At 32.9% G+C, this 64,204-nt stretch overlaps 5 protein-coding genes across 8 annotated transcripts; 3 read left to right on the top strand and 2 right to left on the bottom strand.

Annotated features, from left to right (window-relative positions):
* The first annotated feature begins 5,990 nt into the window (after nucleotides 1-5,990).
* On the top strand, nucleotides 5,991-26,940 carry LOC105764598 (guanine nucleotide exchange factor SPIKE 1). Of its 2 annotated transcripts, none has more exons than XM_012583232.2 (31): nucleotides 5,991-6,213; nucleotides 6,363-6,472; nucleotides 6,709-6,871; nucleotides 6,966-7,069; nucleotides 7,200-7,312; nucleotides 7,420-7,475; nucleotides 7,587-7,684; nucleotides 7,788-7,925; nucleotides 8,874-9,185; nucleotides 10,077-10,364; nucleotides 11,265-11,432; nucleotides 11,514-11,705; nucleotides 11,900-11,943; nucleotides 12,261-12,330; nucleotides 12,787-12,948; nucleotides 14,724-14,831; nucleotides 14,985-15,022; nucleotides 15,283-15,427; nucleotides 16,534-16,660; nucleotides 17,318-17,511; nucleotides 19,884-20,014; nucleotides 21,063-21,138; nucleotides 21,256-21,366; nucleotides 21,958-22,140; nucleotides 22,871-23,014; nucleotides 23,157-23,330; nucleotides 23,466-23,813; nucleotides 23,901-24,230; nucleotides 24,846-25,031; nucleotides 25,392-26,366; nucleotides 26,481-26,940. In XM_012583232.2, the coding sequence occupies exons 2-31, from the start codon at nucleotides 6,374-6,376 to the stop codon at nucleotides 26,733-26,735; spliced, it is 5,532 nt and encodes a 1,843-aa protein (XP_012438686.1). In that variant the 5' UTR covers nucleotides 5,991-6,213; nucleotides 6,363-6,373; the 3' UTR covers nucleotides 26,736-26,940. The 2 variants fall into 2 exon arrangements, with proteins under 2 accessions (XP_012438686.1, XP_012438685.1); XM_012583231.2 differs by having other exon boundaries at nucleotides 5,991-6,240.
* Nucleotides 26,941-29,724: 2,784 nt separating this feature from the next.
* Nucleotides 29,725-32,273, top strand: LOC105764599 (L-ascorbate oxidase homolog). The gene is made up of 7 exons (XM_012583233.2): nucleotides 29,725-29,971; nucleotides 30,042-30,151; nucleotides 30,247-30,517; nucleotides 30,598-30,700; nucleotides 30,798-31,143; nucleotides 31,369-31,734; nucleotides 31,816-32,273. The coding sequence occupies exons 1-7, from the start codon at nucleotides 29,813-29,815 to the stop codon at nucleotides 32,111-32,113; spliced, it is 1,653 nt and encodes a 550-aa protein (XP_012438687.1). The 5' UTR covers nucleotides 29,725-29,812; the 3' UTR covers nucleotides 32,114-32,273.
* A 1,635-nt stretch (nucleotides 32,274-33,908) lies between these two features.
* LOC105764600 (probable membrane metalloprotease ARASP2, chloroplastic) lies at nucleotides 33,909-35,723 on the top strand. Its single transcript, XM_012583235.2, has one exon. The coding sequence runs from the start codon at nucleotides 34,052-34,054 to the stop codon at nucleotides 35,393-35,395; it is 1,344 nt and encodes a 447-aa protein (XP_012438689.1). The 5' UTR covers nucleotides 33,909-34,051; the 3' UTR covers nucleotides 35,396-35,723.
* A 976-nt stretch (nucleotides 35,724-36,699) lies between these two features.
* Nucleotides 36,700-39,818, bottom strand: LOC105764602 (cadmium-induced protein AS8). 2 transcript variants are annotated; one of them, XR_001124667.2, is made up of 5 exons: nucleotides 39,676-39,818; nucleotides 39,283-39,529; nucleotides 38,995-39,201; nucleotides 37,190-37,259; nucleotides 36,700-37,120 (listed from the first exon to the last, which is right to left on the bottom strand). XR_001124667.2 is itself a non-coding variant. In XM_012583241.2 (4 exons), the coding sequence occupies exons 1-4, from the start codon at nucleotides 39,676-39,678 to the stop codon at nucleotides 37,107-37,109; spliced, it is 471 nt and encodes a 156-aa protein (XP_012438695.1). In that variant the 5' UTR covers nucleotides 39,679-39,818; the 3' UTR covers nucleotides 36,700-37,106. The 2 variants fall into 2 exon arrangements, 1 of the variants encoding a protein (XP_012438695.1); XM_012583241.2 differs by lacking the exon at nucleotides 37,190-37,259.
* Nucleotides 39,819-52,372: 12,554 nt separating this feature from the next.
* On the bottom strand, nucleotides 52,373-56,825 carry LOC105764601 (2-alkenal reductase (NADP(+)-dependent)). Of its 2 annotated transcripts, none has more exons than XM_012583236.2 (6): nucleotides 56,472-56,825; nucleotides 56,161-56,344; nucleotides 55,900-56,066; nucleotides 53,505-53,587; nucleotides 52,940-53,078; nucleotides 52,373-52,852 (listed from the first exon to the last, which is right to left on the bottom strand). In XM_012583236.2, the coding sequence occupies exons 1-6, from the start codon at nucleotides 56,706-56,708 to the stop codon at nucleotides 52,592-52,594; spliced, it is 1,071 nt and encodes a 356-aa protein (XP_012438690.1). In that variant the 5' UTR covers nucleotides 56,709-56,825; the 3' UTR covers nucleotides 52,373-52,591. The 2 variants fall into 2 exon arrangements, with proteins under 2 accessions (XP_012438690.1, XP_012438691.1); XM_012583237.2 differs by having other exon boundaries at nucleotides 52,940-53,066; nucleotides 56,472-56,819.
* Nucleotides 56,826-64,204: the final 7,379 nt, after the last annotated feature.

Here is a 64,204-nt window from a genome sequence, read left to right as displayed (position 1 = left end):
TTTCTATTTATTTAAATATATTTCTTATTGCCGTTGGTACGACCTATTGAATATCGAAAATATATATAAAAAAAATGGGATATTTCAACGTTTTTAAATTTGCAGTATTTATTGTTTCTTTCCTTTGCATTTTATGGATATCATCATGTATATACTCACTTGTCTCATATTATATTTAATCATTTATATTTAAAATATTATGTTTTAGTCACTTACGTTATCATTTTGTTACGAAGTAGTCACTTTACCGTTAAACTCCGTTATCCCCTTAACGATAGTCCTACATGGCAGTCCAAATGAGTTTTAAATGTCAACTTGGATGTCCAATTGTTGGAATAAAAATAAGTTTTTAATTAAAAAAATTAATTTGGATCGCCAAGTAAGACATCCAAGTTGGCATTTAAAACCTATTTGAACTACCATGTAGGACCGCTGTTAGGGAGGTAACGAAATTTAATGGTAGAGTGACCACTTTGTAACAAAACAATAACGTACGTGACTAAAACGTAACATTTCAAACATAAATGACTAAAATGTAATCTGAGGTAAATAAAAATGACTATTTTTATAGTTTACCCTAAGTTGTATAATTTAAATGTACACTTTAAATATGTTTATATTAATTAAAAAAGTTAAAAATATATAATAACTAGGAATATGAGGTTTCATTTTTAATAATTAATTACTTTTAAATAAAAATATTTTATATATTACATTATTATAAATTTAAATTTTAGGCAATTAATAAAGTTACCATCAGAGTTATAAATAATAACTTTTAAATTTTAAAAATTATAATAATTATTTTATTGAATTATAATTTATGTTCAAGAATAATTATACCTTGAGATCTGAAAAAAAGAGTAAATATTTAAGATCCAAATTAGATCAAATTCATGAAATCCAATAAAAATAGTTTAACTTAGATTAAGATGATCTTAAGAGATCACATTTAATTCTAATAAACAAACAAGCAAAACCAAATCTCAAAAGGAGTTACGACTAAATTTTAACTTTATATCTTTTATGTGATTTTTATTTTTAATATTGAGATTTAATAAAATTAATTTGTTTTGTTAATAAAATTCTAAAATCCCTAAAATCCTAGACATCTAAACACTAAACCATATACTTTGAATATTCAATCCTAAATATTATCCTCAAATCTTAACCCGATTTTAATCTAACTCTTTTCTTAAAAGCATAATCCTTAAAATTCAAAATTCTAAACCTATCGTACTAATTAAATATATAAAAATTCATAAACCTTTCGTTACTATAATTATTTGTTATTTTTATTTAATTTGTCAAAATTAATTAAGGTTAACATATTATTAAAAAGAATTGATCTAATATTAAAAAATATATGATTTTAATTAAAATTTATTTTTTTAAAAGCTATGAAACAACATATTTTTATTGAAGGCCTAAAAAGTGATTCGCTCTCTCCCTCTCACTCTTGTTCTGAATCATTAGATGATAATTTATGTGAATGTTTTATTTTGTATTAGTGAAGATGTTTGGGGTGGTGTGGACTTAGTGGTTCTGGCTCGAGGTTTGGTTCTAGTGTTGTGGAGTACTAAGAATGTTGATATTTTCATTATAAATCTTGAAAAAAATAAATGTTATGACAAATATCCACTACTTTATGATTTTCATAGATAAAACTTGTAAAATTATAAATTCTCATCCCGATGAGGAAAAATGAATTTTTTTATACATTATTCTTTATAAAATAAATCCCACCTAAACATCTAAAATTGGAGAGATAATGTAATACTAAGCAAGTAGAACATTTGGGAATTGAAAACCATATAAAAATATTGAAAAATTGAATCAACTTGAGAGAACAAGGTGTTGAAAAGAACATGGAAAAACAAATTGGCACCATGAAAAAAATTTGAAGATGCATTAATAAAAAAATGATTTGGGTGGTTGAGCTTACTGAAAATCGAAAATAAAAATCAAATGGAGAATGTTGGAAAAAATTCAAATTAAGAATAGATAGAAACATGAGGAAGAAACGAAGTATTTTTAGCATAAATATTATAAATTTTTTTGGAAAAAATATTTTTTAATGAATTTATAAAATATTTTTAATTTTTACATAATAAAAATATTTATATTTATATTCACAAAATATTTTTAAATATTAAAAAATAATTTTGGTAAAAGATTTTTTTTTTATGGAAAGTAAAATAAAAGGAAGAATTGCTCATTAAGACTTGAACTAGATGGTCAAAGGTAAACAACTAAACACGTGGTGCCCTTGTTGGGCAACATGCCACATCATCAAAAAATTTAATACTGTTAGGGTTAACGTAATTAAAGTATAGGTACCTAATTAAATATTTTGAAACTATAAGTATCACGTTAGAACAAAACCCAAAGTACAAAGGCCATTCATGCCATTGTTCCTATTTGTATTATATGAAATTAGTTTTGTTAGAACCATTGAATTTTGAAAAGCTCAGTGTGGGATTATTTGTTTCGTGTGCAGAAAATAGATGTCGCGTGAGTTTGTCTCGACTTTCATCAGTGTCCAAGGTCTCAAATCTCAACTATACACTTTGAAATTTGTAATTCCTTCTTTGAACATAGAGTTTTGGCATTTACTTGGGTTTTTAGGTGATCTTTGAATGGCTAATAATATTGGACCATGATGTTTTGATATTTCTTGTCACGTATATGGCATGTTTTTAGTACACATGTGGACTTTTGATCACTTTTGAATTTGACTTGTAGAATGAATTCACATGGTGTAGCATGTTTTTATGTTTTGCAAATTACTTGCCTAGTGATTTTTTTTTCTATTGTGTAAATAGCCATAACTTTTCATGTTTTAAAACTTGTTTTTAACATGTCAAACATGTTTGCATTGATTTGGTAGCATATTACATTTGTTTAGAGTCACTTAGAGTTTCAATTGCATGACTTAAAATGACTTAAAATGTTTAATTTTTGCAACTCTGAGCATATATCTTGAAACCTCAACAACAATCTCATGTGATTCATGCATTTTTAGGTGCATGTCTTGAAACATAGAAATCAAGTTCTCAAGACATGATTGCATTATCTTGAGACATAAAACATCGAAGTTAAAGGTTCATTTATTCAATACAAAGTCTCAAGACATGATTCATTATCTCGAGACATAAACACCAATGTCTTGAGACATGATTTTATTGTCTCGAGACTTCAGACTTTGAAGTTAAAATTCAAAAACAAAGATATCATCTCTTGGGACATAATTTCACTGTCTTGAGACATAACCTAGTCCTGTGTTTGATTTTCTTTAACCCTAGTTTAATGTGTGTGAGCCCATTTGAATTCGTTTAACATATTCAACACCTTTTATTTGCATGTGCTACTCAATTTTATTTTAAATTTTAAAATTTTACAAATGTTTGAGTTTGTTCGAGTTACTTCAATAATGGATATGGCATTTCAGGTGCAGGGTGTTACACAAATAACAACATATATAAAAACCTCCACTAATCTCAACCCATAATTCTAATATTAAGATATTGACCTCTCCAATTTTACTACTTTTACAATCTACTCAATATGCTAAAATTCTAATTAACCCATTCTATGTAATTAATGTAACTTGTTAATAACATGTAACCATTTAACAACTTACAACTTCTACCCGACACTCGTCCTCAGAAACCTTTTTGTTTTACTTTGCAGAAAAAGCTCGATTTTAAGTTTTTGAAACAAACGAACTTTTCGTAATTAGAAAATTTCAAGGCATTACAATGCAGCTCCTTTTGTTCAAATCATTGGGAAACATTGGAATATGTCTTGCATGGTCGCCTTTTAGTCCATAGTTGGTGGACTAGAACAACAACTAATACCTCAAGGGAATATCAAATGTAAAAACCGTATAACAATTTGAAGTAAAAAAGGTGGTGTCATAAATAAAAAAATTCCCTGTTTTGTGGGAATTTGGGTTAGCAAGGAATGCCTTTTTTTTTTTGAAAATATGTGTTGCTCTATGATCTCTATAACTGTGCCCTTAGTAAGGCTGCATAATTTTTTGCCGTCCCTTACAACATAAATGTAACCATTGGCATCTTTCTTATTATTCAGAGGGAAAAGTCCCAATCAGGTTGGTTTAACCTTGATACTAATATTGGTTAAAAATAAACTTAATTCCAATGAGTCTTCTTTAGAAAACTCAAGAAGGATATAAGCTGGAATTGTTATTTGAAACCACCTTGCCAAATTGGGTTATTGGTTCTTTCCATCATATTCAACGAGTTACAACTATGGTAGCAGAACTTTGGGACTTGGACACTTAGAGGTTACAACTTGATTTGAATTTGAATTTAACTTGTGATTCAAATAGATGTCACATTTGGCTCCAAAAAGTAGATGTTACAGATGTGATTAGTTCAATTTCAATTTGTTTTTACTCTAATACTATTTTATGTACTCTCATTGAAAATTGTAATAAGATGCTACTATCCCAGTTTGAGCACAAACTTTTGAATCATGTTTACAGGGAAGCGAATAAATGTGTCGATGCTATGACTTACATAGGAACCATTTTTTTTATGGCTCCTTTACATGTTGATATTTTAAATTTTAATGACTCTATTAATGTTTGTAATGAAACTCTTTTTGAATTAGTTGGTTTGTTATTGGTTGATGTCAGTCACATGATTGGGTACTGAACTTTTGTTTAATTTATAAATAGGTCCTATCTAGGGGGCTGGCAAGAGGTTTGGACCCTCTAAAATGATTTTTTTTATTTAACTTATTTAAAAATTTAAATTAGTAATGATAAAATTATACTTTGGTCCCCTTAAAAATGATAAAAATTTGATTTAATTATTTAAAATTATAAAAATATAGGATATTCAAATGGTATTTTTACTATTGTAAAAATTACAATTTAATTTTAACCCCCTATTTTTTTTTATTTTACCAAGTCATGTTAGACATGCAACCTAACCTTATAACTTAATTCGCAAAGCTTAATAGCTTAAGCTAAAGTGGAAAAGGGCATTTAGGTGGCGTCAACTTCTTAAAGATCATATTGCCTTGCAACTCAAAGGTCATGCAAGTGTTTAGCAACACTTCAAATTCCGCTTTGGACCTTGATTATTATGACGAGGACGTCCTAATCATTGAGTGACATGTGATGTAGAATGCTTAAATAAATATAAATAATTTTAACATCTCATCGATTTTTTCATTCTATCATTCAACTAATGACTTAAGTATCAAAGCATGCTCCAAAACCAAACTTTGACTCTAACATTTTTCGTTCTTTACAAGATCTTAGGCCAAAAAGATCTCCACCTTGATATAAATGAACACCAACAAAATGGATAAAAGTAAAGTGCCATGTAAACCATTGCCAATTGTAGTAATAAATCATCATACACCAAAATACAACTAGATAAGTTATGCCGATACATATTAAAGGCCCAGGGAAAGCTAGGAGAGATGGAATGAGGCTAAAGAGAGTGGGAGAAAAAGAATGAATTACTTTCTAAACAATGAAGACAGGAGGAGTGCCTTGAGCTTAGGTGGGATTATGGAAGTGAGGAAGAAAGAGGAGTTGCATGTGTGAAGGATCGTGGCAAGTGGCATGGGTTTGTATATATTTTAAGGTTTTAACCTATATAAATAATAAATTAACAATAAATATTAAAAATAAAAATGGATTAGGCTTATGGATTATTAGTTATGGATTATTATTGAATAGGCTTCCAAGCTATTAAAATTAGGTACTGATACTTAGTTAAGCTTAAACTGCTTGAATTTGATTCAATCGAATCTTTTCTTTGGAATCAAGCTTAAATAGCTTTAGAACGATTCTGTTTTACAGTTTTGTATTTTAATGAACATTTTTACATCTTTAATGCTTCACAATTGTTTAAGCATATTTGTTGATGACGTTATCTACATTAAAATAGCAGCGTGACAAAAAAAAAAAAGAAAAAGAAAGAAAAGAAAGCAGCGTGACAAGGGGAGACGAGACGATGACGAGAGGAGACGAGATGAGACGAGATGAGAATAGGGTCGGGAGTGGGGAATGAATGAGATAAATCAAAACGACAGTTCCTATTTCCGGATTTTAGACTGATATTGACTCCTGTTTTATGTAGTGTGTCCCTGCTCCTCTCTCCTGCTCTTTTACGCCCCAACTTGCGTCGCTGTGGGTTCAGCCTTCTCTGTCAGATCTCTTGTTTTGCTGTAGCTAATCGATCCCTTGTCTTTTAGGTTTTCTTTCTTTTTCCTCTCATTTGCCGGAGCGCTGTGTTTTTGTTCCAGATCTGCAGAATTCACATTGCATTTTAGCTATTTCCTACTTTTTAAGATTAATTTCTCTTGTCAAAATGCAGAATCTGGCGTAATGGATGGCAACGTTGCTACCAATGGCAACGGGGGCGGTGGGTATCGCTTTCGGAGAATTCCTCGACATTCGCTCGCTCATCTCAAGCTGGATCCATTGGTCTCTTATTCTCTCTTCCTCTCTTGCATTTTGCATTTATATATATTTATTTATTTTGCACTTACCTATACAAATTATTCAGAACTAGGAAGATAGAAAATAATGTTTCCTATTTATTAAGCAGTAGCTTTAAGTGTAAACCCTTATATTGCCTGTTTGCATTCTGTAATGTGTTAGATTAGTTAGTGTAAATAGACATTTAAAATGATTTTCTTTTGCTGTTCTCTTGCACTCAGCTTGATGACAATTTGGAGCAGTGGCCACATCTAACCGAACTCATTCAGTGCTACAAAAGCGATTGGATTAAAGATGATAACAAATATGGCCACTACGAAAGTATCAGTCCCGATTCATTCCAGAATCAGATATTTGAAGGTCCTGATACTGATATTGAGACTGGTAAGATTCTAGTTACGGGGTACTTTTTCTTGAAAAGAATATTAATCTACTACTGTAAATCTTATTTCCTCTGGTATTTGCTATATTTATGCAGAAATGCAGCTTGCCAGTGCTAGACAAATTAAGGCTGAAGATGCTAACGATGATGACTTGCCAAGTTCCTCAGGAAGGCAATTTCCCAACTCTAATGTTACCAAGGTTGCTATTATTGAACAATTTTCTTGCTGTTTTATTTTTTCCTACTTTCTTAGCTTCTGCAGACTGCAGCATTTCTTATTTTGTTTCCCATTAGCGGTAATTTCCTTTCGTTTTGTTGATATGTTTGTAGCATTTTGGTCAGTCTCCTCTCCCAGCTTATGAACCTGCTTTTGACTGGGGAAATGAAAGGTCAATGATATTTGGCCAAAGGATCCCAGAAACCCCTACCACACACTATGGCAGGTTTGAATCTTATTGCACCAGTAAATTCTTTTGCTTTGGAGTTACTGGTTTCTTAAGATTAATATCTCATTGGATGATCCATTCTCTCTTGGGATGGTTGACTGTAGTGGGTTGAAGATCTCTGTCAAAGTTCTGTCGCTTTCCTTTCAAGCTGGAATTGTTGGTTAGCTTTCCATCACCATAATTGAAGGACTCGTTATCATGTTTTTATTTTACTTTCAGTCTTTTTACTGTTTCCTGGTTTCTGACTTAGATAACTCTCTTTTCCTCACAGAGCCATTCTATGGAACCATGTGCATATATAATCGGGAGAGAAGAGAAAAATTATCTGAAGATTTTTATTTTTCTGTTCTTCCAAGTGAAATGCAGGATGTAAGCAAGAATGCCATTTATGCCCCTTAATTTTATCTACTAATGATATAGTTCTCTATAAATGATGATCAATAAGTTTTTCTTTCTGTTGTTCTTTTGACAGGCTAAAGTGCCATTAGAACCTAGTGGGATATTCTATTTAGATGCTCCATCAGCATCAATCTGTTTGCTAATCCAGTTAGAGAAGCCTGCAACAGAAGAAGGCGGTGTAACCCCTTCAGTTTATTCACGTAAAGAACCGGTATTTTACTTAGACATTTATCACTTTCTTTCCTTTTGTTTTTTCCTCCTGAATTCAATATTTTATTTCTTTACTTTTATCTGTTATTCAGAATGCTTGTGATCCTCCTAATCACTTCTTCATGTTGGACTATATCCCTTTTACCCGGAGAAATTAATGTTTTTACATGTATTATATGAGTTTCTATGGGTTTTTTGATGCTTGATATCAATTTGGGAGCTAGAGTGATCAACTTTTATTTAAAGCAGTGTTGTAGTCTGTTTGGCCCAGTTGAAGGTTTAAGAGAAGTGCTGTATGAGTACAGCTGTTCTAGAAGTTCTATAGAGGAAAGTGGAAATAGTATTTGGCAAACTTGAGTTAGAATCATTAGGATGTAGGAATCTGTTTAATAATCCTGGAAAGGGGAAAATGGAAGCTTCATTGAAATTTAGCTTTTAGCATCTATCTGCTATTTAAAGTTTACTGCAAGTTATGGTTCAATTTGTAATTGTTAAGGTTGTCAGGAGCTTACTGTCTAAGTTCACTAGTTCAAATCTCCTTACTTCAGGTTCTTCTATTAGAGAGGCTCTTTAAAATGCTAGGCCAAATACCTGCTTGTTCTAAAGAGAATGAATCTACTCAGTTTTGAAACATGCTTCTAAAATATGCTTCATCTGAGGAAATAAATCTGGCTTTTATTCTGAATGGGCATGTAAATTAGTCATTTGGCTGCATGCTATGTTACAGTAAAATGCAGCTTGTTGATTTTTCTTGTCGCAAAAGAGAAAAAACACTGGCAATTCAAAGGTTATTATTAGCTTGATTGCCTGGAAAGAACATACTCATATGTGCAGGCCAAGGATTTAAATTATAATAGAAGGGTGCATTGTTTATACCAAGAGGATGATTCAAGATTGCTTAAATTAAACTCTTATAGCATTTGTTTTCTCTTATCCTCTGTGCAAACAGGTGCACTTGACTGAGAGAGAGAGGCAGAAGCTGCAGGTGTGGTCTCGTCTAATGCCTTACAGAGAGTCTTTCGCCTGGGCCATTGTTCCATTATTTGACAACAGCATCGCTGCAGCTTCTGGTGGATCTGCTTCTCCCAGCAGCCCTCTTGCTCCCAGCATGTCTGGTTCAAGTTCTCACGAGGGTGTATTTGAGCCCATTGCTAAGGTCACATCAGATGGGAAACTGGGTTGCGCAAGTGGTAGTTCTGTTATTGTTGAAATATCTAATCTAAAAAAAGTGAAGGAAAGCTATACCGAAGAGTCACTTCAGGTATTGTTTAGTTGCTTTGTGGCCTTTCTTTGTTGTTTGTTTGGAACGTGGCTAGACTTTTAATGAAAATATTTGTCAGTTTATTTAAAATGAAAACCTTAAATTGGTGTTTTTATTTTATTTTATTTATCTTTGTGAAGGTTAAGGAAAGTGTTGAGGTCTTTACTGGTTAATGGTGAAAGTTCTCCTAAGGTGCAATACAAGAAAATGTTTTTTATTATGTTATCAGCATATTTTTCTTTTGGGAAGAATATTTTCTAAATTAGATATTTTCCTTCAACAAGGCATTTTTTGTAAAACAAATGGAGCTTAACTGAAGATTTTGGAGATATTATTATAGGTCACATTGCCTCCTGGCCTGTCCATGCAGGCTGCCTAACACGCCTTATTACTACTTTTGCTCCACGTTAACTATTTCAAGAACAGTTGGATTGCTTTCTAGACGGTTAGATGGCCTAATAAATTGAATCCCTTATGCTTGTTTTGCTGTGAGTATTCTCAAGTTTTTGTTTAGCTGACCCTTCAATATAAGGGTGATTTACATGTGGCTTTTAGCTGTTTTTAGGCTATAAAGCATACAACAACTGTATACTGCTGGTCAATCAAGTGGGCTGTTTCTCTAATTTTCCTGAGGCAGTTGCGCAAGCTTCAATTTTAGGGCCTTTTTGGAGTATGAGCTATTAATTGTATACTGAATGTTTCTACAATCATATTCTTATCATCAATAACCTGTTCATTAATTGATTAATCCTTGTATTCTGACAAAGTTTTTATCCAGATATAATGTTATTCTGTATCTGCCATTTGGTCTTCTCTTTAGTTTATTATGTATCTGCTGTGCACATAATGTTCTAATTCTGTTTCTTTTTGCCATTTCTTCTGCTGTGATAGGATCCTAAACGAAAAGTACATAAACCTGTAAAAGGTGTTCTGAAATTGGAAATTGAGAAACACCAGACTGCTCTTACTGAGCTGGATAATATATCAGAAGGTGGCAGTGCGACAAATGATTCCCTGGATCCCGGGGAAGCAGTTGCTGATTTAATGTTTTCAAGGAGTCCTGGAAATGGTCTGGATGGACCTCAGACTAGCAACTCCAAGTGGATCGCAATTGATGGGAAAGAGGTTTCTGGAAATGGATCTAACAGTCATGGAAATCTAGATTTATGTGCAGATGATGTAAGCAGTTAATCTGTTTCTTTGCTTTTAGTCATTGAGTTTACCTATGGCATATCAAGTAGCAATTGCATCTTTTACATCTTATAGGAAGATTTTAGTGATATTACTTCTTGTCATTTAGTATATGGTTGCTCTATATGCCATCCTTTGCTTTCTTTTTCTTTTTGATTTTCATTTTAATTGTCCATTTGCATATTCAATATTTTCTGGCTAGGAAAATTATATTAACTGCAGAAATTAGAGATGAATCTATCATATGGAAGGGGTTACAAGTTTAAGTCTGAAAAGTTCTATTGATAGTAAAAGTGGAATCCTTTGTCATTAATATTTGAGATAAAGTTTTTGCTTTGATAGATAATTTGTTTTTTTATATCTAGTCTTTGTTTGGTTTACTTTTTATTTCACAAACTATTAAGTGCAAGGTCTGCTGTTAGGTTATTTTGAATAAATTTTAGCATGCTTACAGTCACTTGTTGTCCTTATCCAGATGCTGATTTTTTACTCCATTGGGATTGTTATGCATTTTCTAAGTTCTCTAATCTTAGCTGGAGCACCTTTTGGGTCCATTGATTATGATGTTGCCAAGTTGTTTCAACTAAAGTAAGACAAATTAGTAGGTGATCCTTGTCAAGTGTGTGCAATTTAGTTCTAGTCCTTCTTTTAAAATTGTCTATGCTTCGTGTTTGGGTTAAAAATTGGACTGAATCTAAACCAAGGCTGTCTTGCAAACTACGTGCTCCTCGTAGTGTGATGATTGCAATATGGCTGCTACTTATCTGTGCATCTGAGAACCTTAGCATTAGGACTGGCATGCTATGGCCTATTTTATATTATATATTTGTTATTGCTATATGTGTAAAACTCATTTAATCTAAACTACTATGTTAATTCATCTGACAGTTCCAAGCTTTTGACTTCCGCACAACAATGAGAAATGAGCCATTCTTGCAGCTTTTTCATTGCCTATATGTGTATCCATTAACTGTGAATTTGAGTCGGAAAAGGAATCTATTCATACAAGTTGAGCTAAGAAAGGATGATGCTGATGCTCGGAGGCAGCCCTTAGAGGTAAATGTGTTGATTGATCTTTAGAATTCAGTTTTCTAGTTTTCTTCTTACTTGTTTCTTTGGTCCAACTAATACAACCAGGCAATCCATCCAAGAGATCGTGGTTCATCACTCCTGAAATATGCTCACACACAAGTTGCTGTTGGTGCTAGGGTTGCCTGCTATCACGATGAGATTAAAGTTTCACTTCCTGCTGTCTGGACACCATCACATCACCTGTTATTTACTTTTTTCCATGTTGATCTTCAAACTAAACTTGAAGCTCCAAAACCAGTGAGTTTTGCATGAATTTATGTTTGGGAAATCATGGTAGCTTGGACTTCTTTTTCATTTTACCGTATAATCTTTTTTTCTTAAAAAAAAAGAGTCTAAATTAACAGGAGCTATTATTGAACTTTCAGTTCCTTTCCTTTCTATTTTTGATGTTAAGTTTGTAGGAATGGTCATTCAATTTGTTCACTTGGCAGGTAGTTATAGGATATGCAGCACTTCCATTATCGACACATGCCCAGTACGTATATGCTCAGTTTGAACTTCTTCCTTTTTTTATTTTCTCTTGAAATCAGAAATAAGAAGTCACTGCTTCTTCTATTCAGATAATGGTAATTAGCTGTGAAATGGGGCCAGTAGTTTAATTAGCTCATTTATTTTGGATAAATCATGGGTGCTTCATTTATGCATTGAAAAACAAATGATTAAGTGACTAATTTTTATTTTATCTAGGGAGGAAAGGTTTTCTTTTGGAATGTTTATTTTATTCACATCAGTTTCATCATTGCTCAACGGGTTCAATAAATCCATAATTTGATTTTTTTTTTTTTAATTCAGATTGCGATCTGAAATTTCTTTACCGATAATAAGGGAATTGGTTCCACATTATCTGCTGGATTCTGGCAAGGTATGTTTTGCAAGATTAAGTATTCAATATATAACCACTCATATCCTTTTCTACAGTGCAGTTTGATGAGATATTCTCATTGTGTTTATTATCAAAGTCTTTGTTGTACTTTAGTTTTGGATTTCTTCTGTCCTTTCATTGTAAATCAAATAGCTACATTTTGTTGATTGTATGTTTGACACTGCATAATTTGGTTGCTTAAATAAGTTTGCTTTTATTTCATTCGTGTATATTTGTTTAATGTAAATTGGGAATTTCCTGCTTGTGTTAGGTGGCAAACTTGTTGGCTTGTTTTATTCTAGTATTATTGGTATTGGATGCTATAGTTGGTGGGAAGCTTTTGTGCTTAACTGTGATAATTTCTTCAGATACAGTTTTGAGTGTGTCTTCTGATTGGATGCTTAGTATTAAAAATTGACAATTAAAATTCATATTTACTTTTCCTTTTGTCTGCAGGAGAGGTTGGATTATTTGGAAGATGGAAAAAATGTTTTCAAATTGCGGTTAAGACTTTGTTCATCTCTATACCCGATTAATGAGCGCATCAGAGATTTTTTTCTTGAGTATGATAGACACACTCTTCGAACAAGCCCACCTTGGGGTTCTGAACTTTTGGAGGTACTTCTGTTTTCTGCTTATTGGTTCACCTGCATGTTTGGTTATCTTTTTTGAATCCATTGATTTTATATACACAAAATTCCATAATCTTCCAATAGATAAGAATAGATTGGTATGAAAAGCAAAACAGAATGAACAATAAAAAGAGATTGAAATATTGACTCTGGGTAGAGGTGTTAAGTGGGGATTCAGCTCTGTTCCAGTCTGGTTTATCTGAGTTCGTGTCATTTTGATTCTAGTTGTTGACTTCTAATGTCAATTCGGTTAGGTTCAACTGTTCGAGTGGGTTATTTGGTTGAGTCTAATTTCCTCAACTTTCGGTAAGATATTCAAAGTCACATTTTGCCAACTTTTGTCACACCTTGCCTTTGAAGTCATTATTTTTCTATTATAATTATTTAGTATTGGCTCAATATTGGTTTGGGTTGTTGACTTTTTGTAGTCAAATTGGGTTCTCTGGTTCAATTGAATTAGTTTAGTTTAAGCTTTGCCTACTCTAAATCTAGGCGTTGGAGTTGGCTTGAGGGATGAAACTAGGAAGGCATTGACAGTGAAACTTCTGGAATCAAAGAGGACAAAATTGGTTTGAGAGATAAAACCATAATTAAAGGTGAACTTAGGAAGGTAAAAAAAACAAAGAGAAAGGAAAGAGATTTGGTTAATGGTAAAACTGAGATAGAAGGGAGGCAGGGCAGCAGAATATGCAGAAGGGAAAAGAAAAGGTTGTGTTGGATGGAGAAGGAAAAAAATACTGAAAACTAATGCATAAAATAATGCTTTTGTTGGGGATAAGGAGAAAATGAAAAGAAATTATAATGAAAATATGTTTTAGGGATTGGGATAATGTAGAGTAAAAAAGAAAAAAAGAAAAAAAGATGTGTTAAAAGAATTAAATTAATTAAAAGATATCAATAAGGAAATTATAGGTATAAAATTAGGAAAATAACGTAAAATACTGCTCAAGGGAAAGGAATACAAGGAAATAACTCTGTTACAAAATGGTATGAAATTCTTATTTTAAATGCTAAAATTAAGTATATTGAATTTGGATCTATTTATGAATTTTTTGCCAATTTATATTGTTATATCTATTGACAAGTAAATTGTAGTTTGTTAACATTTTGTAAAATTAAAATTTATCTAGTTTACTGGAAATATTGCTTTTAGAAATTCTAATTTCTAAGATTAGGTAAAATGTAAAGTTAATGAATGGTTTAGTAATATTATTTCTAAAGTTTCAATAGTATAATTTTCTCTATTGGTAACCAGTAAGACTTAAGAATTATATATGTTTAATTTTTAAAGCTAGTGCTTAGAGAGATAGGGGTGAATCCTCCCTTCCTAGGTCAAAATAAAAGAAAAAAACTTTAAACTAACTAAAAAAAATGTCTTGATGAAAATTGGTACTATCAGTATGTGCCTTGTACATACTACCGTGATTGGTAGTCTATGTTAGTTTCCAAGTTAGTACAACAACAAATAGAGAGCTTTATTCTATATTTTTCTAACATTGCATCTATAGAAATGTTCTTTTTTTTGTACACTTGCAAAAAGGCTTTTGAATTTTGAATTTTGCAATTTGATATTGGTTGTAATGGTAACAGTTGCAATCATAAAGTGGAACAACCCCATTGAAGTTTTAGTTGGCTGGAAAGTTAAAGATGAACATGCCATACATCTTATGCAACCATGGCAAATATCTTGACTGGCATATATTCTCAAACTTGCATTACATAGTTATGTACCTATGACATGAAACTATTAATGTGTTGCAGGCAATTAACAGCTTAAAGAATGTTGATTCCACTGCTTTGCTTCAGTTTCTTCACCCGATTCTAAATATGCTTCTCCATCTTATAGGGAATGGTGGAGAAACCCTTCAGGTTTCAACTCCCATCTTTTATCTGTCCCGACCTAAACATTTGTGCCCCATCTCCCTCTAAGCCTTTTCTCTAGCCTATGATTATTTAGCTTTATCTTGTTATACTGGTTTGCTTACTGTATGTGCTGCAATCTCTTCTTAATTTGTTGTTCAGGTTGCTGCATTCAGAGCCATGGTTAATATCCTGACCAGGTATGGTCTTTTGTCTGATTTATTAATTGGCTAGGTAATATATTTATTAAACATAACAATTTTTAAAAACCAAGATTACGATTGTCTTACTGTTTAAGTGCCAAGTCTCTGATATTTTCTTGAAGGTTTATTTTCACTAAATGAACTCTAATCATTGCCATGCAAAGAAAGATTCTCTGTTCCAGGCTTTTTATTGAAGTTTGGGCATCATTTTTTTCTTTTATTTTATCATGTGTAATCTTTTGTTTATTTATTTGCAGGGTGCAGCAAGAGTCAGTTGATGATTCTGAACGAAATCGCTCTCTAGTTAACTATGTAGATTATGCTTTCGATGACTTTGGTGGTCGTCAACCCCCAGTTTATCCGGGCTTGTCTACTGTGTGGGGTAGCTTGGCTCGTAGTAAGGTAATCTGCTAAACTACAAACCTTCGTTTATATCCTTTTTTCTTGGTAAAATTCAATAATGTGTATGCTGTCTATATTTGTTCAGATTCTTAAGCAGAATGTGTCATTGTGTAATTTCTGAATTCCTATGCCACCAAAGCTATTCACTTTACTTTGATTTACCCAGGAGCTCGTTTCAAATTTCTTATAATTGACTATTGGAGTCTGAAGATATCTACTCAGAAACTTGTTCAAAACTCAGCATTTGCATGTTGAACGCCCATTCCCAAGTCAATGTAGCTTGCTTGAACTGAAGAGAAAACTCATGATCTCCTTTTAGAATTATATTGAAACTTAGAATAGTAATAATTGATTTCAAAACACCCCTTCCCACACACACAAGAAAAAAGAAAGAGAACAGTGTAATAGATGATTGCAAGCCTAGTTAAGAAAGCTCTGGTGGGAGTTTAATAAATTGAAATTAAAAAGCTCAACCTTTAATATTAAAATTTTAAATGCTGAATAATTATGATATGGATCTTCCCAAAAGCTAGCTGTTGAGGTTGGAGAGCCTAGTTCCATATACCAAGAAATCCCACACTTTCTATGTGGGATCCAAGTCTAGTACCTTGCAAGTAGGCACATGTCAGTCCATCTCACTTAGCACTCCCGGCGCCCACGTGGGTTGGCTTTGCAGTAGCTTATTCTAGCCCTGGGTGAATACTGTAATATGATGACTTGAAAACATTTTGGGTGTGTTTCTCCATAGGTCTATATCAAATCACTAATTCAAATGTTAAAGATAAAGTACCTAACAAGATTTTGTTTGAATACTTCTGTAAAAGAGAGATGATATTATAGGCTTTCGACATCCTGGTAGAGTTTTTAAAAAAAAGTGACACAAAAGACTTAAACTTGCTCCTGTTTGTCCTTGAGAAATTCATTGAAAAATTCTATAAATTCTTGAAACTTAAAATTTTCAATAACTTGAAAACATTTTATAGTAATAGAACTTGAGTTCTTGTTTCTCAAGTTTCTTGTAATCCTGAGACATTGCTATTTTTAATTCAGATGGCCTTGACTTGGAAACTGTTTTTTTTTTCTTTTAATTTGATGTTGTTCTTCAGGCTAAGGGTTATCGTGTTGGACCAGTGTATGACGATGTGCTGGCAATGGCTTGGTTTTTTCTTGAGCTAATTGTTAAGTCAATGGCATTGGAGCAAACACGTCTGTTCTATCATAGCCTTCCATTAGGTTGGTTTACATTGCATGAAGTATTTAAATGCACACACAGATGTACACGTATATGTTGGTATATGTGTGCTTGTGTATATGAATCTCTCTATATGTTATAGTAATTGTCTACTGCTACATCTTTCTTTCATTTCCAAAATTGATGGTTTAACCAGTCAGTGTTGGATTTAACATTATATTCATACCTGTCATGCATGTAAAATTTAAATCAATATGATATCTGTATCTTATCTATTGCGTACACTTATGGTTTAGCATAATATTCATACTATTACTTTACATTCTATCAACTTGTCATGCATGTAAATTGTAAGTCAATGTTGGTTTTAACATTACATTCATGCTGTCACATCTTTAGAGCATATGAAATGCTTGAAACCCTTATGTCAAAAGCAACTATGTATTTTTAATTTACTCAATTTTGGTCAGCATGATTACATGAATAGAGCATGAAATTTAATGGATTAAAGTATATGTAATATTACATTGACATAACTTAATCCCTCCTTATATTCAAGACTACACACATACATGCATACTCTCAGATGCTGAGAAAGTATTCTGTTAATTTTTCAATGAGTTCAGTTGGAGGAAATTGAAAATAGCTTTTATGCTATCATCAGTTTGGTAAATCAGCTTTTTCTTTTTTTAATGTAGATGAAGATGTTCCCCCGATGCAGTTGAAAGAGGGTGTGTTCAGATGTATAATCCAACTGTATGATTGCCTTCTAACTGAAGTTCATGAGCGTTGTAAGAAAGGGCTAAGCTTGGCGAAACGATTGAACAGCAGTCTGGCATTCTTTTGTTATGATCTTTTATCCATTATTGAGCCTCGCCAAGTTTTTGAATTGGTATGTTTTTATTTGATTCAATAGTCTATTTTTGTGATCAGGTTCAGATGGTACTAACTTGGACATGATGCTTTCCATACTTATTAGTTTCAGAGACTAGCATGTCCTTAAACCATTGCATGTTAGGAGACCTCTTTGATTTGAAATTTAACTGTTTCATTTCCCTTTTTCCTGTCACTTCATTCAGAAACAACCCAACTATTCTCATGACTTAAAATTTTATTAAAAAAAAAAAAAAACCTGAAGTAGCATACACTTGTAGGAATCTTTGACTACTGTTATGTCTTTTTTATAGTTAGAGGTCTGTAAGAGTGTGTTTGGATGGGTAATTTGAAGGAGAAATATAATTTCTATCAGGGTATTCAAATTTCAAAAGATGAGTTCACTTGTGGGTAAAACCAATGGAGAATTTCAAAATTTGTAAGGAATTTCAAAAGGGGATTTGAGCTCAAATCCGCTATTCAAATTCCACCTAAATAGGTGGTTTTTAAAATATCTCATAATCTTATTTCATTTATTAGATGTGATCTCACTATAAAATAAAATCTTGAACTTCAAAATATCATTTTATTTAATTCTAACATATATTTTTAGATTTTATATATTAAAATATTTATATATTTTACATATCTAAAGATATCCATATTACATTTTTATATTTAATATTATTATTCTTCTTTTACAATTAGTTTTCTAACTCATGAAATTTCAAAAGGGATTTGAGCTCAAATCCGCTATTCAAATTCCACCTAAATAGGTGGTTTTTAAAATATCTCATAATCTTATTTCATTTATTAGATGTGATCTCACTATAAAATAAAAATCTTGAACTTCAAAATATCATTTTATTTAATTCTAACATATATTTTAGATTTTATATATTAAAATATTTATATATTTTACAAATCTAAAGATATCCATATTACATTTTTTATATTTAATATCATTATTCTTCTTTTACAATTAGTTTTCTAACTCATGAAATTCCAATAGCCTAAATTTTTCTAAAAGCTTATTTACCTAAACAAAATAATTACAAACACTAGCGATTTGGAAAGATGCATTTTAAAATGTTAGCATCTTAAAAGATCTCCAAAATTTTAAAATTCTTTGTCCAAACACACCGTAAGGTTTTATCCTTGATTATTGGAACTAAGAGTCCAACTCTCTACCAACAGATCCATGCTTATTGGTGACTACTATTATTAATTTTTGAATAAAGCCTGTCCTTACTTTGATGAACAATAAAAAAAATCACAGTTAACTAAAATTTAATCTATCTGCAAGATCAAAAGGAGTCAAACATAGGAATAGGAAAATATGTTTTCCTAGTTCACATAAATCATTTATATATTCATGATGAAAGGTTGACAGAAGCTGTTCCTAAGGTCTTTACCTCTTTAAGGAAAAGGTGAATTATCTATTTATCAAACAATCTACTAACAAATTGGAAAAGCAATGACAAAGAATAAGACATTAACCTCTCCTCTCTAGTATCGGAACTTTTAGTCTTGGAATATCTGTTCCAGAAAATTATTGATCTAGAAAAATGTCTACAGAAAAATTAAAAAATGTAAAATATACAAAGAATAAGACATTCCAAATTAAAAAAACCAATACCTTCTAATTGACAATTGCAATTTTGTTATCAACATATTCCTGTCTTTCTTAATGATAAAAAGCATGTCAAAGCCTACAAACTCTTGTTATCGATTTGCCACTCATCAATGGAATTAAGTAATCTAAACCTCTATCTGCACCCCACTCAACATCACTGAGTGACACTATTAATGCTGCAGGAGCTGAAAGTAGATGTGTTACATAATTTAGGAGTCTCAAGTGTCAACGAGCTATATGACATGTATCACTAGTGTGAAAAACATTCTTTTGCTGACTTAAATCCCACTGCTCTGTTTTAGAATTGACAAAAGTAATTTAGGTTGGTGAACTTGGATTTGGTAATGAGTCAGCATCTCAAAAAGTCCATTAGTCAGTGATATTTCTTGCCATGATGATTGTACTCTCCAATTGTGGAAAAAAAGTAGAAACCTTGCAGTTTGTTTCTATGCTCAGTTGAGTATCCCTTGTTTTCATTAACTTTTACAATTTAATAAGGTGATGCTCAAGCAGTCATTCAATTTCGTCTACAGCTGTAAACTGTCTTTTAATGAGTTATGCCACTGGTTGGAAGCATGTCTTATGCTTTGTTTACTCTTGACTGATATTTACTTCATCTGTTATTTGCGTTTTGGTTATGAGGAGTTGTTTTGTTTTATGCATGAGGAAAGAGGAAAGACAAGATAATCATATGACACTCATGTCATTGCTATTGCTTTGATAATCACCTTCTAAATTTGTTTTATTTGTTTCAGGTGTCCTTGTATCTGGACAAGTTTTCTGGGGTATGTCAATCAGTTCTGCATGATTGCAAGCTAATTTTTCTGCAGATAATATGTGATCATGATCTTTTTGTGGAAATGCCTGGGAGAGACCCCTCAGACAGGTACTTTCTTCTGTTTTTATGTTTCACTACTTTCATGATGTAAATAGATAGTTTTTGCTTTATGTCATGTCTTAATGGAGAGGAGAGCATCTCTCTTTATAGATGTAGAACTTATATAACTGGGATGTATTTTATGGTAACAATGTTTTCTTCTTGTTCTGGCACTATCATCAATTGTAACAATATTTCCTTCCTGTTGTAAAAACTGGCATAAAGGCTTCAAGTTCTTAGTGGATGATACATATGTGCATGAAGGAATTTCTTGGTGTGTTCCAAGTTACTAGAGTTCAGTGTAATGATATTCTGTAAACCACCCAAACCTCTGGCATAGGAGAGCGTTGATGGAGGGGTAGGTCGTGGGTGGGGTGTATTAACTTGTGAGAAGTAAAATGAAATTTACTTGACTTCTCATTATTTAAGGCAAGAAATTACATGAATGCTTCTAGACTCCTAGCATTCCTATCTTTCATGTACTTGAGATCCAAAATAATGAAGTTCCAAGCTTGACTTAAAACAACACTTACATTATAAAATATAGATCAAAGTAAAATAACTCAAGACTTAAATCTGCTGGAAACCTGGAAACTATCGTTAGATTGAGCAAACTGATGAAAAGAAAGTAAAGCCAACAATCTTTTATACTTTAGAAACATAAACATGACTTAATGGAATCATTTCAGCTTAAATTGGTCCTAAAATTACCAAAAGTTAGACCATGATCTTAAATTATCTTGGCAGTTAACCTGGCCTGCTTTCATGTGATTGTCATCCATGTCAACTGTGCTTAAACGGTCAAAATCAAGATGCTTAACAGACATTGTATAGAGGTCAATTAGTTATTTTTCTTTATTTCTAGTAATTTGATTAGTTTATCTTAATATAAAAAAGGGATTTGCTGGCAGAGTAGTTTTTCCTCTCTCTCTCTCTCTCTGATTTCTTGAAAATTGAGTTTTATTTTTTTGCATGGACTTAGTCCGACAAAATCTCTATTAATTAGTAGCTGAAATGCTAGTATCACTCAATTGACTTGGTGTATATTGTGATTTAGGAACTATCTTTCATCTGTCTTGATTCAAGAGCTTTTCCTCACTTGGGATCACGATGATTTATCTCAGCGTGCTAAGGTGAGTTTGGATAAAATAGGTTAACTGTTTCAAAACATCATGGTCATATATATAGTGCTTAAGATATATAGCATATTTTGTCGCTTTGAAAATAACATTTGCTTTTTGTGTGATTAGGCAGCTAGAATTTTGGTGGTTGTTTTATGTAAGCATGAGTTTGATGCTCGGTACCAAAAACCTGAAGACAAGCTGTATATTGCTCAACTATATTTTCCCCTCATTGGCCAGGTAAATTGTACTTAAATTATTTTATGGCTTGATGATGATGATGATTATGCTAATTAAGCATTAGGCAGTGGTATGACATTGCTGATGTTGCACATCTTTATGATATTGTGTAAATGGTATTACAATTGTCTACGCCCAAATGAGCTTGAAGTGGAGACAGATTAGTGTAAGTGTCAAAATTACATGGCTGTTTGGTGTCATATTTGTATCATCCAAGAAAAATCCACATGGTACTATTTATTTATTGCTTCTTGAATTTGTAGCATCTTTCCTAAAATGTAATTTAGTATGAATGGGGTACTATATTATTCTATGAAATTTCAGATCTGACCAAAAATAAGTTGCTGAGGAAAAACTGGGTGCATGAATGTTGTTAGAATTTTAGTCTAAGCACAAAACAGGATAGGACTGGCATAAATCTATGCTCTGATATTCTTTATTAGAAATAAGACAGAATATGATTTTGGAGTCTAAAATTTGGGATGGCATTTTGTTAAAGATGACTTGCGTTATAAGACTGCATTTGTTCCCTGTTGCCTTGTAATTTACCAATGCATAAATTTCTTGCAAGTGAATTTATCCTCTATGCAGATTCTAGATGAAATGCCCGTATTTTACAACTTAAATGCTGCCGAAAAGCGTGAAGTTTTGATTGTTATCTTGCAAATCGTGCGGAATCTGGATGATGCATCAGCTGTTAAGGCTTGGCAGCAAAGCATTGCTCGAACTAGATTATTTTTCAAACTCTTGGAGGAATGCCTGGTTCATTTTGAGGTTGCTATTACAGCTAAACATTCAATTTCCTCTTTTTCATTGTGCAAAATTGTATGTTGGTTCAGTTATTTTAGTAGTTTAGGTAGCTTCTTGTTGGTATTTAAGGTTTTATTTGTTTGTGTTTAGTTTGTCACTATGCTTCTTACCACCATCAAGGATTACCCAGTTCCTTTAAATCTTAGCCTTCATTGGTGTCATTAGACGTTGAACTCTGGTATTATTGGGCTTAAATATGTAGGGAATTTTTGCCACTATCCTCTATTGCATGTGTGTGTAATGGATAAATAAATATTTGTATGCTTAAGTTCCTATGCATAATATATATTATATATATATGACACTGCTTAACTCTACACAAATTATTGGCAATTTTTTCCTAAACAAAAAGAATAAATAAATTTTTTTAAGAATAATTGGATATTTCAATTGTGTGTATGTCTGTATGTGTAACAAAAACTAAAATGAGTAAGAAAGTACATATAAAATTTCTACAAAACAAATTTTTTATTCCTTAAATATGAAAAGCTTAGAAGGAATATGTAATGTTCCAAGTGTTGAAAAAATATGCAATAGAGAAGGGAAGTTTTGCTTCCCTAGCCTTTCTCTTCAATTCTGGTCAATTCTTTTGATAGTATGAACTTGTTTCACATGTCATATGGAATTTGGTTTGTAGCTGAGGCTCTTTTACTTCTTACCCTTCCAGTTATACTAACTTTGCGTGTACTTACAGCACCGAAAGCCTGCTGATGGAATGCTTATAGGAAGCAGTTCTCGCAATCCTGTGGGTGATGCACCTACATCACCAAAGTATTCTGATAAGCTTTCTCCTGCAATCAACAATTATTTATCTGAAGCATCAAGACAAGAAGTTCGAGTGAGTAATATTATTGTCATTTCATCTGTTGCTCATAAATCTGAGAAGTTCGTATGTTTGCTTGTGGAGGTTCTTGATTTTGTAGATATGGAGAACCGCTTGTACTAATTATTTTATACATTGTTTGATTGCCCTATTGCAGCCTCAGGGAACTCCTGAAAATGGTTACTTGTGGCAGAGGGTGAATTCTCAGCTGAGCTCCCCTAGCCAGCCATATTCCTTGAGAGAAGCTCTGGCTCAGGCCCAATCTTCTAGGATTGGAGCTTCAGCCCAAGCACTTAGAGAATCTTTGCATCCAATTTTGCGACAAAAACTGGTAAAGTTGTGTCAGAATGTCATGTTTTTCTCCACACACACAAAAAAGAAATAAAAGAAAGAAGATGTTCTCATTACCTATTTGATCTTGTTCTGAATTTGGCCTAGGTAGTCATGGTTTTCTTGCTTGTTTCAGGAGCTTTGGGAAGAAAACTTGAGTGCTGCTGTTAGTCTTCAGGTTTTAGAAATATCTGAGAAATTTTCTGCAATGGCAGCATCCCATAGCATTGCTACTGATTATGGAAAACTTGATTGTTTATCATCTATAATTATGAGCTTCTTTTCCCGAAATCAGCCACTGGTTTTCTGGAAAGCTTTTCTGCCTGTCTTCAACAATGTATTTGATCTTCATGGGGCAACACTAATGGCTAGGGAGAATGATCGTTTCTTAAAACAAGTTGCCTTTCATCTTCTTCGACTTGCAGTCTTTCGAAATGATAATATTAGGAAAAGAGCTGTTATTGGGCTTCAGATACTCGTGAGGGTAGGCCCTTTGGCATTCCTAAGACTGATGTCTGTTGGCATGCTTCTGTTGTTCAATCTGACATCAATTATTTCTTCATTCTTGCAGAGTTCATTCTACTTCATGCAGACTGCAAGGTTGAGGGTAATGCTGACTATCACCTTGTCCGAGCTAATGTCTGACATGCAGGTGACTCAGATGAAGTCTGATGGGACACTTGAGGAAAGTGGTGAAGCACGAAGGCTTCGAAAATCTTTAGAGGAAATGGCAGATGAAGTCAAGAGCTCTGGCCTTTTGAAGGAATGTGGACTTCCTGAGGATGCTCTATTGGTAACTCCAGAAAGTTTTAAAGAGAACAGATGGTCCTGGTCAGACGTAAAATCTCTCTCTGGCAGCCTTCTTCTGGCCCTTGATGCTAGTCTGGAGCATGCACTGTTGGTAAGTCTAAAATATATGTCAGGTTCTTCTGGGGATTTTGCTGAGAATAATTTTTGAAGAAAAATTTTTGTTGTTATTGTTATTATTACCATTATGTGAGGTAGAGGAGAGTTATTGTGGTTCACATGTTATATTTGCATTCAGTTTCCTGTAAGATCTTCATGCAACCTTTGTTTTAGATTCAGAATTGTCACTAAATGTACAGTTTAACCGTCTAAGACCTGCTGCATCTTAACACAAAAAAAGGTAGAATTCTTAAATTATCATGACAGGACCACTCCCCATCTGAATCGAATAGGTACCTACCTTCATCTTTTGGTTAAAAGGGCTTGGATTCTTTCTGCTGCTTTTGGAGGGATGGGAACGGCAGCAGTTGAGGATGGTGCTGTTTTAGTGTGAAGTCATGCATAGATTGGCTTTGTCTGACCTAAAGCAAACAGCCCCTTAAAATGATTAAGCTAATTTAATTTTATATTAATGAAGACTGTTTTTTCATGGCTTTAGTTAATTAGTTTGATAGTAGGAACCCTTTAATGTTTTGGCTTCTGTTTCTGCTTGTGATCTGGATGAAGATAATCTTGTTGCATTAACATCTAAACAATATCATTTTCGCAGGGCTCTGTAATGTCCATGGATAGATATGCAGCAGCAGAAAGCTTTTACAAGCTTGCAATGGCATTTGCCCCTGTCCCAGATCTTCACATAATGTGGTTGCTGCATTTGTGTGATGCACATCAAGAAATGCAGTCTTGGGCTGAAGCTGCACAGTGTGCTGTGGCTGTTGCCGGTGTTGTAATGCAGGTGAGAAAGTCCTATTAACTTGTTTGTGTGCAGCTGTTATAAGATTCCTGTGAGACATGGCCATCTAATATAGTAACTTTGGCCATTTTCTCACTCTGGATCATTAAATGTTGGGAAATCAAGGAATTTACATGTCATAGAAGTGAAATTACATGAGACAAAAGCAGGAACAGATTGTAATTTTCAATTAATTTTAAAAAAAGGCAGGATTACCTTCTAAAGTACATGAAGCCCTTGCTCCAAAATTTAAACAGATAAAAAGGGAAATGCTGCCAAGAAACACTAACTTAAGAAATAGGATTTCTACTTTTTGCAAAATTGTTCATATTTTACCATTATCTATGAATCTCTATGTTGTAGGCTCTTGTTGCTAGAAACGATGGTGTTTGGAGCAAGGATCATGTCACAGCCTTACGTAAAATTTGTCCTATGGTCAGCAGTGAAATCACATCCGAGGCATCAGCAGCTGAGGTTGAGGGATACGGTGCTTCGAAGCTCACTGTTGATTCTGCTGTTAAGTACCTACAACTTGCAAATAAACTTTTCTCTCAAGCTGAACTCTATCATTTCTGTGCAAGCATTTTGGAACTCGTTATTCCAGTTTATAAGAGCAGAAGAGCATATGGACAACTGGCTAAATGTCATACATTGCTCACAAACATCTATGAATCAATCCTTGAGCAGGAGTCAAGCCCTATCCCTTTCACTGATGCTACTTACTATAGGGTTGGGTTTTATGGTGAGAGATTTGGTAAGCTGGACCGGAAAGAATATGTTTACCGAGAACCTCGTGATGTGCGCTTGGGTGATATAATGGAAAAACTTAGTCATATATATGAATCTAGGATGGATGGTAATCATACATTGCACATTATTCCTGATTCCAGACAGGTGAAGGCAGAGGAGTTGCAGCCTGGAGTCTGTTACCTGCAGATAACAGCTGTTGATCCAGTAATGGAAGATGAAGATTTGGGAAGCAGAAGGGAGAGAATCTTTTCTCTTTCTACTGGAACTGTCCGTGCACGTGTTTTTGACCGCTTCTTATTTGACACTCCATTCACGAAAAATGGCAAGACCCAAGGTGGATTGGAAGACCAATGGAAAAGGAGGACTGTTCTTCAGACTGAGGGCTCATTCCCTGCACTTGTCAATAGGCTCTTGGTGATAAAATCTGAATCACTTGAATTTTCTCCGGTTGAGAATGCGATTGGAATGATTGAAACTCGAACAGCAGCCCTACGAAATGAGTTGGAAGAGCCTCGTAGTTCCGAAGGAGACCAACTGCCTCGTCTTCAGAGCCTGCAAAGAATTCTTCAAGGCAGTGTTGCAGTTCAAGTGAGCTAAACATCTTTCTATATTTTTCAGTTTCCTGTTCATTTTTTTTCCCTCTGAAGTAATTATATGGGTAGGAGTGATTTCCATACTGAAAAAGACACTGGACGCATGCAGGTGAATAGTGGCGTTCTGAGTGTGTGCACAGCCTTCTTGTCTGGTGAACCTGCCACAAGGTTGCGTTCTCAGGAGCTACAGCAACTTATTGCTGCACTCCTTGAATTTATGGCTGTTTGCAAGCGGGCAATTCGTGTACACTTCAGACTAATAGGAGAAGAAGACCAAGATTTCCACACACAACTAGTGAATGGATTTCAATCTCTCACAGCAGAGCTATCTCATTACATCCCTGCAATTCTATCAGAGCTCTGATAATGTTGTAAGCATTACTTGCTCCGATATATCTTTCTGGTGCAAGCTGTTCATAAAGATTGTGACACATTCTTTTTGTAGATCTGTGCTCAAATGATGATTGTTGATGTATGTAATAACCAATTTGTTTGTGTGCAATGGTGGATTACTTATTGAAGCTATAGCCCTCCTGCCTAAGCAAAATTGGGCAAGGCATTTTTGGTCAGTGACATGTTACTTCTAGCTTTTGATGGTCAGATGAGAATCAGGTAAAGCTCATTTGCCAAAACGCTATGCAGTATTATTCAACAGGTTTTACAAAGGACCTCTAGAAATGGGAATCTGTATTTTCTGATTATCGTTTAATTAATCAATCACAAGAAAGAATTATGCAGGGTTAGGGTCATGAATATTAGATGGAACTTCCTACATAATTCTGGAAAGTGATTGGTTAATTATAGTGGAGTGAAGGTAAGGGTATAATTATGCAGGTAATGGCAGTGCTACTGCTGACTGCACAGCACACCTGACACTGCTAAATGCTGATGCTATAATTTGTGCGGTTGGGGACGTTTTGGCTTTAGAATTGCGGTTTACTAAGATTTTTTTCTTCTTTTGTTATTAAGTGTAAGTATGAACATCATGATATTTTTTATTTATATTTTAATTCTATTCACTGGTTAAAAAGCTCTTGTTTTTCCATTGCGAGCTTGCCGGAAAAATTACGACATTTATTGAGTTAAAAACTGAGTTGATGGCAGCCACATGGAGTCTCCTAGAATTAATTCCTTTAAAATACAGTGATCCATTTTAGTTTGCATATATATACTGATGGCATCAAAATCAGTAACATTTGTGTCATACTAATCGAACAATGCCTTCCCCAATTTTGCTTAGGAAGGAGGGATTTAAAAATTTTACTACCGGATCTTAAATTCGAAAAGGTGTAAATTTTTAAAAATAAAAATAGTGAAATGATTTCATGATTAAAACTAACAGATGAAGAGTTGAAATTTAATTATAAATTATTTGACTTTTAATTATATATGTTCAGTTGGTTCTTTTATTAGTTTGGTGTATTTAGTTTTTTTTATCTCACGCTATAATATTGTTATAATATCTAATTTTACTATTATTGTTGTTTTTACATTAATCAAAGGAACGTATTGCTCATCTAAAGGGGCCATAAGTAATCAAACATTCCCTTCTATTGAGATAAGCGAGAACAAAAACATCTAGGCCAAAGTGTTTGATTGAAGTAATGTATGACAAAATTTTGGATAATTCATCATAATTCAAAAATCAAGTTTCGTATGTATAAACTAAAAACGTAGTTTCAAAGTGTGGATATATAGATTAACACATAATTCATTTACTTTTACAAGTTATGGTCTTTTTTACCTTGTTGACAAAGGTCGAAAATCACAATTAATCCAATGGCACGGATTAATAATATACCACTATTTTAATCTAGTGGCATCTTGAGAAATGATATCTAAACACAAAATAAATGTTGATATGACCAATATTTACTCTAATTAGCAGGATCAGAACAAAACGCATTAGGAACAAATTAAAAACACAAAAAATTTGGATTACCCATAATATATCTTAAATATATACAAAAACATATTCAATATACCAAAACATAATTCAATAATTTTTTCTCAAAGCATATCCTATATGCCAAAACCACAATTCAATAGCATATATATATAACACAGTTTAATTGCATACTTCTAAAAATGATCACGTAAAACACAAGCATAATTGTTGCAATTCAAGAACCATATTTATATGGTTAACCTGATTTTCATAAAATATGAACAAAAGTCATATATCCCATATATAAAAGTAAAAATTTAAGATTTATTTTTAAGAAATAAAAATCGAGGAAATATCAACCGCTTTAATTAACTAAATTGAGACTTTAGCGACAATCGCACAAACTTTCTATATCTTAGAATTTAATAATGGAATTCACAAATGAAAATTTAATCAAGAAATTATAAATTAAAAAATATAAATTTTATTGATTATTTTATCACATTTTAATCGTGTAATGGTCACCGTAACAAATTAAATATACGATAATTTTACAATTTAATATATGGGTTCAAACCATGTGACTCCATTCTCCTATAAAAAGTGAAATAAGTTTAAATATGTGAAAATTAAATAAACTTTATAAACTGAAATTGATTGAATTAAATTATAAATAAATTGGTCGAAAATAAACTTAAACAATTAAAATAAAAAGGTTTTGGCACTTGAAATTTTAAAAACTTTCATGATGCATTTAAAAAATGTTACTGCTGTCTCATTCATTTTGGCATGGTTTAATACGGCTCCTGAACCTACTGGTAAGGAGGTGTGGCACTTGACATTTTTGTTACAGAATGGTATATTGTGTTTAGTGGGAAGGATTGAGATGAGCTAAAAGCTTAATCAAGTTCCGAATTCATTGTTGGGGAAAAGCAAAATGGGCTGTCATTCCCGATGAGTTTGGTGATATTAAAATCTTGTGTAATTCTATTAAAGCTGTGCCTTGGTATGTAAACCTGCTAAGCCTATTGCCTTTTCTTCCTCCCCCCCTCCAAATTGGCTTAAATTTGATATGATATTGATGGTTCTGTTAAGTAACAATCTCAGGCTGCTGGCATCGGGGACATTCTGTGAGATGATGATGTTGGAAAGTGATAGCTCAAAAGCAGCAAGTACAGCTCAGCTCATCCCCAGTAAGTGGCTTCTGCTTCAAGAGAAATTTAAAGAGAAAAAAGTTATACTATAACAGACTAGACTACTAATAAGAATCTTTCCTTTTCAACATTATCCCCGTTCCCCATCGACAAAGCTCCAACTCCCCTTTTTCTTTTCTTTTTTGTTCAACGACAAAGCGCCTACTCTAAATCTAAAGCAGCAAAAGAGAACAACTAAAGTAAAAGATTCATTACTTAGCAAATAAATAAATAATTAAATAAGATACACTGATAGATGGATAGATGCTGGTCTTTCCAGGCGCACAGGTTGGGCCAATTTCAATTAATCCCATTGTCTCATATATTCTTCTCAGCTTGGTGCTGTGAAGGATATTCAAAATGGGAGATTGTAGGGGAGATAGACTTAGAGCATGTTGTTTTATCATTATCTTGGTTATGCTGCTTCTGTGCTGCTGCACCAATGGAGAAGATCCATACAGGTTCTATACTTGGAATGTCACGTATGGTGATATCTACCCTCTTGGAGTGAAACAACAGGTTCCTTCTTCGTATTTTTATTTTTCTACTTCTTGGTTCCTTTTCATATTTACATCTGATGTGATGGCAGGTGATATTGATAAATAGCCAATTTCCGGGACCACAAATTGAAACCGTGACCAACGAAAACTTGATCATTAATGTCTTCAATAGCTTGGATCAACCCTTTCTCATCTCTTGGTTGGTTTCCCTATCCTATCCTATCCTATGCTAAGACTAGATCTATTTTGTTGTGATTGTAAGTTGTAACGCAGGAGATTTGATTGAATATACAGGAATGGCGTGCAGCAAAGAAGAAATTCTTGGCAAGACGGAGTATATGGCACCAACTGCCCCATCCCTCCTGGGAGGAACTTCACCTACACTCTTCAAGTGAAGGATCAGATTGGCAGCTACTTTTACTTCCCATCGCTCGCCTTACATAAGGCTGCTGGCGGTTATGGTGGTTTCGGGATTCTTAGCCGCTCTGTTGTTCCTGTTCCTTTTCCGCCTCCTGCTGCAGATTACACCATTTTGGCTGGTGACTGGTACAACAAAAACCACAATGTATGTTTTATTATGTTTATATATTCCATTGCTCTTTCTTCCGTTTCATGATTTTACGCTTGGAGCTCTATACTCTACAGGACTTGAAAGCGATTTTAGACAGCGGTCATGATCTACCCTTCCCTGATGGCCTTATCATTAATGGCCGTGGTGCTAATGGGTATACATTCACCGTTGATCAAGGTAAGAAATCATGGTAGCTTTATTTTGGTTGGGATTTGTGTGCATAGTAATAGTCCTGGAGTTGGCTCATGGAATGAGTCTCTGAGGTTTTGAACAGGCAAGATCTACAGGTTTCGCATATCCAATGTTGGGATTACAACATCCATCAATTTTAGAATCCAGGGGCACAAGTTGCTGTTAGTAGAGGTAGAAGGAACTCACACACTACAGAACACTTATGATTCCCTTGATATTCACTTGGGGCAGTCCTTGTCTGTGTTGGTTACTGCTGATCAACCGGCTCGAGATTACTACATTGTGGCTTCGACCCGTTTCACTTCCCAGGTGCTGGCCACTACTGCAATTCTTCATTATAGTAACTCAGCAGCAGCCGTTTCTGGTCCTCCTCCTGGGGGACCAACTACTCAAATTGATTGGTCCCTTGAACAAGCTCGATCTATCAGGTATTGCTTGCACCGGTTCCATTTATTTTCCTTTTTCCTATCAACTGTTACAATCCACTCCACACAATAAAGCAATTCACAGGTGAGATAATATTGACTTCCTTGGCAAAGACTATCCTGTCTTCTGGTATATGATCTCTTCTTCAGTTTTGGTCGGATAATATGTCCTGTTGAATACTTGTCCTCTGGTTAAATTTGTTAACTTATGCCAAATATCAAAACTAGGCTCAATCTCACAGCAAGTGCAGCAAGACCTAATCCCCAAGGCTCATACCACTATGGATTGGTGAAAACCACACGTACCATTAGACTTGCAAGTTCTGCTGCTGTTATCAATGGCAAGCAGAGGTATGCCGTGAATGGTGTTTCCTTCATCCCAGCTGACACCCCGCTTAAACTAGCGGACTACTTCAAAATCTCTGGAGTATTTTCCCTTGGAAGCATCCCAGATGCTCCCACCGGAGGTGGTGCCTACTTGAAAACTTCCGTCATGGCTGCTGATTATAGAGGTTATGTTGAGATTGTTTTTGAGAATCCAGAAGACACTGTGCAATCATGGCACATTGATGGTTACAGCTTCTTTGTTGTGGGGTATGTACAAGTAAAATACTAGTATTTGAATTTGCTTATCTTACATATGAAGACAGATGTAAAACTTTTTACATTTTGCAGGATGGATAGGGGGCAGTGGACTCCAGCAAGCAGGTTAGGTTACAACTTGAGAGATGCGATTGCACGTTGCACAGTACAGGTGTATCCAAAGTCATGGAGCGCAGTATACATAGCTTTGGATAATGTGGGGATGTGGAACGTAAGGTCAGAGAACTGGGTACGGCAGTACCTAGGCCAACAATTCTATCTCCGCATTTTCTCCACTGCAAATTCATGGAGGGATGAATATCCAATCCCAAGGAATGCGCTTGTATGCGGTCAGGCGCTAGGCCGACGCAAACCAAACGAAAATCTTTAACACACTCACTCTACTGTGTCTGTCGTCAAAATTTATACATGTACACTCTATTAACTGTTAGCCGTGCTGCCAAAGGTTTAACTCAACTCAAGCCTTGTACCTTTATTGTTTGCTTTGTTTAACTCAACTACACTGTCAATTTAGTCTTTACATTTATCTATTTATAGCTATACTTCCTTATATATTTCAAGAAAACAAACTCTTATTTCCTACACTGATTTAATACATTGGACTGACACCCAATTTTGGGACAACTAAAAGACTAAATTTATACATATACATATATAATATATGTATTTCAATTAACATAGTTTGTTATGTCTCATCAATGTAAATTATGTAGAATAATTGTGAATTAGTAAAAATAAAATTATATTATAAAATCATAAAATTTATGGGTTTTATATAAAATTAACTCTCAATGTCACAAAGAAAACAAATTTGTAAAAAATCGATTACACAAGGTGTCAATGTTAACGTTAGATTTTTTAGAATTAAGATTAAATTGACAAAATGTATAAATGTTAAGGATTAAATTTGTTATTATCCCAATTTTAAAACTTGCCACAATTAGCCATGACAAAATGAATAGTTGGGTGACTATTTTGTAACTTTTCATAGTTGAGTGACCAAAAAGCAATTTATTAATAATTGAGTGACCAAAAAGTAATTTACTAATAGTTGGGTGACTACTAGTGTAGTTAACTTTATTTTAAACATACTTTATAATATATTTATTTTAAGTATATATTTTAAGTCAATTCGGTTAAGTCAATTTATGCTATAAAAGTTGATTAATTCAATTATCATATATAATAGCCAATTAAGTTAGAAAAAAACTAATTAAATCCATCGAATTAACCATAAAAAGGTTGGTGTTAAGGTGGTTCCAGTGATGATGTTCATGGTATTCATAGCTTTTGATTTAAAAAAAAACCCATAGACGATGCCAAAATGCTAGTGTCTTCTTCGAGCTAGCAAGGATATAGGCCGAGAAAGGGACTTGAAAGAGGGTTGAATCTGCTAAATGAAATAAGGTGAGCTTAGAGGGTATCGGAGTTGACACTACGGTCGTGCTCCTATACTTAAAACAATTTAAAGCTCAAGGGATTTTAAGAGAAGATAAAAGGGGATGAAGATGATGGAGTGGACGTACCAAAAAATACCTCCCAAGGTCCTTTTTTACTTCTTTCTTTTACGTGCTAGTTCTCTCATTTTTTGGGTTCAAGGTGCTTTGCAATATGCTCCTTCTCTTTGCTTCGTCTGTTTGCTATGTGCCATGATTCGACTATATTTAATATTGATCTTTTGCAGTATAAATACTTTATGAGATAATATTTGATATATTATCGGTGCGTAAATCACATACACCATTAATGAATCACATAAGCAATAATTAAAATGATAAAATCTTTAAAGACTTATAAATTTTATATTGGTAAATTTATTTAATCATAATTAAAAGTAATTAAAATTGATTTATAAGTCCTTAAAGATTTTATTTATTGATGAGATGATTTAATATAATTTATTGATAGTGCATCAACTCTTAACATCTCATATTACCTTTTGGGCTATCATGCGTGGTAAAACAAGTTACTAGATAATTGTATAATCTGAAAAAAAATGAAAAGATGAAATTTTAAATATCCAAAAAATATAGGAACTAAAAAGGTAATTAGACGAGACAGGGATATAGTGAAGCACAGCGATGCATGGAGGGGGTGATGTTGGGATTTCGGGTAAATGAACGGGGGCATTTCCCTCCACACAGATGACAGACCCCAACCCAAACCCAACAAATATGAATTATCCTATGACTCTGCTTCTGTTTTTCGCCACACGATTTTCTCTTTTTCATTTTGTGTCCAACACGATATCATTGTCTTCACTTTTCTCTTTAATCCCCTATCTTGTTTCAGCCCAAGGATCGGAGCCATGCTCCTTCATTTCCCTCCTGCTTCTTCTACTTCTCCACCTTCCCCTTCTTCTTTCACCTCCAATTATTTCCTCCACAGATTATCAATTTCCAGACCACCGTACTTGGAGTTCCCATTAAAACCCAGAACCCATCTCTTTAAGCCTACCTCTCCTCCCGTTTCTTACTCGACCAAGACCAAGTTGTTGTATCCTTCTGCCAACAGGGCTGATTTCAGGTCATACGCTCTTCCTGGATTTGATTTCGGGAGCGTTGAATCTGTGTTGGAGGCCGCTGGCGTTTTGACTGCCATCATTGTTGTTCATGAGACGGGTCACTTCCTCGCTGCTTATCTCCAGGGAATCCGTGTAAGTAAATTTGCGGTTGGTTTTGGTCCAATTTTAGCCAAGTTCAATGCCAACGATGTAGAATATTCTATTAGAGCTTTCCCATTGGGTGGATTTGTGGGGTTCCCTGATAATGATCCGGACAGTGATATTCCTGACGACGATGCCAATTTGCTTAAGAACAGACCCATATTAGATAGGGTTATCGTCATCTCTGCTGGTGTTGTCGCCAATATCATTTTTGCGTACGCTATCATATTCACTCAAGTCTTGTCAGTTGGATTGCCAGTGCAAGAGCCATTCTCCGGGGTGCTCGTTCCTGATGTCAGACCCTTTTCAGCTGCTTCCCGGGATGGCCTTCTTCCCGGCGATGTTATCCTTGCTATTAATGGTATTCAATTGCCAGAAACTGGGCCTCGCGTGGTTTCTCAGGTTGTTGACGTTATAAAGAAAAATCCCAAAAGAAATGTGTTTCTAAAGGTTGAGAGGGGAAAGCAGGATTTTGAAATTGGGGTCACTCCTGATGAGAACGTTGATGGAACTGGAAAAATTGGAGTCCAGTTATCACCAAACATAAAAATAACAAAATTGAGACCCAATAATATCTTTGAGGCCTTCAATTATGCTGGAAAAGAATTCTGGGGTCTCACATATAATGTTTTGGATAGCTTGAAGCAGACTTTTATGAATTTTTCACAATCAGCAAGCAAAGTGTCAGGTCCTGTAGCCATTATTGCTGTGGGTGCTGAAGTTGCAAGGTCCACTGTGGATGGGCTATATGAGTTCGCTGCTCTACTAAATCTTAATCTTGCAGTGATTAACCTTCTCCCTTTACCTGCACTGGATGGGGGTTCACTGGCCCTGGTACTTTTAGAAGCAGCTAGAGGCGGGAGGAAGCTTCCTCTAGAACTGGAGCAGCGGATTATGTCATCTGGTATCATGTTTGTTTTACTCCTTGGCTTGTTTCTTATTGTGAGAGACACACTAAACCTTGAGTTCATTAAGGACTTGTTATGATTATCGAATACCTTTTTGAAGTTTGGACGTCGCTTGGGTTGAAGATTGAGTGGGATGAATCCCATCCATGCCTATGATGATGTCTTGGAAAGAAGATGAATTTGGTTTATAAGACGCTTGCATAATTATTCTTGCTTCTGCAAAAGCTGCTATTTTTGCAGGTACTTGTAACTTATTGGCGTTACGTTTGATTCCATGAAGATTTCTATATTCCCCCACACTGTTAAGATTTGTTTGAAGATAGACTTCAAGAGCTTGTTTCTATCACATGATAACGTCATTGAGGTTTACATACCAATTAAATATAATTTCATGGTAAGAGTAGAAACCTTGAATTCGATGTCAGCTGACCATTTGAGTTCCAAGAGAAAGATAAACTCATGTTTTCACCAAACTTACTCTTTTTTTATGTTTTTCTCGTCTTAAAGATTGCTTTTAATTTAAATCCAGTGAGTACTTTCAAGTTTCAGCTGGTATATAAGTATGGTATCAATTGTCCAATTTGGTGTCTCTTTTGGAGCAAGTTTTTCCCATAAAAGCTTGATGCTTAGCCTCGGGAGGCATGTATGTTGATAGAAGAGAAATGAGAAAACATTGGGCATGTACCGACTGCGAGATTTGATGCTTACAGTTGAAAGGCAGGCATTTAAGTAGGCCGGACTTGGAAGAAAATTGAGGGTTAGCAAATTAACAATGCATAGTAAAAGAGGTAGGCATCCATCTATCTAATCCAGATATATAAGATGGATGAGCTTTTTTTGTGGTCATCATGAAATTGATTTCTTATTCCGTTTTACACTTACCATCAACTCAAATAGAGAAGCGATGCATTCAATTGGTCTTATTTCACGCCTTCTTCACTTGGACTCTTGAGATAGATAGAGGTCTCTCCACTCCATGGAATGCTGCAATCTTGATTGATGAGGCGTGAGAAGAGTTGATTGTTGAGATAGGCTATTCATTTTGAGGCCTAACCGAAACAACGCTTCTGTTCCCTCCCCTCATCCTCCAACTTCATTCACGCTTAACTTGGCAAGAAATGGGCACCCTTGCCTCACCAACCTTTATACTTGAAAGTTGATCTATAATTGAGAATATCGATGTTGTATTAGGCTCTTACATTTAAATTTTTAGAGAGAAATTAGAAAACAACAGTCAGCAAGTACATGGATGGACACTCACTCAGCCATACCAGTTTTTTACCTTATTATCCTATTCCCCTTCCCCCCAAATTCGTTCCTCGTACTAAACTTCGAATTCTATTGGGGGCAAAATCAACTAGCGTAGGATCAGTCCACAGCATATTAAAGAAGAAAATAACAAAATGCATTGGCCTACTATTCCTTCCTGTATCCGATTCATAGCTGGTTGCAACCTCAAAACACTGTAGGACACCCTGATGTACGGTTAAGTTTACAACTTGAAAGTACTCTTTGCCTTGAAAACTAAAATGAAATCATCTCTCCAAACTACGAATCCTGCCTGGAATGAAAAAAAAAAAAAAAGGAGAGAAATGAAAACAAAATCCTATCTTGGGCTTGAGCTTGGGCTTGGGCCCCAGGCAACAATTCCTTTCTATCTTCCTCGCGTTAGCATTATCATCTAGAAGCACATGGTCTGCCTGCCATGATCCTACCAAATGCACTGCCATTTTCTCCATCATATAATTTGCAATCTCTCACATTCACATGGCGTTATGTATATAAAGCACCTAATCTTTTAAACCTGCATCAACCAAGACTGCATCAGTACGCGTCACTTCCATCTTCATATAATATATGCAAATTCACTTACTAACTAGATAGGACAAATTCTTCTGATGATGCAGCTTTAGGAATCTTCTTATCAGTTTAATACACTGGTTCTTATAAAACAAAGAAAGAAAGCAAGAAAAGAGCTATCAGCAAGACACCCAAGAAAATAGTTATATTTCCCTCATTAATGGTCTTTTAACAGCTAGATTTCCCAACATTCTAGCCAACATAAAACATGGAAGAAAATGAGGCATCTCCAAACAAAGACAAGCTAAAACATGCTAGTTCAGGGAGAGAGAGAAATAGTAACGATCCAAACCAAAAGACAACTTGAAAGAAAACCCCAAGTTCTCATTAAGTCAAGCTTCAGTTTAGTTTCCATGCCAAAAGAGTGAAATTCTCTTGCATGTCTTCCTATAATCATTAGGTTTGAACCAAGACATTTTGAGATATATTCTGCCATAAGTGGGGCTAAAGCCACCATGTACCCTGTTGAACAATCAAGTACCCCAAAAAACCCACCTATAGCTTTCACAATTTGAGAGATTCAAGGGAGAGGACCACCCATTGGGATGAAGAACATTTCATCTTTGATATGGTACCGGTCATAGCTTTAATTTTGGGGGGTTTTTTAATAATTTTTAATGGAAGTAAAAGAAATGAGTAAAGAAAAGAAAAAGAAATAGGACTCCTGACTAAAAGTGCCACATCATCATTTGCATATTTCAAATTTCCGCGCAACACGCCACATCACAATAGTCAACAATGATCTCATTAGTGTTGACAGAGAAATTCTAACACTAGTATTGATTGGGCTTAATTTTACAAATTATGAAAATAGGAGGACTTGGTTTATATAAATAAAGCTATAGGAACAAATCCATTGTTTCACTTAAGTACAAAGATCAATAGTACAATTTATCATTGAAAAACATATCATTCAGAATTCTGAAGGAAAACAAACCAGCTACTATCATAACCAATATGAAAGTTCTACACTTCATCCAACTCAAGCAAGAACAGGAAAAAGAGATCAACAGTAAACTACTCTAAGAACACCTAAAGTTCTATCCGTCATTCAAGTTAAGCTCACTCTTCGTCCTAAATCATTATGGCATGTCCAAATCAAATTTGTAAAACCACGACGACACTCACGTCAATGTCCAAAATCATTTGTCAAAGTCCTTATACCATAAGGTACAATCAAATTGTCAACTAGTTTTAGTATGTTTTGATTCATAAATTGAAATTATCCTCCAAGTCATGGAAGCAGAAATGCTGAGTTTTAATCACTTGTTCATTCCCCTTCTCACTTTATGTCCAAATCAAGCATGCCATAAAGTCAGCGATCAAAATGATAAGAGAAAACAAAAACAACATAAAGAATATATCTCAAAATTTATGTCATCTCGGTCATTCAGGAACTAAGTAGGATTTGATTCTAAAATTTGAGTCATCTCGGTCATTCAGGAACTAAGTCTTAGTGTTTTGGATTGTTCTATTCATAAATATGATAACACACACCTAAACAAGAATTTTCAGTTGAGTGTTAGTTATTATATAAAGTTCAAAATAGTAAACTTTGAGCTTTAGGCATGCACACACACACAAAACAAAAAGAATAGATGGCATCAAATGGCAAACAAAAATGCGACTGATGTTAAAAACTGAAACTTTAGCAGAAAGGAATAATAAGGCTAAGGTACAATTAGCAAACAAGGTCCAACAGAGAATCAGAAGTAACATATTGAATAGATTGCAGATGATAGATGCTACAAAATTAAAGTTGTGATTGATTAGATAAGAACAATGTAGAGCAATTTGGAGTGGAACTTTTGAGCATACCTTTGCGAGGATGGAAAAAGCGGGTGCTAAATCTTTCTACACCTTCCCAAATAGAGATAGTTTGTGAAGGCAACATGGTTGAGAGTCTTGTAGTGGCTTCTCTTTGAAGGTCGGAGAGGTGAGGAGGTGCAAATCTATAGGAGGCAAGAGCAGGTGTAATTTTGGTAGAGACAAGATCCAGTGCCCGGGTTCTGGCTGTTCGAAAAGCTGGAATTTTGGAAGCGAAAATATATCAACACAAATTAAGATTGCAATAGGCAATGGGGAAAGAGAGAGTATAGAAGAGACCATTGTATGGAAGTTGAAAGAAGGAATTTGCAGGAAGACCAATGCCAACACCAGCAAGGGTTATACCCACACTGAAACCAATCCCACAGCCAGCTCCAACATAACCAACGACATCGGGGCCAAACCCAGGTCCCCATCCAACACCACAACCAATGCCAATTCCCATACCCCAAAACGCACCCACCGTCGGATGCACTGGGTTCCATCTTTCATATCTCCTGAACACTCCTTTTATGATCATGGGGTCCTGCGCATTTACCAAAAATGCAAACGCAAACTTCAATGTTGAGCTGTGGGGAGATTGGGATATGGCTACCAATGGAATCGGAAGGAAGGCAAAAGACAAAAGGAAATATAGGTAAAATTAATTGTGGAAAGAGTAAGAAGCATTACCATCAAATCAATCGCAAAATCAGCGTGCTCTAGCCTGGGTTTTTGGGGTTTGGGTTTGGATTTGTTATGTTTGAGAGTATTTCTTTTTCATAACATCTTGTTCCCACTCCACGCCACACATGTTATCCTATTCTAATTTCTACCTTATCCTATTCTAATTTTATAGCTAAATTATCAAAATAGTCACTTTTATTTAACTCAAGTTACATTTTAGTCCCTTATATTTGAAATGTTACGTTTTAGTCACTTACGTTAGCCTATTGTAACATTTTAGTTACTGAACTGTTAATTATCATTAATGGTAAGCTGATGTGGCACGTTAAATCATCATTTCAAATAAAAATTTGAGATTAAATTATACAATTGGTCTCATTTTTTTGGAGTAATTTAATTTTTTTCTTTTATATTTTATATTTTCCATTCTCTTCTGGTTCTTCCTCTGTTTTCCTCCATTTTCCATCTCTTTTAACATAGTTTTTTTTACGTTTTCCATTTGTTAAAACTTTTTTATGTTTATGAAAAAAAAAAGATGAAAGCTAAAACCAAAATAAAACTTGCTTCGCATATTCTCATTCCACAGTTACAAACTCTCATTGCCCATCATCGTTTTAACGAACCAATTTGGATCCTTCAATAACCTAGTCCACAAGCTTGTCTCACTTGAAGACCTCAACAATGGTGACTTATGGCAGTCCACCCTTAAAAAGTTTTTCGAGCTTATTCCCTTAACCTCTTAACCAACCCTCACGACCATCTTATCTATCTTACCCATAACATTCTTGCCCTCTCAAAACTATATTGTTTCATAGATTATTCAAACAAGCTCTACACTCTCAATGACTAAAATTACCACCATACTAAACATACCCTCAACTTTAGCCAAACCAGTTTGGTTCCATTTTCCCTTTCTCTCTTCGGTTCATCCATGCTCGGTTTTCAATCAAAGTTGCTTGAGAATATCCAATAAGGTTTAAATCAATTTTACCGTTTGTTTAATTTTATTCGTTAGAAAATAAAAGAAAATAAAAAGAATAATCTACACGATTATGTAAAAGTTTGGAAATGGAAAAAATTATTTTGAATATAAAGAATTCAATTTATGTTTAGATTTGATTAAGGATATTATTTTTATATTGATTAGTTAAATCCAATTTCAGGTTTCAAAATTAGGTTATAATCAAATTGAGATTTGATTAAAGAATAATTGATATTTGGTTTAGAGTGAAATTCAATTTAGGAATCATGTAAAAAATTGACTTGATTTATTTGGTGGGAAATGATTATTTTTTTTAGTGAAGAATGTGATAAAAGAGAAAATAAAATGAAGAAAAAAGGAAAATAAAGAAATAAAAGTATAGGGACTAGTTTAACAATTGAAAAATATAGAAAAATTATGTTAAAAGAAATGGAGAAGGGAGGAAAACAGAGGGAGAAGGAGGAGAATGGAAAATAAAGGGAAAAAAAAAGAAAGTTCAAAGAACATAAAAGAAGAAAAATTAAATTGCTCAAAACGAAAAAAGTTAGGGACCAATTGTATAATTTAACCTAAATTTTTTATTTGCAATGATAATTTAACGTTCCACGTCAGCTTACTGTTACACTATTAACGGCAATTAACGTTCAGTAACTAAAATGTTACAACACGATAATATAAGTGACTAAAACGTAACATTTTAAACATAAATAATTAAAATATAACCTGAGACAAATAAAAGTGACTATTTTATAGGACCCTAGTAGCCAAGAGTGCTATCCCTGGTATCCTAGCGAAAATAGTGGCTATTGCGGCTTGGGATGACGGAAAGTGGTGGCAACGACGGGTTTGGGGGAAACGAGGTCTCCCTATTGGCAGAGGAACTTATTCAGCTATCGGTCAAAAGCTCGATGGTGGAACCAAATGACAAACCAACTCTAATCTGCACTAGTTGGACAAAGAAATCCTACAATCCGGATAGCTTCAAGGCACATATGAAAAGTATCTGGAAAACAAAGAAAAAGTTTGAGAACCAATCGGTAGGGCAAAACCTTTTTTTGATTGTGTTTGAATTAGAGGAAGATTTAGAAACTATTATGGAAGGTTAGCCATGGTTGTTCAGGAAAAACTTAGTTATCTTTGATCGATTGACTAAACTGATGGAAAGAGATCAAATCAGGCTTGTTTCATCCCCGTTTTGGATCAAGATTGGGATGTGCTTACCAGAATTTGATAAAAAAGACCTCTTGCATACTATAAGGGGTCACTTTTGGAGGCGTTCTCAGATCTGAAGTTAATGGTGAGTTCTGTCGCCTTAGAATTAAATTAAATGTACAGAAACCCCTTTGTAGGGGTATATTTGTCTCAATAGGCAATGGGAATAGAGTTTGGATCCCTTTCAAGTATGAAAAATTACCGACATTCTGTTTTGGTTGTGGAAGATTGGGGCATGGTCTCCAAGAATGCACAGCAATAAAACCTGCAGAAAAAAATAGAATTAGAGAAGATCTACCTTTCTCTTTGGCATTAAAAGCAGAATTAAATTTGGTTGGAAGGGAGAGTTTAAAGTTTAATGCTCTATCAAAAAAACTACCACAATGTTCGTATACAGAAAGTATCAAGGAGAACCAGGAAACGTACTTACATAGTGAAAAAAACAGCGATATGATTTAAGGAGTACAAGAGGATTCTTGGTTGACAACAACAGGAACAGGGATAAAGATGCAAAAGGAAGGAGAAATCGATGAAAAAAAGATAGAGAGAAGCAAAACAGATGAAGATATACTGAAACCAGTCAGGAAATCCAGTTGGAAAAGAATTGAACCAGCAGGAATGATGAAATATTATAGAGCAGAAAGTAAATTACAGAAAAGGAAATTGGTAGAGATTGAATATGATGATTATGGTACAGAAGAGACTCGAGAAGATGAAGCAAAAAGGATGAGATATGGTAGACATGATTTAATAAATGAGGCTGAAACAAATTTTTCGGTAGACAACCTCAAACAAAATAGATCGGCGGTTGCCAAAAGGCAAGCTGACCGGACGTAATGAAAATTATATGCTGGAATGTCCGTGGATTGGGGAGTCCACGGGCAGTGCGAAGGCTTCGGTTTTTACTGAAGCAAAATAACCCCCAAATGGTCTACTTCATGGAGACTAAAGTTAACGAAAGACGTATGGAGAAAATTAGGAGGTGTAGTTTTATGAATGGGTTTGATGTAGGAGCAGTAGGTACGCGAGGAGGGATCTGCCTAGCATGGAAAGTGGAGATTCAGGTTAGTCTAAAAACTTTTTCAACGAGTCATATTGATGTGTTGATCAAAGAAGAATGTGTTAGTAAAGAATGAAGATTCACAGGGTTTTATGGGTTAACTTATATACACAATAAAAATACCTCATGGAATTTACTAAGAATTTTGGGCCAGGAACAAGATCACCCTTGGCTAGTGAGTGGAGATTTTAATGAAATAATGTACTCTTTCGAAAAAAGGGAAGGCCAGCCAAGGGAGGAGAAAAGTATGGCAACATTCCATGAAGTCTTCAAAGAATGCCTACTTATAGATGTGGGCTATACGGGAGCATGGTATACATGGGAGAGAGGGAATCTACCGAAAACGAATATTAGAGAAAGACTGGATAGGGGTGTTGCAAATGAAAAATGGATGAAACTCTTTCCAAAAGGCAATATATGTAACACCTCTAACCCGTATCCGTCACCGAATTAGAATTACGAGGCATTACCGAACAAACACAACCATCCTTAATAAACAAAGACATTAAAATCTAACTAATATAGACATTGCAAACTAGCAAATCCATAAGAAAATAAACCATTTTAGTATGGCTATTATAATCATATATAATACAACAAAATACGACCTCCAAAACATTTATCTAGTCTATACATGCCATAGTTAGAATTTAAATATTTAAAATACCGAGATAATAGATAAGGTGATGAACTTGTTGACGATCCCCGAGCTTGAAGTCGGATCTAAAATCTATAAAAGCAGAGACGAAAGCGAACAAAGTAAGCTTATATAGCTTAGTAAGTCTATAACATAACTAAAATATATATAAGTCATATAATTTCCAAATCAAATTCATTTGAATTAGTAATTAACACAAATAATTATTTTATTAGCATTTGTGTCTTTAAACCATTTTATTTATAATCAAATATATATACCTAATAAACATTATAACCGAATGCAAACATATTCATCAAATACTTATAAACAAATGTATATACACCTCAAATATATATATATATATATATATATCAATTGTTTATCAAATGCATATACCAAATGCATATATATTTAATATATGCATATACCGAATGCACATATATATATATTTAATAATTACTTAGACTGAATATATATGTGCTCATCAATTTAATATAGCCAAAATCATAGCTATATCAATTGCATATTCTCACATAATTTAAATGACTTCACGTGCACTTAGCACTGCTAGGTTTTAAAACCGATTCGCATTTGCCGCTTTTAGCTTGCTAGACTTATAGTCTGAAATGTATCACCGGCATTAAGCCTGCTAGACGTATAGTCTGAATAATTTCACCGGCATAAAGCCTGCTAGACATAAAGTCTGAATTATTTCACTGGCAATAAATCGATTAATCTTGAGCTTTAACAAAAGAATCTCAATTCACGAAGTTGTATCTCATATTTGTATATAAAATCCACTTAAAATTCAGCTCAATAATTTATAAACCATATCTTTAAATAACATAGATAATATAAAGTTCAAACATCAATTCCACTCAAAATTTCATACTTCCAATGCTATTCAAGAACTTTACATGAATAAACATACATAATTTATTACAAGAATATATACTTGTATATTAACATAACCGAACCTCATGTAACCTTGTATAATTGTCATACCTAATTTCACTATAAAATCATATACATGTATGTATACTGATCATTCGAATATAACATATATATATATAATTACCAACTCACATATATAAATATAAGTTACATATCTTAATCAAATCTAAGAGTTTATTCATATATATATACATATATTCAAACCTAATATACATATATATGTATAAATCATACTTACCTTGGATTAAAACCAAGAATTTATACATATACAACATTCATACTTCCACTAAATTAAAAAAACTATATATATATATACACATATGCATATATATATTCAATCATTATGTATATATATAAATATAAATATATACATATTCGTACCTTTATCTAAATTCAAAGTTTATTCATGCTATTACATATATTTTGAATCTATCATATACATGTATAATTTCATACCTAATTTCATTACAAGAGATTTTCATATATATACATGCCTATCCGAATCTCACCTTTACTTATATAAAATTTAAACCTATAATTTAACTCATAAACTTATACAAGATTATACTTGTATATTCAAACTATCAAATACTTATATAAAATTCATACTTATACTTCAAATTATAAACATTTAATTACAGCTCATCAAGTATACCATCGATATACATGTATAAATATTGATTTAATAACTTTTAAATTGCTAATAGACTTACCTCTGACAACGATAATCGAAACGGAACGATTAGTCAACGACTTTAGTCTTCCCCCGATCCAAGTCCAATTTCTTTATTTCTTGATCTAAACACATTCAAATTGAACTCATTCAAATATAATTTCATTCAATTTTGTCCAACAACACATAAATGGGCAATTTACCATTTTACCCCTACTACTTAACATTTTTACAATTTAGTCCAAATTGTACAAAACACAAAATATTTCAAATTGACCACACTATGTTTTGGCCGAATATTTCCTAGACCCATATAGATCCTTGCATGTCATTTATTTCACCTTTTAATCCCTCAATTAAATATTTTCTTACAAATTAATCCAAAATAATTAAATTCATCAAAAATTCAAGAACACACATTATAATCTATCACATATCTTTCATATTTCATCATCAACTATTACCAAGCTCAAGTATTCATAAATGACATGTCTCAAAATCACTATCAAATTCTAAAATTAAAGCATGGGCTAGATATAACACGAAGCAACGATCACAAAAACGCAAAAATATCAAAAACCGAAACCAAACATACCTTAAATCAAGCATCAAAGATGGCCGAATAGCTTGGTTGTTCTTCTTTTATTTTCTTTTCTTAGTTTCGATTAGATGATAATGAAATAAAAGATGATGGTGGTCTTTATTTGTTTAATTATAATATTATAATATAATATATATTATAACATTTATAATTAATATAAAAACTATATATATTATACACATGCCGCCCACTATTCTATTTAATGGTTAAATTGCAAAACAAAACCTCCATATTAAAAGAATAACCACTATTCAGCCCCTTTTTAGAAATAACCATTAAATTTTTATTTTACGCGATTTAATCCTTTTATTTAATCGGACACTTAAACGACGAAATTAAAGCACGAAATTTTCACACTAGTAAATTAACACATAATAAACACATAAAATAATATTAAAATATTTTTCTAATTCAGATTTGTGGTCCCGAAACCACTGTTCCGATTAGGGTAAAAAAAACCAGGCTGTTACAATATACATCATTTAACGTCTCCACTTTCAGATCATTGCCCCATTTTTATCAGCACAACTAATGAAAACAGTTTCAAGGGAAACCCAAGATTTAAATTTGAAGCATGGTGGACCACAGATGAGTCAATTGAAGAGGAGATTAAGAAATCATGGGAGTCCTCAAATGGATCTATTTTTAAAAAGATTGAAAGACTACAGACCAGTCTGTCAAGATGGGCAAAATCAATAAAGAAGATACGAAGGGGTTGATGAACAAGTTCACAAAGGAGTTAGAAAATTTAATAGAGAAAGAAAGAGATGATGATATAATGGCACAGATAATTGATACGAGAATTCATCTGAATATAGAGATTGATAAAGATGAAATGTATTGGGAACAAAGAGCACGGGTCAATTGGCTTCAGCTAGGGGATAAGAATACGGCATTTTTCCACAAATATGCCTCAATGTGGAAACGAATCAACACACTAAATAGGCTGGACACAGATGATGGAAAGGAAATTTTTGAGGAACCAGAAATAAATGAGACTGCTACAAAGTACTTCCAGAATCTATTTTCGTCTAATGGAGCAGGGAATCTATCCCATCTTTTAACAGACATTAACAATAACATTTCTTCAGACATCAACACAACCCTATTGGCAAAATTTACGGCAGAAGAGATCTTTATTGCAGTAAAAGGAATGGGGCCCACTAAAGCACCAGGCTACGATGGCTTTTCGGCACTATTTTTTCAAAAATACTGGCACATTGTGGGTAAAGATATTGAAATCTTTTGCTTGGAAGTTTTGAATGATGGTAAGGATTTCGAAGCTTTAAACCTAACTAAGATAGTACTTATTCCAAAGATCTCCAACCCCACAAATCTTGTTAACTTCAGACCCATTAGTCTATGCACAGTTATATACAAAATTATAGCCAAAACTATTGCTAATCGTTTTCAGGAATTTATTGGAAGGTGTATTGACAATGCTGAAAGTGCATTTGTTCCAGGAAGGCTAATATCCAATAATGTGTTGATAGCCTATGAAATTCTACATACACTACGCCAAAAACGAACGGGGAAAAAAGGATTTATGGTAGTGAAGCTAGACATGAGTAAAGTTTACGATAGAGTTGAGTGGGCATTCTTGAAGGAAGTAATGCTTCGTATGAGTTTTGCAGAGGAATGGGTGTCACTAATTCTGAGATGTATTTCTACAGTCTCTTACGTAGTAACCATCAACGGGAGGAGAGGCAATGTTTTCAAACCTACTAGAGGATTCTGATAAGGTGACCCACTTAGTCCTTTTCTTTTTCTGATTTGTAGTGAGGGACTTTCGTCCTTGCTCAGGATAGCAACAAAAGAGGGTTTGATAAAAGGAGTTAAGGCTAGCAGAAGGGGTCCGACGATTTTACATTTACTATTTGCAGATGATTGTATTTTGTTTAGTGAAGCTACAAAGAGTAGAACAAAAATTTTAAAAGATATTTTGAGGGAATATGAGATTTGCTCCGGTCAATGCGTGAATTTTAATAAATCCACGATTTTCTTTAACTCTAATACAGTGGAAGGGGACAAAGAAGACATCTCGACTGAAATAAGAATAAGGCGCTCGACAAATATGGAGAAATATCTAGGACTCCCTAATGTGGTAGGAAGGCAAAAGAATGAATCTTTTCAGAACCTTAAGGATGATTAAGTAGAGGATTGAAAATTGGAGTACACGATTTCTATCTCAATGGGGAAAATAGGTTTTCATAAAATCAGTACTTCAAGCAATACCAACTTATGCTATGATATGCTTTCTTCTACCAAAATCACTATGTGGGGAGTTTGAAAATATTTTTGCTAGATTCTGGTGGCAAAAAGGTAAAGGAAAGAAAGAAATTCACTAGTGCCGATGGAAAGCTATGTGCAGTTCTAAAAAGGAGGGGGGTATGAGTTTTAGGAATATGGCTCAATTTAATATATCATTATTAGTTAAACAAGGATAGAGGATTATTAATAACCAGAATGCTCTCGTTACGCAAGTAATTAAAGCCAAATATTTCCCAAATGACCATTTTTTAAATTCCCGTTTGGGAAATTCTTGCTCCTATGTGTGGAAAAGTATTTGGGCAGCTAAAGCTATATTGGCAAAAGGACTATGCTGGAGGGTTGGTACGGGTACTAATATATCCATTAATGATGATGCTTGGATTCCAGATGCAGTTAATTTTAGATTATCAACAGCGACCAACTCTATGCATGATTTTAAAGTAAATGAGTTAATTGATAGTAATAATAGACTTTGGAAGAGGGAGCTGAAAAATAGTACCTTCACAGAAAAAGACGCTGCAAGAATCCTTCGGATCCCTTTGGCACGAACACCTCATGAGGACTTCCTCATTTGGGGAGGTGAATTGTCGGGTGAATTCACGGTCCGAAGTGCCTATAAACTATTACAGAGTTCAGATGAAAATCTTAGAGCTTATGCTTTACAAACCATCTACAGAAAATTCTACAAAAAACTTTGGAGCCTGAATCTACCAACAAAAATAAAGATTAATCTGGAGGCTATCATGGAATTATTTGCCTACAAAGGTGAATATGCAGTATAGGAAGTTATCAGTCAACACAAGCCGATATGGAGAAATAGCTGAAACAATGGACCACTTCAGAATATTGAACCAGAGCATGGACTTCGTACAGTGGCTTACCTGGGTGTTTGAGCAGCTCACCCCTTGTCAAGGTCGCCTTTTATGCTGCGCACTTTGGGCCATATAGGGAGATCGAAACAGAAGAATACACGAGGAAAAAGTCAGTAATTGAAAAGAAATTGCAAACTTCATCAGTAACTACATTACTGAGCTTACTGGTTTCCAAAAAAGAAAATCGGTAATAATAACAGAAAACAAAAGATGGAGGCACCCACACTGTGAGTTCATGAAAATTAACTTCGACGGTGCATACAATGAGAGTCAGAACCGTTCAGCTTCATGTTGTAACACCCCAAACCCGGTCTAAACGTTATTACCGAATCTGGCGATGTCACATTGTAACACCCCTTTCCCGTATTCGATGCCGGAATAGGGTACGAGGCATTACTAGAAGACATACATTTGCATACGTATTAAACCAAGTTACGAAATTTCATCCGAATTAAAACTTTTAAATTATTAACGTGCTTTTATAATTTTTTATAACATATCTTTGAAATGTTATATTCATAACAAATAGGGCCTACGAGACCCGATATTTACTCATGTAATTCAAAGCTTCATTTCCATTTCATTCAATTCACAATTTCTCATGTTCACAATTCAAATCAATTTCTCAATCCAATATATATATTTCAATCATCTAAGAATATAATTCAAGTTACATGAACTTACCAGGCTAAATTGCAGAAATACCAAAATTTAGGGACATTTTGGTAATTTTTTATTTTCCTCGAATTTTCACCCAATCTTGATATAAATTAATATTTCATTCAATTTATTAATTTAAATAATAAAGCAATTCATTTCATGCAATTTGGTGACTTTTGACATATTTACCAATTTACCTTTAAAATAATACTTTTATTCAATTTAGTCTTTGAACCTAAAACATGCAAATTGACCATTTTTAATGAGAACTCATGCTAGTTGAAATCATTTATTTTCCTCCTCCTCCTCCTCCTCTCCATTCCACATCCTTAATGTATAATATGCTTATATGTAACATTATCTATAATTCCACCATTTATTTATATATTAATTCAAAGTTGTCCACTTGAGTCATAGTCACTAAATTATTTATATCTTGAGACTCACATATCTTCTTACCATAATATTTTCAGAATTTTTGGTTTAGCCAATAAGTACAATTTATTCTTTAAAAATTCCCCTGTTTCACTGTTTGACAGTTCCGACTGCTCTTTACTAAAAATTAATTATCTCTTTGTACAAAATTTGGATGATGTTTCCATTTGTTTCTATTGAAAATAAACTCATTAAGGATTTTAAACATATAAATTTAAGCCTCTAATTATTTTATTCAATTTTTGATGATTTTCCAAAGTCAGAACAGGGGAACCCGAATTCATTCTGACCTTGTCTCACAAAATTTATTATATCTCATGATTTACAATTCCATTACTTACACTATTTATTCTATGAGAAACTAGAATTAATAAGATTTAATTCCATATTTTATTCATAATCTAATTAGATTTCCACAATTTATGGTGATTTTTCAAAGTTAACCTACTGCTGCTGTCCAAAACTGTTTTAGTGCAAAATGTTGATTACTAGGTGTATAACTCCCTTATTCCCTTTCTCTATAATATTTCCCATCACTTTCACTTATTTCTCTTCACTAATATATCAAGAACTTAAGACCTTATATAAGAAAACTCTACTATAACATTATTTCCATGCTTTTCAATAATATCAAACTTAAAAATATATTGAAATCTTGATGTTCTTACCTTATGCTATTGATTTCAATCTTTAACTTGATTTTCTCTCTCCTCTAGCTTCTATTTCTTGAATCTAACTTGATATTATAGCTCCCCATTGTCTCATTATCATTTTTCTCTCTTGGTGGCTATGAAAATTTCTTTGATTTCTAAGTGAAAATGGTGAATTTTTGGTGAGAAGACCAAATTGTAAAGAAAGGAAAACTTCTTTCTTTTCCTCTCTTCTCACGTTGGTTGCATGGAAAAGATGATAATTTTTTCATCATCTTTCATCCCTTTTATATTAATCATTTAATAATAAAATAATACTAAAAATCTTAATAAAATATTAATTAAATAACATTTATCTATTTAATTAATTAAAAATATCACAAATATCATCATTACCTTCTAGAATTCTCTCTCTCTATTTGACCATTTTGCCCTTTATAATCTTTTAAAATTCCATCCTTGAGTCATCACTTAATTTGGTAAAATTGCAATTTAGTCCCTCAAAATTCTTCACCTTTTCAATTTGGTCCTAATTCATGCATTTTCCTTAGTTTCTAGATTATTCCACTCTTAAATTATTTACACTATTGGTCCTTCAACTTTTTCTTATTTACACTTTAACCCCTCAAATTTTGAGTATTTACTCTTGGGCAACAAAACTTTTCTCATTTTTGCAATTTAATCCTTTCTTAAATTAATATGTCATAATAAACTTCCCAATGTTGACATAACTCAATATTACCCTTTTTATCACTTTATTTCCTTATTTTACTATATCAAGGATATTATCTTACTTTCTTACTGTAGTAATTTTCGGGTTATTACACAAGTATTGTGGCCAGAGATGCGGAAGGAAAAGTTCTTTTATCCTGTTCAGAGATCCACAATGACATAACCTTTGCATTTGCTACTGAAGCAATAGCCTGTTGGAAAGCAGTTCAAATAGGAGTCGAAAAGGGATGGCAGTCAATCATCTTTGAAGGAGATTCCTTCGCAATAATAAAGAAATGCAACACAAAGGGTCAAGATCGATCACTGGTAGGGGCATATATTTATGATATCCAACAGAAAATAAGTGGCTCCAATAATATCAGATTCCAACATACACCAAGATCTACAAATAATCTTGGACATATTCTTGCAACAGAAACTCTAAGAAGAAAAGAGGAGATATACCTAGAAATGGAGGTCCATGAGTATGCCGAAGAGCAAAAAAGATACAATTGGGTGTGTGAACCAGATTAGGAAAGCTTCAGGAGATGAAGAATGGAAGAGAGAAAGTTTCAAAACAAAAAAGAAAATGAAATGTTTCAGAAGGAAAGTTTTGAAAAATGAAATCGTCAACTGGGCAATGAAATGATAGAAAGAGGAGAAGACAGATTTCAGCAAATTCTGATTGGGCAATGGTTCGGCGCATTAAGTGTCGTTTCTAGAGTATTCTTTAATAATATCTAGATATTTGTTTAACTTTGGCCATCTGAAATCTTGGGCTGTTTTTCTTAGGATAATAGGTATATATTTTTATTTTGTACAGATGTTTTATCTTATTAATAAAAGCCCAATTTGAAATAATTTCAAAAAAAAAAGTGACTATTTTATTAGATTACTCAATTCCATAACATTTCATTCTCACACCACACCACACATGTTATCCTCCTCTTCCAACTGCGAATGCCAACCCATTAACAGATAATGAATCGAAGAGGAAAAACCCAATTACTAATAATATATTAGATTTTATGTTGTTTGCAATTTTAATTTAACTTTGCTGAAGAACAATAGATTGATTACACTAAATTAAAGATCATAAGTGCATAAGCAAGCAACAATGGAGTGTGTTTATTGCATTTGGAAGTTGGAATCAGGATGTAGGGTGGAGACTTGCATCACTTAACAATGGATGATGACCTGATTAACGAGGCTTATTAACTTCAATCACGACTTTCCCAAAGTTAGAGCTTGAGAAAAGGGACCCTAAACTCTCCGCAAAGTTTTGGATTCCTTCATAGATTTTGATCTTGGAACTTATTTTCCCTTGCTTTAGATAACCCTCCATCTCCACAGTAAAATCTGCAAATCTGTCCAAATAGGAGCCCACCAAAAAGCCCTCCATTCTTACCTCCTTCCCCACGATATTCAGCAGATTTCTTACCCCCTCCCTCTCTGTCCAAATCTGCATCATGCATGGAATTTGGAATCCAAGTCAGCTTGGGTCATACACTAGTACAATCAGCTATAAAGAAACATATATAGTAGAGACCTGGTTATATTGAGAAATCATTCCACAAACTGGAATCCTAGCGTGAGGGTTGACGTGATTCAGGACTGCCTCAAGCATTTTACCACCTACATTCTCCAGGTATATATCAATACCATTAGGGAAGTACCTGCACATCATTCTTCAATTCATGCTTAATACTAATAGTATACAATGTACGTTGTTAGAATTGTGTAGTTCAAATTCCTGTTAAAAAAATATAATATATTGGTAAAATAGAGGATCTATGAGAGGGTGAAGGCCAAGTGATGAGGTATGGTACAAAATGCACAAGTAGTATCCGTATAGAAGTATACTTCTTCTAATATTGATTAGAATAAAATGTTTTAACCTTACTATATTGTTTCTATTTGACATTGATTAGGGTAAGGCTTTTCAAGTTATAAATAGATGTAGTTGAAACTCTTTTTGTATCATTCGAATTCGGTTTTTTTCGAAAAGATTTTCACGTAAAAAATTGTATTTATATTTTTTTCTTATTTTTTACAATCGTTCTATTGTCATTATCAACGTTCAATTTTTACATTCATAAATTAGAATTACTTACTTGCTCAAAGTCGCATCAAAATCAACTTCTTTGTTGTAGTTGAATGCATCGTCGTACCCGAATTCCTCCTTTACGAGTCTCACCTAATTAAAAAAAAAACAACAACAACAACAACAACAATAATGTGAATGTTAGATCAACTTATGTCCTCACTCAATTATGGCTTTAATTAAAAATATAAAATATAAAATATAAAATATAAAATATAAAATATAAAATGTTAGATCAACTTATATTTATCTAATATAAAATATAAAAATAACACATTCATGACTATATTAATTACTTTGAAAAAGAAAAAATAATTTAATCATTTTTAATAATAATTTCTTAACTGCATTTATATTTGGTACATGTTAAATTTAACCCTCGACGTTTACATCTTTTATTAATTTAGCCCTTATTCTTCTTCTTTTTTTAGTTGAATATGACCCTCAACCTTTCAAAAAAGAGTCAAATCGTTTTTAATGAAAATGTTAGCTAAAATATTAAAATTTTGACGATGTTGGTATGTAAACACGCATGGTAGTTCACATGCACTTTTATGCTAACATGACATTATTTGTCTTATATAACATGTTGACAAATAATTTTAAATTTAAAAATTATAAAAAATCATAAAATTTTAAAAAAGAAGCATGAAGTACATTTGGATTTTCATTCGAGCTACCATGTTTAAAACTTTAACATTTTAGTCAATATTTTTGTTAAAAAATAATTTAACTCTTTTGAAATATTGATAGTCAAATTTGTCTTTTTAAGAGGTTGAGAGTCAAATTTAGCTAAAAATAACTAAATTGACAAAAAACATAAATATTGAGGATTAAATTTATGATTATGCCTTAATATTTTCTTCAGTGACTTAATATTTTATTGACTTGTGATATAAGTTAATAAAAAAACTTATAGTTTTCTTTCTTCTCGCCTTTTCTTTCATTTCTCTCCAAACCACCGTTTCTGATCCAATTTCGTTATACAAATAAAATTTTACAATATATATATATATATATATATATATATATATATATATATTTGTCTTTTGTAAATGTTAAGGGTTAGATTTATTGAATTTTTAAAATTTGAATTAGAATAACAAATTTTGTAAATATTGAGAGTTAAATTTGTTAAATTTTTACATTTAAGATCAAATTGATAAAATATGCAAACATTAGAGGGATAAATTTATTATTACACCAATAGAAAAATCCAAGTCAGATTCTCGCCAAATTTCAAATGGCTATTAACATTTGATGACAAAAATTTTGATTTCAAATAGTTTAATGACCAAAATAGAAATAATTAAAAGTTCAATAGCCAAAATAAAATGCGGACAATACTTTAGTGACCAATTCATACTTTATCTAAAAATTTGATGGTATTAATAATTGAATTAAATTTGAAAATTTGAAAATAAATAGATTAAATTTCTTAAATTAAAAAACTAAATTTCAAATATAAAAATAGAATTTTTACATTCAAATATTTATGACAAAAATAATTAATGATTAAGCCAAAATCAGGCCTCAGCTATTTCTATTTCTATTTTTTTTTTAAATTATCAGAACCTGTTTTTCTAATCACACATAGGAGTGAGTAATCGATCGAGTTGAGTCGAATTGAATCAAAAAATTTCGAGTTAGTCAAGTCGATGAATCCTATTTTAGCAACCGATCTCAATTTAAAATTTTTTCAAATCGAATCGAGTCGAGTTAACGAATCCTACTAGTTATACTTAATATTGCGTTTACATTGACCGATTATTTAACTAGTAGACAAAATACAAGATTATTTAACTATATAAACATTATAATTGTTTTGCTTTTTAACTTAATAGGTAAACATTTATCAAAATTACGTAGTTTTGTCTTTTTTAATTCGAATTTTAAGATAATTTAAATTGTGTAATTCATATTCGAGTTAAACCGAAGAACTTAAATTTTTTATTCGAATTAATCTGAATAACTTATTTAACTCAAATAATTTAAATTGTTTAATTTAAAATTTAAAATTTTTATTGAATTTTTCTAATAGAATGAGATTTTGCTTATCCTAACCACACATCTTTGCTTTAAGCTGAAAATGTGTTGTTTCCACGAGGATCACGGTGTAGCTATCTCTGTGCCGCAATACAAATGGGGTGGGGTCTAAGCACCATTCACAGTCGCCACTCACTCCCTCTCTTTTTCAAACAGACTAACTCCACTCGGTCCCACCGATAACTCATCATCATTTTTTGACGTTGCATTTGAAATAATTACGCAACTTTCGACGGTAATCAAGATGGATACCAAAAACCACGCAAAAAAAAAAAAAAAGGAGGAGGAAGTTGAAATGGAGGAGTAACACAGAAGAAAATCAAAAACAAAAAAAATATAGCAGCAGAGTGAGTGAGTACCTTGGCATCAGATCCGGTGCTTCCAATGACTCTACAACCCTTGAGCTTAGCCAATTGCCCCGCAACCATTCCTACACCACCTGCCGCCGCTGATATGAATGCGTTTGACCCCGGCTTCGCCTCTCCCAGCACTTCTATCCCCACCCACGCTGCAAACCCGGGAACCCCTACATCCATCCATTCATCACATTTATATTATATCTATAATTTTATAGTGAGAAATTCAAAGGATGGAGTAGTAATTATGAATTGACTAATCACCAAGACAACTGAGATATTCTGGCAAGGGAATTCCAGCCTCTGGGTCAATCTTTCTTATGAGGACACTAGATGGCACCACACAGTACTCAGCTACAGGAAAGAAAGCATTCAACACAATATCACCCTCACTGTACTTTTCATCCTTGGATCTCATCACTCGTCCAACTCCAAAAGCAGTTATCACCTGCATACATATATATAGGATTTATTAACGTCTACAGCTAGCTCGTTACAGACGCTAAGCTACTGCTAGCCATTAATTACTGCTTAGCTTAAGGTATGAAATGATGAGATAAATTAATGGGAGGAACCTGGTTAAGGCTGAACTGCGGAAAATATAAGCCGTCTTCTTGGCCGCTCATTCTGGTACGAAGATAAGGATCAACAGAGATGAAGAGGAGTTGAACGGCTACATAGGCGTCGGGTATGGAATCGAGCGATAAGGACAGCGGCACACTGCGGAGCGTTAGATGATCAGTGGTTGGAACGCCTTCGGCAGCGTACCCTGCTAAATACCATTCTTTGCTTTCCACAACATTCACTGCCATCTTCCCTTTTCTTCGCCACGCACCACAGATCACGCAATGCTAGTGCTACCTATTGATGATCTCTTTGCTCCTATTCCAACTAATCGATTTGTTTATTATGACCTACTAGGGTAGGTATTCCTAACAATTACTATCATGGAGTACATAAATGGCTAAGCGATTGGGTGCGGTGCAATGCGTTTAGCTTGCTTTTTGTCTCACGTTACAGTATTTAATCTCACCGTCACCGCTGTTTTTACACTAACTACAAGTAAACGCACTGCCCATCCAAACTCACCCTTAGATTCTATAAAACTTGGATGATATTTTATAAAATTTTAGATATGTTGAAATAATTTTGATATATTGTAAGTTATAAATATTTTGTAATTTGATTGTAATAATTAATTTGACTTTTATATAAAGATATATAATACAATACAAAATTGCTTAATAAAAATAGAAATTCTATATAAATAGTTTATTATAATATAAATTTTATCTAATATAACTAAATTGCTTATTATATTTAATATTTATGATTATATAATATGTACATGAATTTTATAAACATAATTAATATTATTAAATTATATGTATATGGTTATATGACACTTATATAGTTTTTATATATTTGAATTATTATCTACAATATATAAATATAAAGCATGAATTTAGAAAAAATTTAAATTTAAAAATATTTTATTATTATTTATTATATTAATAGATTGATATTTGAATAATTTTATTTTATTATAAAATTTTAAATGTTAGAAAAATATATTATTAAATTTATAACTCAATATCCATATTTTACAATTAACCCAAACTCATAATCTAAAGTATTTAATTTCAAACCCAAACTCGAATGTATTATCCCAAACTCGAATAGCATACTCGTTATTATTTAAATCCAAAATAAACTTATTATACTCCAAATTGCAAGCCCAAAATAAACTTGATATATACCCTTTCTTCATCATTGGTACTTTTTTTTTTTGTTATTGTTGTTTTATGGCTTAAGTGAAACTTTGGCCCCTCAAAATATAACATTTTTGTAATGCCCCTAAAATCATCATGTTGAATTTGTAAAGTGTTATACTCGAAATGTGTAGAATTGATTTATCGAGTAAATGAAATAATGACATTGGTGTTAGTAGAGAAAGGTATTGGATACCGGAGAAAGTTGAAAAAGGTATTGTGAGAAATAAATTTGAGGTATTGACTAAATTATGAAAAAGTGAAAAATGATGAGGTCAAAATGTGAATATTCAAAAGTTAAGGGGTTGAAGTGTAAATTCAAAAAGTTGAAGGAATAAAAGTGAAAATACCCAAAAGTGGAAAAGGACATAAATAGAAATATAGGATTTGACCAAGGGCAAAATGATCATTTAGTAAAAAAGATAATTTGGGGAAAATTTGCCAAAATACCATTGGATGTGTGGATGAATTATGACCATTGGATTTGCTTAGCCTTGAAGTATAAAATATGGGTCATTGGATTGTAATCATGATGTTAGTGATATTTTACACTATTTAATTAGTTTATTATTATTGTGATAATATTTTATTTAGATATTTTATTAATATTTTAATTATAAAAAGTTAGTATAAAAGAAAGGAAAAACATCTTTTCAAGGTGAAGAATTTTCTTCATCTTTCCAAGGTGAGAAAGAAAAGGGAGATGAGAGAAACTGTTTTTTCTTTACAAATTAGTCAATTTCCGTCAATTTCATCTTTTTCACTCAAAATTATTGAGAATTTCCAGAGCCACCAAAAAGTCAAGAAGAAATTGGAATTGGAAGGGAAGAAAGTTGAGAAGAAAGTGAAGAGATTAAAGAGACAAGGCAAGAATTTAAGTGTTTTCTTATAAAATTTATGTTTAGTTGAAGTAGAGATATGAGAAACTAATTTCTAGTAAAGAAATTGATTATGTATTTGAAGTGTTCATAGAAAAAGAGAAGAAATAATGGAAGTGTTGGAAACAAAGTGAAGATGGTGACAAAAGTGAGGAAGGAAGAAAATTAAGGGCAAAATAGTGAAATTCTAACAAAAGAGAGGTAAGTACTTCAAGAATTTTACTATACTTATTAAAATCCAAGTATAAAATATGTGAAATTGTTATATTAGTAGTTGCGTGATTAACTTAAAAATATTTGTGCTACTATTTAACTTGAAATTGATTAAAGTATAGTGAAAATATTCATTTAATTTAAATTTCAAAGTGAATTAATGTTGTGTAATGGAAGTATGGAATAAGTGATTAAATTGTAAAGTGTACAAAAGTTAATGTGTAGAATATAATATTATGAATAAATTCTTATATGGTATTGAGTTAAATTTAAAGTGATATTGAAGTGGATTTATAGTGATTATGAAATTTTATATTGATAAGGACTAAATTGTAAAATATTCAAAAGTGAACATGTGTACTAAAATATTGTAATGAAATGTTTAGATGAAGTGCTATATGAAAGTGAAATGTATTCTAAAGTGAGGATAAAGTGATTATTTACTTATACATTAGTAAGAACTAAATTGAAAATATTGCAAAGTTAAGTGTAGTGAAATTAATGTAAAGAGGACTAATTTGTAAAGAGTGTAAAAATTAGAGGAATGAAATAAAATACTCGAATTGACAATTCAAATGAAGTGTTTATAATGGTGAATTTAATTCTAAGTTAAATGAAAGTGATAATTAAATGGATATTGATTTTCATGAAAATAAGGACTAAATTATAAAGAATGTAAAGTTTTATATCCTATTTGTAACACCCCCTAACCCGTATCAATCGCCGAAAACAGGGTTACAGAGCATCATAGTAAAAACGTAACTTTAAAACATACATTTTAAATCTCAACATAAACATAATATAAATCATTCATATACATGCATATCGTCCCTAAATCGAGCATTCGAGGCCTTAGAAACACTTTAGAAACAAATCGGGACTAAATTGAAAACATTTGAAACATTTAGGGAAAATTTAGAAATTTTAAATTGCAGGGGTCACACGCCCATGTCTCAGGTCATGTAATAATCGAAATAGGGAGACACGGCCGTGTCCCAGCTTGTATCCGTGCTCGTGTAACTCTCTAAGTTGGGTCAGGCCATGTAACACTCGAAATGGTCCCACACGCCCGTGTGCCAGGCCGTGTGGTAGGTAGTGTAACTACCTGACTTGAATGCCTTTAAAACCTACAGGGGACACACAGCCGTGTCACACACCCATGTCTTAGGCCGTGTGGACATGAAATTGGCCAAAATCAAGCCATTTTCATCACCCATTTCAAGCTTGTACCTAAACACTGTTATTTCAAATCTCCAGTGAGGAAAATATCGAACACACGAACGAAACTCGAACAGAAAAAGAAGAAATAGGACAAGGCTCCAAGGTGTGTATCAAGCCACTATCTTTAAGGTTATATTCGCCCCCACCTATCTTCTGTGTGCAAATGAGTTCCAAGCAAATTAACCTCGAGGATACAATGAAGCCAATGACTATTTGCGTTTTGCACTGACGAGAATAGTCCACTACGCATTGAGCAATGTATAACAAAAACTCAATTTCTATAAGGGATTTCTGCAGTAATACTTTATAGAATAATCTAATAATATTAGAAAATGAAGGAAGGAAAGAAAGAATATTAGAATTTGTTGGTGTGTTTTCCAAATGAAATTCCATTCCTATTGATAGGAATTTTCATGTCTCTTCATAGAGACATCTTTCATCAATAGGTGTCTTTCTGAATAATAGTGTCTTTAAAATAAACACATAATTATTCATTTAATATTATAACTATTCAAATAATATTATTTAAATAGTTATAATTATTTTCAAAAATCAAATAATATAATCTTTGATTAATTACATCTATTCATTTATGGTTATTGGAACACGATAAAGATTTGAAAATGTTCCAACAATCTCCTTCCATTTTCAAAATATTTTAGATTTTGATATTCTTGAAAATAAAGTTGCATAAATGAAGGTATCTTACGATTGAACTTTCACTTAGTGAAAATATGTTAAAGTTAATCGAAATTGAATGGTAGACTAAGTTTTGAACCAACTATTCCATTTGATTAAGCGAACACGTGTCACACAATGATTTCAACATCGGTCAATGCACAGTATCTAGGGACACTATTATGGTCATGTGTCTGTGTTCTCTTTTCATGACTGCTGTCAGAGCCAAGCCCTTGAACTCCTAGAAGCGGCCACATTTCTACTCACATAGGTAGTGTAACAGCTTAATTTTTAGTGGTGCCGGAAACAGTGATTCGAGATCACTAAATTCGACCAGTGATGTAACAGCCCGATTTTGACCCTAATCAGAACAGTGGTTTCAGGACCAAAAATCTGAGTCCTAAAAATATTTTAATATTTTATTCTGTGTTTATTATGTGTGAATTTACATGTGTGAAAGTTTCGTGAATTAATTTTGTTTTTTGAGTGTCGATTTAATAAAAAAGGGCTTAATCGCGTAAAATGAAAATTTGATGGCTAAATAAGAAAGTGCCTAATTGTTTTTGTCTTTATAATTTGGAGGCCTTATGTTGAAATTTAGCCAATATTATAAGGTAGTGGACTGCATATTGTTTTATTATATGGTTTTTATACATTAAAAATAAAAGTTAAAAATGATAATATTATAATATATGTTATAATAATAATAATGATAATAACAAAGCCATTATCATATCATCTTCTTTTACTTTCGAAACTAGAGAAAGAATAAAAGATAAAAGCTTGGCTAGGGTTCAGCCATTGTTAAGCTAGATTAAGGTATGTTTTGGTTTTGATTTTTAATAATTTTTATGTTTTTGAGATCGTTGCTATGAAATCTACAAAGCCCATGTTTAATTTTTGAATTTGATGATGTTTTTATGTCCTGCCATTGTTGAAGGCTTGTTGTTTATGTTGTTAGATGATGGGAAATAAATATATGTTGTTAGATTTTCATGTTATAATTAGTTATTTTTGATAAAAATGTGTATTAAGGACTAAATTAAGAAAATATTAAATTGAGGGACTAAAATGTTAAATAAATGACATGCAAGGACCTATATGAGACTAGGGAGTATTCGGCCATACTATAGTGTAATTAATTTGGAATATTTTGTGTTTTTGTACAATTTGGACTAAATTGTAAAAAATGTGAAATGTCAGGGGTAAAAATGTAATTTGCCAATTTATGTGTTCTTAGACTAAATTAAATGAAAATATGTTTAAATGAGATTTATTTGAATATGTTTAGATCAAGAAACTAAGAAATCGGATTTATATCGGGGGAAATCGAAAGTAGTTGAGTAGCTGATCTATTAGTCGACGACATCTGAGGTAAGTTATTAAGCATATATTTTGTATCATTTTAAATCATCTTAGTATCTATGTAATTATGCTGAATTGAATGGTATATATATACATATAGTGATAAAATTTTTGAAATAAGATGTATTGAGTTGTTAACTTTCGGCACTAAGTGTGCGGGTATAAAAAATTATGATAATGAGATTAGCACTAAGTGTGCGAGTTTAATTGTAAAGCACTAAGTGTGCGAGATTGATTATTAAGCACTAAGTGTGCGAACTTATTAAATATTTTCGAATACCTATTAGTATTGACTGTTCGACTTATTGAATAATCATGATTAGTATAATGAGTAAATACTTGGAGTTCTTGAGTAATAACGGTTATGGTTGTATCCAAAGTTGAGCTTTGTAAGTGTTAAACCTATGTGGTGATTATATTTGGAATCAAATATATAAGATGATTCTTTATATCACATGATGATGAAATGCATAATGTATTTGGCCTTGTATTTAAATTTGAAGAAATGTTTATGGTTGAGTAATTATATGGATTTTAGTTAAATCATAGTATTAAGTTAATAATTATCTTGTGATATGGTAAGCTAAAGGTAAGATGATTTAATAGTATGAATTGGTTGAATATTATTCGAGATATCAAGTTAAATTGTAAAGTTTATTTGCTTGTAACTTACTAAGCTAAATTAGCTTACAATGTGTTGGATAATTGTTTTGATGTATAAATTTTGGTGATCGCTATGTGTTCGAGGATCGTCTGTGAAACTTGTCACACTATCGTCTATATTTTGTTACTTTACTAAGTTGTTTTCGAATAAATGGCATGTATAGTGTAGTGGAAATGTTGATTTTGGAACTAATGTATATAGGTGTAATTAATAGCCATGCGAAAATGGCTTATTTCTTTTGGTTTGAATTTGGTATTAATGCATATGCTTTAATGGTCTAAAATGTAGTATATGTTCATGTTATTTTGATGCTTAAATGCTGCCCAAATTGTTATATATATGCTGTCCAAATTTTGGTGTAAAAATGCTGCTCAATTTGGAATATATATGCTGCCCAATTTGTTGTATATATGCTGTCCAATTTTTGGTGTAAAAATGCTGCTTAATTTGTTGTATTTATGCTGCCCAAATTGCTGTATATATGCTGTTCAATTTTGATGTAAAAATGCTGCTCAATTTGGTATATATATGCTGCCCAATTTGTTGTATATATGCTGTCCAATTTTTGGTGTAAAAATGCTGCTCAATTTGTTGTATATATGCTGCCCAAATTGTTGTATATATGCTGTCTAGTTTGGTATATAAATGCTGTCCAAATTGATGTATAAGAGCTGTCCAAACAGGGTAGATTACCTATGTTGTAATATGTAGTATAGTTAGTAAGTTGAAATGAAATATGTGTACAAATAAATGTTTGGATATAATGCTTGATTTATGATATTTAATCATATATGTTTGGAAATGTTTTAAGAATTTGAATGATATTAAATTTTGATTAGGTAAATGATAATGATATGGTTGAAATTTTAAAACATGGTTAGTATATGTAATTTGATTAATGATGCATGTTTGATTTTAATTGGTTATGTGCTTATATATATATATATATATATGTGTGTGTGTGTGTGTGTGTGTGTGTGTGGAATGAAATTTCGTAGTTGAGTTAGTATAATTTTCGAAAAGAAAAATTCTGAGTTGGGTTTTGATCAGTAATGCCTCGTAGCTCTAATCCGGCGACGGACACGGGTCAGGGTGTTACAAGTGAGTTTTAAAATTTAATAAATAAATAACTATGGGTCAAGTGTGAATTTAGAAAAAAAATTTGAATTAGTGAATTTTGTGATTTAAAAAGAATTTAATAGGTAAATTGGGTCTAAAACTAGGTATCGAGACCTCGAATTCATAATTCGAGCCATAAGTATTTTTATAAATATTTATGGAGTGTCATTAAGTTTGTATAAAAGTTTCGTTAAAAAATTTTAACGTTTGGATGGTCAATTAACTAAAAAGGACTAAATTGAAAATAGTGTAAAATTTGTTAAATTGTGATTAAATAGCTTAAGTGACTAAAAAGGAGGGATTTAAAAGGCAATTAGACCCAAATTATACGGGCTGGACGGTTTGGCCAAGAAAAATCAGCAAGTAAGTAAGGAAAAACAAGGGAAAATTGGAAATTT

Source organism: Gossypium raimondii, chromosome 12 (genome assembly GCF_025698545.1).
Source record: "Gossypium raimondii isolate GPD5lz chromosome 12, ASM2569854v1, whole genome shotgun sequence".
NCBI lineage: Eukaryota > Viridiplantae > Streptophyta > Magnoliopsida > Malvales > Malvaceae > Gossypium > Gossypium raimondii.
The sequence above is the reverse complement of the archived record's forward strand: the minus strand, read 5'-3'. Positions and strand labels throughout refer to the sequence as shown.

Bases quoted from the DNA above. Each gene is read 5' to 3' on its own strand.
- LOC105764598 (XM_012583232.2), top strand. From the start codon at position 6,374: ATGGATGGCAACGTTGCTACCAATGGCAACGGGGGCGGTGGGTATCGC. The intron at 6,872-6,965 runs GTAAGATTCTAG...ATATTTATGCAG, and splicing joins TGATACTGATATTGAGACTG to AAATGCAGCTTGCCAGTGCT. The intron at 11,944-12,260 runs GTACGTATATGC...TTTTTAATTCAG, and splicing joins CCATTATCGACACATGCCCA to ATTGCGATCTGAAATTTCTT.
- LOC105764599 (XM_012583233.2), top strand. From the start codon at position 29,813: ATGGGAGATTGTAGGGGAGATAGACTTAGAGCATGTTGTTTTATCATT. The intron at 30,701-30,797 runs GTAAGAAATCAT...GGTTTTGAACAG, and splicing joins TACATTCACCGTTGATCAAG to GCAAGATCTACAGGTTTCGC. The intron at 31,735-31,815 runs GTATGTACAAGT...TACATTTTGCAG, and splicing joins TACAGCTTCTTTGTTGTGGG to GATGGATAGGGGGCAGTGGA.
- LOC105764600 (XM_012583235.2), top strand. From the start codon at position 34,052: ATGCTCCTTCATTTCCCTCCTGCTTCTTCTACTTCTCCACCTTCCCCT.
- LOC105764602 (XM_012583241.2), bottom strand. The intron at 39,202-39,282 runs GTCTCTTCTATA...CCAAAATTCCAG, and splicing joins CTTTCAACTTCCATACAATG to CTTTTCGAACAGCCAGAACC.
- LOC105764601 (XM_012583236.2), bottom strand. From the start codon at position 56,708: ATGGCAGTGAATGTTGTGGAAAGCAAAGAATGGTATTTAGCAGGGTAC. The intron at 56,067-56,160 runs GTGATTAGTCAA...GGATGGATGTAG, and splicing joins AGAATATCTCAGTTGTCTTG to GGGTTCCCGGGTTTGCAGCG. The intron at 53,079-53,504 runs GTAAGTAATTCT...CATGAATTGAAG, and splicing joins TTTGATGCGACTTTGAGCAA to AATGATGTGCAGGTACTTCC.